We start from the raw sequence: 71,586 nt of genomic DNA on the forward strand, positions 1-71,586 counted from the left end.
TTGCCTCGGCCTTGCCTCCGACCTTCCTGCGAGCTCGGGACACATCGGAGGCAAACATCGGACTCACGCGATCTTGCCTCCGATGCAACCCAAGTGTGATTTCAAGGTCTTTAAAAGCCCGGGGTTGTCCCATTTGGTTCTCTAAGCCTCAAGGGGCAAGGAGGGTGTCTTGGAGTCTATTTGGGTCTTAGAAACACCCAACATTCAAAGATTTAAGGGGTTTAAAGGATCAAAAGCTCAAAATCCAGATTTGGGGTTTTCTTTGGTGGTTGAAGCTTTAGAATCAAATAGATTCACAAGAGGTCAAATAGAGGTCTTTATAGGATTGTAATGAAATGGGATAGCATCCTACAAGGAAAAACTACACATGGCTCGAGCTAACCCTTTGGGTTTCCAAAAGAAATCCCCATCTTGGGGCTGCAACCAACGAACCACCCAAGCTCAAGCGAGCAAGGGGAAGAGAGAAAAATGGGGAAAAGGGCACTTGGCTTACTGGTTTGAGGTACACACGATGTACCCTCTTTAAAGCTCCAAACCCAGCAGCCATTTCCTTCTTCTTCTTCCCTTCCTTCTCCTTCTTCTCCTCCTTGCCGCCTCCTCTCTTCAAAGCTCTCCTCCTTTTCACGATTAGGTTAGGAAAGAAAAGAAAAAGAAAGACTAAGGAATAGTCTTACCCCTCTCTCTCATATAGAAAATCACTTTTAATGGCTGTTTGGATAAGGCCTCATAAGTGTAACCTAGGGTCTATTTGGGTAGGGTCAAACATGGCGGGACACCCATAGCACCTTAGCCATAGGGTCTCACCCACAAGAGTCCTTGTCGCAGCATTGGATGCGGGGTCGGAGGCAGCCGGTAACCTTGCATCCGATGCGAGTAGGAAGGTGGTTCCCACCATAAGAGTCGGGCCTTTGGACCCACTTCGAGGGCTTTGAGAGGGCGAAGCACACAATAAAATTTGGTCAACTACTTACCCCCGACACGTCAAGGGGCAACCTCCATGGTCCCGACTAGTTTCCACGAGGCAACCTCGTACTATGGTCAATATATTTGGGTTTGACCACCGGTGAGAACAACTCACCGGCATACGTGGTAGTGATAACTACACGTCACGGGGAAGAATTAATAATTAATTATACTCCCGGGGTGCGGGTATAACAAGAGTGATCAATATGGGAATCGATCTAAACCCCAGGATGCAGATTACCTGATCCTGACCCAACATGCAACTTAAAGAATTCTTTCTTTCTGCAGGGAAGAGAGCTTGATGTCTGAGTGGGTATTAGTCTACTATTTATAATGCTTCTTGAAGTATCCAAGTAGAGAGGTTTGGTGGGCTTGTGTAAAGATGTGCATAAAGTGTGAATAAATCCAAGATGATCAGGTGCTCTCAATAGAATAATTATTTCATTGTCAATGGATTTTTCTCTTCCCCAAGCAAATGATATATAGGGTTCGAATCATTGGATGGAGAGAAATTTCAGGATGTTCCAGAACAAAGTGTGGACCAGACTTTTCATTGGTCGAGATATCACTGTAGATGTGAGAAATCGTTTTCACTCCACCCTGAGGGGGAAAAGATCTTCTCAAAACCATTGCCATATTGATAAATGGAGGGTGAATGCTATTTTTTTTGGCGCTAATGTATTGATTGTGTTTAGTGACCAATAGATCCTTTCCTATTGGGTTCGCGAGCTGTTGTGAGACCCTTTTTTGCTCTATATATTTGATAGGGGAGGGTTCCCTATATATGCTGGCCGAGTGTGGCTTTGGGCGAATGAGACAACCACTTTTGGAATGTAACAATAGGAAAATAGACATTTATGACGTAATACTACCTCGCATGGCTAGTACTGTATGCGAGGGAGTGTGGAATTTCAATTTTGAGCTGAAGTTGTGCAAAACTTTTTCCCATATTTGATTTTAAAAAAAAAAAAAAGAGATAGGATTCGGACTTCCTTTTCAATCGACATTGATGTTGTAGGGTTAACAGCTTTTTTGAATTAGACAATATGACTGTCTTTGGTTATGAGAGTGATGAAAGGTAGAACAAATTAATTTAAGAAACAAAGAAGAATAGAATAAAAGAAGATCAATTTTATTTTTGAGTAGTGGAGATTCTAAATACTTTATGGGAGAAAGTTCTCTCTTCGGGAATGTGGCGTATGCCAGCACACTCATGAGTTTATCTCTCTCCTCCCCATTTGAAAAGACACCTCTGTCCCTTTGTTTTGAGAAAAAGAGAGATAGACACATAGGACTGTGCAGGCGTAGGCCACATCAAGAATTCATAAACCCTGTTATTAATATTTTAGAGGATCTTTTTTCCAGATGTCTTTGAGAAATGACGACACGTGTATTATGTTTAAAGCACTCATGATCAGCTTGGAATTTATTGCTTTATATATGCACAATTTTGTTCTTGATAAAATATTCTCTTAACCTCTTCACTTCAATGATGTTGAGAAGTAATTGAAAGATCAATCATATTGCTATGTAGATGTTGTGTCTATAGTTATATGGTTTCTCTATCACCTTTTAGAATCTATTCTATTCCCTCCCTTTGTGATGGACTTGGACTTGAAGTTCAGCCAATTTCACCCATTAATGGTTGGTCTACTCTTTCCCTCACCTTTCCTCCTTGGGAATGCATCTTATATGATTTAAAGAGAGACCATCACCCCCAGTTTAAACCTCCCCTTCCCCCAAAGAAAAAGGAAACAATTGCATATCCTGATAGAGAATATCATTCACGTGTCATGAAATGACCATAGTTTGGATGCCATGTCAACTTCAAAGAAACTTTAGAAGGGATTTTTCTCCTCTCAGGTTCCCTCATCTATATGTTCTTGTAAATAACCCCTAGAATCGTGACGCATGGCACTAACTGATCTAACAGATGAGAGTCTCAGAGCTTAACCCAACCCAACCCTAACTTAACCCAATATTCTCTCTCTCTCCTCTCTCACTCCTCCCCATCCCTCGTTTCTCTTTCTTTCTTCCTTCTTCTTTCTTTTTCTCCGACGAACACCACTGTCACACCTACAACTCCTCTCTCACTCTCACTCTTACTCCAACTGCCCCCCCCCAAAGAAATGGGAAACAATTGCATATTCTAATAGAGAATAACTTTCCACGTGTGAGAAATGAACATAGCTTGGATGCCATTTCAACTCCAAGTTTGGTGTTATATGATCAACATGTTCTTTAACGTTCTATATGATTGCAAGGGAAATAAAGGAAAAGAAGTGAAATCCCATTCCAAAATAAAACGATAGTTTTTGTAATCATTCCCTAACATGATTGTATAAGAATTATTGTATGTTGTTGTTAGTCCATTGGAGTGTGTGGAATGTTGTTGTCATTGTTGGCAACGTATTTGGTCATAGTGGTGTTATGGCAGTAGCTATTGGTGGTTTGGAAGAGCTGAAATGGTCAAACAATCACCTACACAGCTATAAGGGTATTTTGGTCATTTGATAGGGTTACAAGGGTACCGGCATTTGAATAACACCATTTAACAGCATATTAAGTCTTTATATAGTGTTTGGCAAAGGGGCAAAGCAGCAGGTGAAGGTTTCATACTAATAAAGTTGTGATTTATAGGTTCATGCAATGGTAGTGACTTTAAGGTCATTTTTGAAAGGTTTCATGGAATTTTTAGGTGAAGTGGTCTTCATGAGAAATGAATTTCGTTGAGTCATGGTTCCAACGCAACTAGTCTTGCATCATTTTAGTGTCGAACGAGAAAGTTAAAATTGTTTCCGTGTTGACACGCAAAAACGGAGCAAATCTGGAATAGGCAAAAAGTTTTATGCTTAGCCAATTTTTTGGTCATTTTTTTTTAAAGTGCTACTGGAGACAAAGGTTTCCCATTGTTTTGTTAAAGTTCCAGAATCACTATAGGCATCGGATCGGCATCTAGTGTAAGATTCCTCTTGGACGTCGTGGATTGATGCAAGCCCCTTTTTAAAAAAGAAGGAAGAGAGAAAGGAAATAAGGGATTTGGTAGTGGAGTGTGACATCAGCATGACATCACATCCTATTTCTAACGAATATGGCAGTGTGAATTTCTTTGACATGTGTCCTTGTTACACATGGTTTTGTCAGGAAGAATCTAGTTATTTAAGATTCTGCCACTGGTTACCAATTTTGGAGCATCCAACTTTAGAAGGCCATATCTTGGCCATCCGATGTCCAAATGGGACGAAATTTTTTTTGAAATTGGGTATTTTTTTGAGAGGAAATCATTGGAGGGAGTTACAACATCATTTGAGTATAGAAAGTCGACAATATTACTATTTTATGCTCGATGACTCCGTATTGAAGATGGTTTGAGCAGTGGAGCGTACATAGACACGATTTCTATGCGTCAGAGGCTTCATGATTGTTGGATTACTTTACAAGAGGTAATCCCTAATTGTAAATCCCCATTGTGAGTTTCTAGGTTACATGTTTAGTTGAAAAAAACCTAGTTTGATTGAAAGCCAATATTGACTAGTGTATTGGGGGATTTGGTTATGTTATTTGCAATTAATTATTGTAACTCTGTCAAGTGGGGGCTTGTATAAAGATTGGGGTAGTTGTCCTCGTTTGTGTTGTTGCACAAACCAAAGCAGGGATTGTAGTTCCTGGGCTGTTGTTGCAATCAAAATTTGAGTAGCGTATTGAGCAATATACGAAACCCTGGGTAGGGTATTGCTCCATGGACGTAGGCAGTTTAGCCGAACCACGTAAATTTGGTGTCTTGTCTACTTTACTTTCATTGCATATATTGGAGTGTGTTTGATCTGCAGAGTGGGGTGCACTGTCTGGTAGACCTGGCCACACAGTGGTTGCGAGGTGGACGTGCATGTGTGTTGTGGGATTGATAATTACGGGATTTCCCCGGCCAATCAGGTTTGCTTGAAGTCTTCTCCATTGACATCAACATAGGGTTGGAACTTAGGGATTATTTTTTAAGAACACTGATTCACCCCCCTCTCAGTGTCAACCTAGGATCAACAAGTGGTATCAGAGCAAGGTTACCCAGTCAAAAAAGTTTAACAACTTTGGGATTGTGAACTGAGAGACTTTCAAGTGGCTAGAAAAAATAAGAAGAAGTCTAAATCTGTGTTGAGTGATGATTCAACTTCAAGGGTAGTTGTCAGCATATCAAACATGTGGTCAATTAGTCAATCAGATATAGAGGTTAATGAACCTACATTCATTGTTCCTGATGGTTTAAAGCATCAAATTTTAGATGGTTCTTCAGAGTCTGAGGAGGAGCTTGAAGCGGTAGTTGACATGGAGGCAGAATTACTTAGTGCATTGGAAGACCTCAAGGATGAAAGGAAAAATAATAAGAAGATCACCAAGCAAGTTGAAGACCTTGATCAGAAAAATCTTGAATTACAGGTTCAGTTGGATGATCAAAATTCAGAAAAACAAAAGTGCAAAAAATTAGAAAAAGAAAATTCTGTTATGAGAGAACTTGTGTCAGAACTACGGAAGAGAAGCACACAGCCTGAAGTTGACAGAGATAACCTGCAACAAGGTGAAGTAATTTTGAGATTGAAAGCTGAAGTTAAAGAACTCAAGTTCATAGTGGAAACACTTGGAGGACAAATTATACGGAAAGATGAAAAGTATTGTGAACTTGAAGACGAGTGTGTAGCACTGCAAGCACTGGTGGTACAGTCACAAGAAGAGATAAGTCTATTGCATGCACAGTTGAGTTACTCCCAAACACAGGATGACAATACTCCAAATGAGACACCCCATGCTTCTTCACCCAAGAAGCAAAGAAGAAAGACAAGACAACCCCAGGCTCAAAGATATGATGATCCAGATATAATAGAAGAGCCAATTGTGATGGATTTAGAAGAACTTCATACCATAGACAAAGATGGCAGGCTCCTACAGTATGGCATAGACCCCCATCCAGGTTCACTCCCCACTTCCCTGGTTGGTGTTATAGTTGTGGTGCTTACGGGCACATGATGTCAGATTGTAGATACATTATGAGGCATAAGAGTATCATAGGCAGGGACTATAGATCTCAAAGATTTTATAGGACTATTGTATGTTACAAATGCCAGATGCTGGGACACGTGGACAGAAATTGCAAAACCAAACTGCCAGTTGTTCAGTTTTAAAGACAGAAACAACAGTTCAGAAGAGCTCCCAAGAAGACAGATAAGCAACATAGTCAGAAATCCCAAACAGTCAAGAAGAGGATTTGGGTACAGAAGGGAAGTACAGATGTTGAGCACATTTCTTTCCTTGAGCAGCCAGCCCCCAAGGCACAAGAGAAACATAATGAGAAAATGCAACAGAAGAAGATCAAGGCAACAACGAACAGAGATTGGAGAGAAAAGAACAAGTTAGTAGCAAATGACAATTCATTGGTGGCAGAGGTAGACTTCAGAAAAACAGGTACATCAGTTGGCATGGCAACAATGAAGTCTATAGTAGGAAAGCTTGGTCAGAGGCAAAACAGACATGGTAAGAAGACAACTGAAAGGCAGTCAGAGCAGCGGCACAGACAGAAGTCAAAGATAGTTGAAAAGAGTATATGGAAAGAGAAGAAGACAGATGTACAAGTAGCATTCCTCACTACTCAGTCATCACCCAAGCTGGGTGTGGGAGTGAATACATCTCCCAAGCACTAAGGTGCACTCCAGTGAACATAGAGAGGGGGAGCTTACAAAATCCCATGTTAGTGCCCCCAGGTGGACTCTGGTAATAGCAGTGGAGTCTTAGGTATGTAGTGTTTGGAATCATCGTGGACATCACCAGTTTAGTTCCTTTATTAATTTTTTATTTTGGATGAATAGTCTTCATATGAGGAGATATATGATTTTGCAGAGGAGAGAGCAAAGTTGATGAGGTGTCAGTGATGAGGTATTTTGTAGTGTGTGTGGAGGAATGATATTCATGTTGATTGAATATCTAGTGATGTCATGTGTAGGAGGAGTTCCCTATCTCTATGGGGTTGGAAAAATGCAGTAGATACTCCCATAGTAGATTCTTCTGATGGTACATGTGCAGGGGGAGTAGGGGGAGCTTCCGTGCAGGGGGAGTGTCGGTACCCTTTGAACTTTTTGTCAAAGGGAGAGAGAAGTGCATCACACAGTCAAGATGACTTTGTGCAGTGAGTTGCCAACAATTCCAAAGGGGGAGATTGTTAGTCCATTGGAGTGTGTGGAATGTTGTTGTCATTGTTGGCAACGTATTTGGTCATAGTGGTATTGTGGCAGTAGCTATTGGTGGTTTGGAAGAGTTGAAATGGTCAAACAGTCACCTACACAGTTATAAGGGTATTTTGATCATTTGATAGGGTTACAAGGGTACCCGCACTTGAAGAACACCATTTAACAGCATATTAAGTCCTTATATAGTATTTGGCAAAGGGGCAAAGCAGCAGGTGAAGGTTTCATACTGGTAAAGTTGTGATTTCATAGGTTCATGCAATGATAGTGAATTTAAGGTCATTTTTGGAAAGTTTAATGAAATTTCTAGGTGAAGTGGTCTTTATGATAAATGAATTTCGTTGAGTCATGGTTCCAACGCAACTAGTTTCGCATAATTTCAGTGTTGGATGAGAAAGTTACAATTGTTTCCGTGTTGATGCACAAAAACAGAGCAATTCTGGAATAGGCAAAAAGTTTTATACTTAGCCAATTTTGTGGTCATGTTTTTTTAAGTGCTACTGGAGACAGAGGTTTCTCATTGTTTTGTTAAAGTTCCAGAATCACTACGGGCATCAGATCGGCATCTAGTGCAAGATTCCTCTTGGACGTCGTGGATTGATGCAAGACCCTTTTTAAAAAAGGAAGAGAGAAAGGAAATAAGGGATTTGATAGAGGAGTGTGACATCAGCATGACATCACATCCTATTTCTAACGATTATGGTAGTGTGAATTTCTTTGACATGTGTCCTCGTTACACATGGTTTTGTCACGAAGATTCTAGTTATTTACAATTCTGCCACTGGTTACTAGTTTCGGAGCATCCAACTTTAGAAGGCCATATCTTGGCCATCCGATGTCCAAATGGGACAAATTTTTTTTTAAAATTGGGTATGTTTTTGAGAGGAAGCCATTGGAGGGAGTTGTAGCATCGTTTGAGCATAGAAAGTTGACGATATTACTGTTTTATGCTTGATGACTCCGTATTGAAAATGGTTTGAGCAGTGGAGCGTACATAGACACGATTTCTATGCGTCAGAGGCTTCATGATTATTGGATTACTCTACAAGAGATAATCTCCAATTATAAATCCCCATTGTGAGTTTCTAGGTTGCATGTTTAGTTGAAAAAAACCTAGTTTGATTGTAAGCCAATATTGGCCAGTGTATTGGGGGATTTGATTATGTTATTTGCAATTAATTATTGTAACTCTGTCAAGTGGGGGCTTGTACAGAGATTGGGGTAGTTCTCCTCGTTTGTGTTGTTGCACAAATCGAAGCAGGGATTGTAGTTCTTGGGTTGTTGTTGCAGTCAAAATTTGAGTAGCGTATTGAGCAATATATGAAACCCTGGGTAGGGTATTGCTCCATGGACATAGGCAGTTTGGCCGAACCACATAAATTTGGTTTCTTGTCTACTTTACTTTCATTGCATATATTGGACTGTGTTTGATCTGCAGACAGTGGGGTGCACTGTCTGGTAGCCCTGGCCACATAGTGGTTGCGAGGTGGACGTGCATGTGTGTTGTGGAATGGTAATTATGGGATTTTCCCGGTCAATCAGGTTTGGTTGAAGTCTTTTCCATTGACATCAACATAGAGTTGGAATTTAGGAATTATTTTTTAAGAACACTGATTCACCCCCCCTCTCAGTGTCAACCTGAGATCAATAGTTGCAATCAAATTCTTTGATATTAAGAAAAAATGTAAAAATTATGTTCAAAAAACATAGTAAGATTTTGAAGTAGCTACACAACCATGGTTACAAGAATTAAACCAACCAATAATTGGTTCAGTTTTGGTTTTGGCTAGGGTAGGTAATTTTTTAATTGATTCGATAATCGATTTGGTTTCAGTTTGGGTTCGTATAACCAAAATCAATTAATAAATAAACCGATTTGCACCCTTGGGATAATTTGAAGGATCAATAAATTCTCATAATAGGGACATGGGAGAAAATATTTCAGACTTCTATTTCCAAAAGGTGAATACTGATTTTTTAAATTTTAATTAAAATAAGTGTGCATCTTGTTGTATCTAAAGTAGTCTGAGAAGTTTGTAATCATATTTTGATTGTTCATTGTCGGAAAATAATCCTCTCCAATTCTTTAAAGGTGTGCAGTGCGACAGTGCTAGGTAGAGATGTCGACACCTGGCAGCTTGCACATCCAACGGTCCGAGCTCACAGAAGTCAATGAGCTCGGACGGTTGGATGTGCGAGCTGCCAGGTGTCGACATCTTCACCTAGCACTGCCGCACTGCACACTCTTAAGAATTGGAGAGGATTAAAATCCTTCAATTCAAGGGTAAAAAAATGGTATTTAAAATAATTGAAAGTGATTTACCTTAATGTTATTCTAAAAAATTATCATTACAATAATACACCCCCATAGAAAAAAACTTTGATTACAATAAAAACTTTTACATGGGTGGATCCATGTGATAGAAGGAACCATAATCATTTCACTAGTAATATTTTTGCTCGAATAAATTAGGAAATTAGCTCAAAGTCGAATTCAAAGTTTCAATATATACAAAAAAGCCATGAGATGGAAATGAATATGAAAACATTAAATGGCATCTTTATAATCCTTGTCACTTTATTCATTTTGAGCTGAAGTTGTACCAATGAGATGACCGTATGATCCTCTATCATATAACCCGCTCATGTACTGGCATGTAGCAAATAGTGAAGTATAGTTTGTTTTTTCTTCTTTATATAAAAGTAGTTTTTATGAATTATCTTTCAAATGAGGTAGTCCTTGGTAACTTCTCCTATTTTGTTCTGAAAGGCTCTCAAATTAGTTAAGGATAAAGTTTTCCACCACCTATAGGTTTACTCACTATCCTAAGGCTCACAAACCCCAATAAAATTTTAGTAATTTCCCAAAGACCCTTGTGATGCCTTCTCTCATCCTCTCCCACCCTAAGTAAATAAGATCTCATTCATCATGGGTGGAGGAAAACTTGGCCCATTAAATTAAAGATACAAAGATTGATAAGTAGGAATATAGGCCATGTACTTAGTTCTGTTCCCTTTTTATTTGGTAACTAAAAATCTCTCAGTTTATCTTTTACAAGAGAATATTACAATTGTGAGACTTGTTCCAAAACTAGGCTTGCCAAGCAAAGGAACTATTTCTTTTACATAGAAGTAATAGTAATGTAGGGTAGTGGAACACATGAACTCACACCAATTGATTGGTTTGGAGCACAAGAGGTGTTAATATCAAACATCAATTCTTATAACACTTGGTTTTTTGAGGGGCCATTGGTCTTGATTCTTGAAAGCACAATGACTGGTGACCAATGATTTACTCATTTCGAAATTATAGCTCTATGAGTCCTTTTATATTATTCAAGAATCAGGTCAATTAGAGTTCAAGAAAAAATTATGACTAAAATACTGACTATGGGTTGACTTTTAGGAACTCAAGATCGATTGCAAGATTGATCGCGTGTGTTTTGAGGTGAACCGCTAAGCACTCAACAATAAAAAAAAAATACGTAAAACAAAGAGCTATTGGATTGTGAGCCATAAAAGACATGCTCTACACATCTCTAGTGTCTCAACTCATTAGGAAACCCTAGATACCCTCATTAGCCCAAGAAAACTTAGGTTGTGTTTGGTATGTATTCTGGGTCGATTTTACATTCTTGAATGATAATAATAGTTATTTTTATCATTCAAGAATGCAAAATCGACCTAGAATGCATTCCAAGAATACATACCAAATGCAACCTCAATATCGTAGAAAAGGTTTTGCATTTTGATTTGTATATCATCCCTAGTTAGAGGATGAGTGGGATTTGAATTATATATCTACCTGCTAAGAGTCATTGTAATTGAGTTTGAAAAAAACTCAAAGAATTCTTAAAGTGAATTCTAAGGTTAGGTGTAAGGCTTAAAACATCTTGGTTTAGTTGTGAGTTATATTGTTCAATTTCAGTTTGAGCTCTTATAGGAAAATATTTAATTGGTTTGATCGAATCTATAATAAACCAAGAACAAAGCAGTTAACTAATAACCAAAACTAGTAACAAAAACCGATTTATCGTGTACTGCTTAATAATCAATTTCGCTTATGATTCGGTTTTGGATATGAGTTCATTACAATCAAAGTCAATTATGAACCAAACCGATAAACCAAAACCACATCATAAGCCATGGTTGTCATGGTTTATTACTATATCATGGGCCTAACCAAATGGGTCGGAATCAAACATGGTTTTAGTTCATGTTATTGGAACGGAAATCAGCAACATGGAAAATCGATACGATACTGATATGGTATCGGCCTAGATCGGTTGTATCAGACAAAATTATCCTTTGATTTCTTTAAAAAATGAGTTTTCGGATCATTTTACCCCTTGTCCGTACCATGCTACCAATATGGTATAGGCATGATATCAGTATCGGTGACTAGTAAAACCGGTACTATCGTCCAATACGGGTAATACGATACCGATTCTTAGAACCGTGGTACTATCAAATTGGGATAGAAATTGAATCAGTGGGTCCCTGTATCTCCGAGTGCTAATAACTTATCATTTGAGGACCTTTACAAAGTCAAAATTACAAAGGAAAATGACGTTATGAGTTATGACGAGAGATTGGTAATTTGGATAAACTTCGTGGGCGTCATTCGAATTTTCATGACCATCTGCCATATCCATCTGTCACAGTCTCCACAAACAGACGGACCAGACAGACAGACAACTCTCCCGCGGAAAAAGACCTTCGAAAATCTCTTTTCGTTTCTTCTTCATCATCTTCTTCTTCTTCTTCTTCTTTATTAATAAACTCAGAAAAAGAATCGTTGGGACATCGTTTGGTTGATCTGAAGGAAAAAGAAAAAAAAAAAAAACCGAAGCGTGATGCGTGCGCCTCCCGCAGCTTCTCTCTGTAGTTCTCGACCGTCCACCTCTACTTTCCCTTCTTCCCTTCTCACCTTAGCATATTCTCCCCCAAATCATTTTTCCTTTTTATTTTTTTCTTTATTTTCTCCATCGCCCAACTTTCTCCTTCATTGCTTTCGAAGACAAGCATCTCTCTCCCTCTCTCTCTCTTTCTCAGAGCTAAACACTCACACAGAAAGACATATTCTCTCTCCATCGCTTTTTATTATGCTTTCTTCCTCAATTCCCTGCTACCAATATTTGCAGACTCTTTCTTCTTCTCCACCTCTTCCTTTCTGTTTCCTTCTCGTCCAATCCAAATTTGGACGAAATTGACGCCTGACGCCTTCGTTTCTCCATTCATGGCTTCTTCTGGTGTGAACCATTTCAATAAGCGTTCCGTCTACGGTGCGCTTCCTCTCTCTCTCCATCTTCTATCGATTTTGAGCATTCATATTGCATCTTCGTCTTCTTTTTTCCGTATTACCTGCGTTTGCCATTTGTAATGTCATTTGGAAAATACTTTCTATCGTACTATCGAATAGTATGTGCTATTGAATGTTTTTTGTTTCTGTAGACAGTATTGATCAGTTCTGTTACTTGGAAATTAGTGACCTACACCGTACATACTATTAATTTTTGTTAGGAAGCACATCGCCAAATAGTGTGTTCATGGCTTTCTCTTTTTTTTTTGCTTTTCTACTATTTTATTTGATAGCGATGAAACAGAGGAAATTTTCTCTTCAGATACCGAAAGAAAATCTCGCTTCATGAAATGGATCGGCAAGATCTTCAAAATAGGTTCAGGTCGCGGAGAAACGATTGGACACCGTCCACAGTTTCTTGGGGATGAAAACATGGTGTCTCGTGCTCCAGCAAGATCTACGGTATTTTCATTGTGAATTTTGATTTCATACTTTTCTCTTGGTTTATTAATTTCTTGTTCATATGATAACAACAGAGCTGTGTTAATGAGGTGATCGACTTGAAAGTTATATTTATTGGACTCGAACATTCCACTTTCTTGTGCACAAGAACTGCTCCGATAAGTTGGACAAGACAGAGGATGGATGTCTACTGTTTTTTTTCTTTCCTATTTCGGTTGCTAGGATGGAACGGATAGATGGATGGATATATGCTTAGATTGCTAAAACAATTTTATTTATATCTATTTAACTATCTATGATTACTATAGCTTTTGCTAATTTCTTTCTTTAAAGCTTTCTTCATATCTTCTTATTTCTCTTTTTTTTTTTCCTTTCGGGAAGTCGGAAGTTCAATGACTAAGCTTTGTGTAAGTCATTATCAGGATGACAGATCCAGAACGGAGAATGATGAATTGGACCATCCAATCGCACTTTCTTCTCTGGCTGAGGATTTAAAGAAGCCAAATGGTAGGTTGCATTGAAATTGTGTACTTTATTTACCCTTAAAAAGAGAATAGGATGAAAAGGCAGATTTTTCTGCTCCATTTTGACTTATAGATGAGGAAATACTTCTTTTCACTTCTTTGCGTTTACTTTTGGGGGTTTCTATCTTCCCTGTTCATGAGAATATATTGAAAGCCTTAGATGCTTGTCCTTTCTTTTCTTTCTTTCTTTCTTCGATTGTACATAATATGATATATTGGATATTTGGATTTCAGGATACAAAAGCCGCACAGACAATGATGAAGAGCTTCCTAGATCACTTAAAGAAACCTTGAATATGGCTGGATATCCTCCTTACCCTCCACAGTATTTCCCTGGAGGATATAGGTTAGTTTCATTGAAATTTTCTGTTGTCTCTTACCCACATTTTTACTGCTTTTCTTTGGTTATCATGGATGAAAAACTTGGTGAGTTGACTTTTTAGTTGGTTGAGTCAATTAATTTTCTTGTGCCTAGTCCACCAAGTCAGAACGCCACTACCATAACGAGGCTGAGCTATGGTTGTACAAGTTAATAACCTCCAGTTGTTAATTTGCCCAAGTCAAGACACTTTTGGAGCCTGCTGAATTAAACGCCTAGAGATTCTCTGACTTGTCTAAGCTTTCCTTCATTTTTCCATGGATATATTGCTCCAATGATAGGTGCCAATGGTAAATTGCTTGGGTAATGTCACTTTCCCCATTAGATGAACACAATGAGTAACACTTGATATCTGAAGTTAGAAGGTTATACTCATTTTTCAAATGTATCTTAATTACGTAAAATTAATCAAACAGAACACCCAATATTTTTTGACAATAATGTTAAGTTTCAAGGTATTAAAATATATAGTAGATAAACAAGGTCCATCAAGTTATATTTTCATTAGGGAGGTGAGTATTTCATAATTGGGAGATTTTATTTCGAGTACTGTAATTTCAAAATCTGGTTCTTGATTGATCATTGATCTTGGCAGTATTCATGTGCATATTGCAGATTTTGTGGTGGCTGTAATCGCCAAATAGGCTGTGGAAATTATTTAGGATCTATGGGAGCCTTTTGGCATCCAGAATGTTTCCGTTGTCATGCTTGTCATCGCCCAATCACTGAGCATGAGGTATAGAGTTCCTGAAACATGTATATTTTCCCCCATGATGACATACTTTTCTCCTGGAAATATATTGTTCAATAGTGTCCATCTCTTACAAATTCTTTTTCTCTGTTGAATCAAAGTTTACCTTGTCAGGTAGGAATCCATACCACAAGTCCTGTTTCAAAGAGTTGCACCATCCCAAATGTGAAGTCTGCCATCAATATGTAAGGAACTACTACTCTTCAAACTCTATTTCTTACAGGTCTTCACTAAACCATAGGTTTTATTTGTTTCCCAAGTTTTTTTAATTTTTGTTATTTTATTGCTATTGATGAGTAGGAGTACCTGCTTTTTATCTTTACACTTCATTGGTAGTTCTCATAATACATATGAACTTTGTACAATTGATTCGAACTCAGCTTTCCTAGCTCTACAGACACTATTGAACTTTGTTTTTAAAGAAACTGTGGGTACAAAACCAGACTGATTACGTCCTTTTTTGAGTGCTGTTCCTAAGATGATGACTAATGGAAGTTGTGTGGTATTTGTACACCATAAAATATAAGTTTAGCATAATGCACTGCATAGCATTAGTTACTCATGTATATTGGCACACAGCATGCTGGGAAAAAGTGGTTATCCTTCTTGGTCCAGGCATAGGTCCAATATCTAAGTTTTTTTGTTTCTCACAAATATGGCAACTAAATTTTGGATTATCATCATTTTTGGTTCTCATCATTTCTTCTATCTTTTCAGATTCCTATAAATGGAGCTGGTTTAATTGAGTATAGATCTCATCCATTTTGGTGTCAAAAATATTGTCCTTCACATGAGTATGATAATACTGCTCGTTGTTGTAGTTGTGAACGACTGGAGGTATGATAATTTTATACTATGCCAACTATGGTCCTTCAGTTATGTCTACTATATCATTAAGGAACTGTCACTCTGGTGTTTCAGTTAGTCTACTCTTGTTTTTTTACTACATAATATGTAAGGTCCAAAGCAGTTGATATGTCATTCTTGATTGTTCCGGTTGCTGTGACGGTGGTTTGTTATTGTAATATAGTCATGGAACGCAAGATACATTTCTTTGGGGGATGGACGTACTCTATGTTTCGAGTGTATGGAATCTGCTATCATGGACACTGGTGACTGCCAACCCCTTTACCATGCTATCAGAGACTACTATGAAGGAATGAATATGAAAATAGATCAACAGATTCCCATGCTGCTGGTTGAAAGACAAGCCCTCAATGAAGCTATTGAAGGGGAGAAAAATGTAAATGATGAAATCTTCTTCTATAATTTACAAACTTTGTTTCTGCAAATCCCTTGATTCAAAACCGATTCTTCTTTACAGGGCTACCATCACATGCCCGAGACAAGGGGTTTATGTCTATCTGAAGAGCAGACTGTTAGCGGTGTATGACTTGGAATCTGTAACTTTGGTTTTTCCTTTTCATAAAATTTACGTTATCTTCATAGATTGAAGTAGCAAATTTTCATTAATTTTTCATTTTCTCTTTAACATCTTTAGATACATCAAAGGCCAAGAATTGGGGGCAACCGGCTTATAGGCATGAAAAAATATTCTCAAAAACTGACTCGAAAATGTGAGGTTACTGCCATCCTTGTTCTGTATGGCCTCCCAAGGTACTAATCTTAATAATTCCTTTAACTTTTTGTTCTTCCTCTGTATGTTTCTGATTCTCATAGTGCCGATTTCTTTCAGTGGATTCAGTTGAGTCTTCACATTGAAATCTGTTATTATATGAGGCATCAAACATGGGCTTTTAAAATGAGGCAGATGTGAACCAAGTGTGGCCATTCCATAAGTGCAAAAAAAATCCCCCCTCCCCACCAAAAAAAAAGAAGATGTTTTGTGTAATTATGCTAAAAGGATGAGACAGTGGCCTTCTTTTAACCAGTCCTTAAGGATTTGGAAATTTATTGTTAATTTGAGTTTTGTTTAGTTCTGCTTTAGGGATTCTGATATTGGAAAAGCTTCTGAGTGGTTTTCAATTGGAACATAGATACACTTTCCACTGCTAAAGTCAAAGCTAGTAATCAATAATGGGACTGCATGATTGCTGTTTGCATGTTGACATAGTTATCATTTTTTTTTCATGCGGCTTGATTGGTGGCAGGAAGAAGGAAACTGAGGCATAGTTACAATAAATTTTTTCTCTCGAATGTTTCCAGTGGTTCTCCTTTTTCTTCCATCCAGCATTTTGATTTCACTGAAAATTTCTGATTCAAAAACCCGGTCTTCTGCTTCCCCCTCCTCCTACCCCGCCAAGGCTATTACATATATTTTGCTGATTGTCTGGTAACAGAAATGATTTCCCACGTCAACTGAGGTAGTGGAATAAACCCTGTTGGCCAAAATAGTTTACCTGTACCTGTGGAAGTTCATTGTGCACTTATGTAGTCATGAGTCATGTCCCTTTAGTAATGACAAGTGAAACACTGTACACCTCTATAAACTTAGTGGAATCAGATATCAAGAACCAAATAGTCAGTCCATGTGAGACTTGATCACCACAAAGGTCAGTGTGCACCCTCTTTTTTTGGGGGATGGTGGAGGGGGGGGGGTTATTCCTAGAGTCAGCCCACTACTAAGAAGCTCAGTAACAATCTAATAATACCATCCTACTGTTTTTTCCCAAATTGAAAGTTAAATGGATAACACATAAAACTATATTCTGATCATATTTGAAACACAGCAAAGAACTCATGGCTTCTTTGGTTCCATATCAAGTTTTCCTGACACTTCCAGTGGATATAGTAACAAAACTTTTATTTCTGGTGATAAGATTTCTATTTATTTCGCTCCAACTGAACTATAAAAAGATCATAAAGCAATTATAATCTGATGGTTTTAGAGTATATTCCCCCTCTTAATGGTAGTCTCAAAAAAATCTTTATCAAAACTCTATAAACTAAAATTAATTAAACAGATCCCTGAGATTAGTTGACCGTGCCATTTGTGAAGCTGATCTCACTCCTTGCAGGAAAACCTGATTTAATATTTCATTAACTATATCTTGTCCTAAACATGATGGAATGACACTCAACGAATCAAATTCCTATTGTGGCCTGCATCTTTTTATGCCTATCTCTGTTTTTCTAGCAAATTCTTTTCTTGATAGTAAAGCAGCATAACAGTTTTGAGTGGTGTTCCAATCTTCAGTCTCAGGTTGTGACTGGCTGCTTCTTAACAGAAACCCTCATGTTCGATGCAGATTATTAACAGGTTCTATTCTTGCCCATGAATTGATGCATGGATGGTTACGTCTCAAAGGTAGTATGAGATGATTTTCTCTACCTTTTTGCTTAGAAGCATTTTGTCATGGGCATTGTCTCATAGTTTTTCAAATCAAGCAGGGTACTGCAATCTAAACCCTGAGGTTGAAGAAGGCATCTGTCAGGTGCTCTCTCACATGTGGCTTGAGTCAGAGGTCTTGCCTGGATTGAGAAGCATGCCATCTACATCAACAGCTTCATCCTCATCTTCTTCTTCTTCATCTAAAAAAGGTAGAAAATCTGATGTCGAGAATAAACTTGGGGAATTCTTCATGCACCAGATTGCTCAAGACATCTCAACGGCCTATGGTGAAGGATTCAGAGCTGCCAATGCTGCCGTAAATAGATATGGCTTACGTCGTACCCTGGACCACATTCGTCTGACAGGGAATGTTCCTTTGTAATTGTAATAGCTGTGACTTGTTTTCCTTGGAAGACCCTCTGGTTCCATCCTTTTAGATAATATTACTGCTTTCCCCTTGGAAGGATTGAGCTGATCTGGGAAGCTTGTATCAGCTCCCCCTTAGTTTTTGTGGGGTTCTTCAGGGTTGGTTATTTGTTAAATATTGCTTTTCCAAATGTAATAATATGCATGTATCAATCATTTCCAAGATTTTATTTTCATCTTCTGTAAATACATATTCAAACATATTTCAGAGAGATGACCCACAGATTCTCTTCACAGAATATAGCCAATGCTCCACAGGATATATAAACTTTTCTGTCCCCAAGCTTGTGGTTCCAGGTGCTGCTTGTTTCATGTTTGTGTATCTACTCCATGATGGCTCTCCATACCAGGTCACCAATCCATTGTCCTCATTGATGTTGTTACTGGAAGAATGACGAAGAAGCACATTGAATCTGCCTCTGATGGTGAAAACTCTGCAAATTCACTGGAGATACAGGATTTTAGATTATATAAATACTCCTAAGTTTTCTAGCCAAGCCTTTCCCTTTCCAATTCTAAACTGTAAATTTCAGAAGTTCTAGCTTCTCTCCTTTTCTCTTTTGATCTTGACCAAAACAACCCAACCACTAGCATTGCCTCCATTGTTCTTTTGGGAAGTACACTGTTGTGTATATCCTTTCCTTCTTTATATCTTCTCATGCCTAAATGTTTATCACTTTATCTTATTTCTCTCTCTCTCTCTCTCTCTCTCTCTCTCTCTCTCTCTATATATATATATATATATATATATGAAAATTAGCTAATTTTCTATGGGGATCTTATCCATTTCCATGTATTAATTGTAAAAAAAAAAAGATGTTTATACCATTTATCTAAAACATTTCCATTTCCTTCAACTTTTATGGACCTTACTAAAGTGTGGCAATTTGTAGGTCTCTTAAATGTCCATTTCACAAATAAACTGCATCAGAAACTCCAAAATATTCTCAAGTGCCACCACTTAATCTTTATGTGACACAAGGACTCCTAAAAATCACCTAAAACATGCCTTAAAAGCTAAAATAACTTAATTAACAAGGCCTTCATGATGTTTTGAATCATCACGGGTTACTTAAAGAACCAAAACTTGTCACATGTTGTGCCTTGTGACATTATCTTCCGTCACGAATATCCTGTGTTTGTTCAAAACTCAAACTCACAAAAATCGATGATATATTCAAAAATAGCAATTAATTCCTTAAAATATACAAGTTAAACAAGCCCTTAGAAATAAACCAAGCATTCTTAAACTTGCATGCATACAATACTCAAGGAATAAACCAAATAATTCTTCCAATGAAAAACATTAATAATCCGTATCACTAAAGTTAGTACAGAATTCTGTCCCAGAGTACTTTATGGGAGCATAAACCAATGTACTCCTTGTGGACCAAAATATTGTCCTTCTATTGTATGCAATAAAGCTATGAAAGGATATTGCATAAAGCTATGAAAGGATAGAATATTGTCCTCCCCGGTTGATTGATTATTTGTTGAAAGTGGGAGCAATCTTTGATTCCCTTGCAGCAGCAGATCAGCCAATTTTCAATTTCAATGCCGACTTAGTCAAAATTTTGGGCATAATTCTTATCTTCTCTCCACTAAATTGGAACAATAAAATTTTGATCTCAATAATTATTGTTTAATTTCTATTATTTGTTCTCTCTCTTGAATTATTCATTCTTGGTGATAAATCTGTGTGGTGATAAATCTGTGTGAGAAAGTCCAAAACAAGTATTGTCATGCAAAAGCACACTCACAAGTGGGGGAAACTATTCAGTAAAGCTCTATCTAGTTGCAAGTAAAGGGAAGGAAAGGGAATGAAACCAGTTTTGAAAAGAAAAAAAGGAAGTTTGTAATCATGATTGAGTAAATTGTCTAAAATTCTTACCATATTTGATAATTATATTTTTCATGATAAGAATTGTTTCACCCACGCCAGTTCCCCTGAATAGTCCGATTTTTCTTCCACGCCAACTATGTCCCTCAGCCCTTTGCTGATACTGAAAGCTAGGCCTTGTACTCCAACTCGAAACCTCAAATTCCTTGTCTCTAAGCTTAATGAGGAGTTTGAATCTGTAAACGGTTGGGTGGAGTTAGTTACTCCATCATGTGAGGAACTGATTACAAAAATATTCACTTTAATATTGATTTGATCTCGTCGTCTCACAATTCCTTAATCTGCTACTAGCTAGTCAAACGATGCTCATTTTGGCCATTTGAAGAGGAGTTAGACAGACCTTTTTCTTTTTGGTAAATAGAGTTAGACAGACTCAACTAAGGGGAAATAAGCCTTCAGTTACTTTAGATTAACTATGTAGAAACAAAGAAAATAGTACTTCTAGGGTTCCCAAAATCTAGGGTAAAAAAGTTTGCATTTCTCACCAAATTCGCTTGGTAGTATTCTACATAATGAGATTGTTGGTTATTTGGATATGAAAGTTAAAATTTCTTTACTTCCTCAATGGGTTTCTTTTGGAATCAAAATGACCTACAACGGTCTTGTGGTCATGGAAAATCATTTATATGAAAAGCCTCATTTGATCATTACCAAGCTTTGCAAATGCAATGCTACTCAAAATTACATTACCTCTAAGAGAAAAACCTGACAAATGGTCCTCACCCACCAAAAAACCTGGAATGCCGGCCATCTGAAGTTCGTGACATAATCATTTGGGGTGATAATTATTATAAAAAGAAAAAAATAATTTTTATGGGAGAGTGTGGCCCCTGCACCAAGATACAAAAGAGACGAAATGACCACCCGCCCACATCACATGAAAGTCGGAAGTACCTGCCCTGTTGATGCTTCCGTGAGCACCTCCATTGACCCCGTGCATGCGTAGGAACCACGTTCCCCTACAGGAACTTTCCCCTTACAAAAAATTAACTTTTACATCTAAAACTTTCACTTCCCTCCACTCTAATTCCCCTTACAAGTTACAACCAAACAGATCCTAAAAAAAAATCTCTTTGTGAAGTAGTATGATCCCATATATTCTCTGTGACGGCTGCATACAAGACAACAGTATCTTTTAAAAATGAAGCGTTTGTGCCCAATCTAATCTTTTCCATAAAAGAAAAAGTGCACTCATGGATACCATCATATCTCTATTCCAATGCAAGAATGTAATAATCTATAACTTAGCTTTTAAGGTGGATGCTCATATAGTAAATGGCCATAAAGTCTTTTTTTTTATTAAGTTGACTGGCTACCACCATCTTTCATTCATTCATTCCCATCCATCAACTGTATTGTATCCTTCGACAAAAACAAAGACAGAAAAATAAATCTGGCCAACTAGCTAGTAGTTGGATTCTAAAAGATGAATCTGAATCTGATCTCTCACCAAAGCAAGAAGCCATCAGTATCAGATTCCTCAAATAGGGATTTTATTTATTTTATATATATATATCTATATATATTTTTTGTATGAAACGATTCCTCAAATCTTGAAAGCCATGGCCATCAAAGAGGCTTGAAATCCAGACAAATTGCAAGTACCGCATTGACAAGCAACTTGTCTAAGATTAGCAATTGGCACTTTTCCAGTGAAGAATACTTTTTAACGTTAGATTTATTATGAAAGGAGATTTCTCATTAAGTCGTCAGAGTGCAATTTCCCACTAATAAGCATTGCATTGGAAATAATTCGTTACGTTTAATGTGGAGAAAGAATATGGGATTCTTAGCATTATTAATTTTTTTTTTTGTAAAGAATCCATAGCGTTATTAAAACACTGGTGTTGGGTATAATTTTTTTATTTGCCTATAGATATAGAATTAATGGGAGGGAGTATTTTTTTTGTTGAAAGTGTAATCATACAAACCACACACCAATCCCAAAAGGTTAACCGAATGGGAGGGAGTATTGATGCTTGCACTTCGAGTATGTGGGCTATGTAGAATAAATATCAAGAGAGGCACAAACTGACACTGATTTGTGCCGCACTACGTCATATTTCTTACGTAATAATACATTAAGGCTGTGTTTCGCAAGCATTCTCTGGGCCTACAACTACTGTATAAACTATAAACACGATTTATATATTATAAATCAAGCTAAAGATTCAAGGACCCATTATATGCAACAGCTATTCTGATATCTGATTCTTCTCTATTTCTAATTTTAGAATGCCAAGTATTTTGAGAACGCATAACAGGAATGTATAGTGGCAATGGAGAGAGAGTACCTTGAGATTAGGAAGGGTCATTATAGCAGGTACAGCTAGTTGAGAAAGAACGACAACCTGGAACGGGGCTTTAGATGCATTTTAAAACAAGTCTTGTTCTTGCCCTCATTCTAAGAATTCTTAATGGGAATGTGCACCAACCAACGCTTTTGTCCCTTCAGAATGCATTCTACACCCAAAACCTGTTCGGAGAATTCATACCAGACACAGCCTAAGAGATTTACCATTTCGAATTCGTATAATCACATTTGAAATAGTTCCCCCGCCCCCCTCTTTCTCTCACCTCTACCTAAAAGGAAAATAACATTCCCAATAAGGTACAAAACATCAATGAAGATCATTCATTTTCTTTTGCCTTTTTTTTTTTTATTTTGAAGAGGGGGGGGGGGGGGTAGGGGTCCTTAAAAGACAACCCCAAATTAAGGTGGCTAAATGGAATTTAATGTCAGTTCGATTCATGTAGCCTAAATTTCTTAAAACAAGTAGTACCATAACACAGGAAGGTTAAGCCCTTACAAAATAAAAGCAAAACGTTGCAAATCTTCTCTCAATCCATAGTGTCACCTTCACACTCTGATATAACTGATGCTATCAAGCTATCAACTCAATTCATGGATTAAGCATTCTCAGCAATCAGGTGTCAAAGATATATGGAATCAAGGTCAAATCTTAACTTCAGAAAAGGATAAATTCAATCTACCACAAACAAAACTGTGGCAATGAAAAAATGATTATCGATGAATACTAGTGTACGAGAACTAAATACTTTTAATACACTTGGTGTGGTTCAATTGTGTGCTCTCTCTCTCTTTCTCTATCTCTATCTACACAAGGAACATATGGTATGGTCCCATGGCAGCAATCTCAAAATTTATCGCCTATGGGGATTTCTCCAAGGGGCGCCATTGAAAAGACAAAAGAACTCGTCATCTACTAAGCCATCTTCTATAAAATTCCACAATTTGGCATTAGATGGTGGAAAAGGTTAATGGCGGCAAAGCCAAAGAATGGCAATGTGAGAGCAGCAAAAGCTAATTGTGAGATAAATCTGATAGAAACATCTTTAATGTCTCATAAGTCATGAAGACGATGCCCACACTTGGGACAACCTTGTAGTATTCTGGCAATATCCCCCGGTACAGACCCCTCAGGCCTTCAGTCCTTGTAATGTGCCTGAATGTACCAAACAGACCTGTCTTATACACACGGGCTCGACCTGCTGCCCCTTCCAACTGCATCCGTCGTCTTACAAGATCCAAAGGAAATGTTACTGCAAATTATGGGGTGCAAATGTCAGTTCGTAATAGACAAATCCAGACGCAACAAACATCAACAATCATAAATTGACAATTCCGACTTCAGCATTCAATAGAGAACTTTCAAGATGCAGCTACCACATTAGGAACTAACAAACCTCAAGAGTGTGTTAGAACTGCTATCCTTGGGGAATGTGTGATTTTGAGTTTAGAGCCAGCTAGGGGATATTTATATGTTATGCAGTGTGAATATTCCCTTTCTCAGTTCTTATATTCAAGTATGGTGCATTCTTTTAAATTATCCAGCTGCAATAATCTTATAATTTTGGAGTCTTAATTTGAAATTTGTATCTCTGACATAAGTGATATTTTAGTGCTGAGCTTTCCAATGTGAGTGGAGTTTAAAGTTGTTCATGAGTGAATCAGATAGACTTAACGAAACCCAACCTAGGGTTTTCCAGTTTTCCCCCAAGGTAAAATCTTGAATAGAATTTCATTATTTTTAAAATATTATTGTTGGCTGCTTTTGAACAAGTTGACCAGCTTGGTTTTCTGGTCACAGGAATAATAAATCAGTATGGTTGAGTGAAATCATAGGCAGACCTAGTTTGATGGCATTAAATTCTACCCTGATAAATAGATTGCTATAACTGACTGAATCCCCACCCCCACCAAAGATTAAAACTCATCCCAGGTAGAATAAGGCTCCATCAATCGTAATATGGATTGGCTGATATAGCCCAATCCTGGCTTGAGTTTTGGGCGGTACCTATATGTATCAGCTAGGTATCAGTGGATCGGTATATGGAATGGACAATATGCCTGACCAACGCCCAATACGTAAACCATGGATCTTGTTGCAATAAGACTGCAAATGATCTAGTTAAAAGTGTGACTGGGTGCTTGATGGTTGGTATGGAGATTTCAAAAATCCTGCTATTATGTAATAGGATACTACCAACTGGTGGTGTGTTCGAAGTTTATGGAGTCAGTTGGAAACACAAGTACATATTTCTATGATAATCCATCCAGCATCAGAAGTTTATTTTCCCAGGAATAAATTGTTTCCTATCTTGTTTTTATTTTTAAAGTCAATTATCATTAAATCTAGACAACCCTATGATTTCCAGGAGGGGGAAAATTGCTTCTTTTTGTTCTCTTTTCTTGGGAAACAAAGCAACAAGAGGAGCTTACCTGGCAAAGTTCAATTCTCACTTTTGGGGATTACTGATTAGGACAGTTAATCAGTCAACTGGATAATAACAATTCAACTCAGCTTTATCCCAACTATGGGGTCTGCTACATGGATGCTTTTTCTCTAGGCATACATCAAGACTATGGAAACCAAGAAGAGAAGAAAAACATAATAGGACAACAGTCATGATGATACTAATGATGAGTTGAGGTGTCTGTCTCTCCTCTTTTTCAAAAAATTTAAAATTTTTTCTCTACTCAGCTCATCTATGATTATCAAAAACAAATACAGGTTTAGAGCTACTCCTTGATGTAATCCAATTGAGATTGGGAATTCACTACCCTACCATCAAACAATTCTTACACTAGTCACCATACCATTTGTCATATCTTTAACCATGTCCACATTTATTGTTAACGCTTTTCTTCACTAACGCTTGCCAAACTAACTTTCTAGAAACTCTATCATAACCTTTTTCAAGTCAATAAAGACCATATAGAGATCCTTCTTATATTCTACAAATCATTCCAATCCTCTTAAGCAAATAAATAGCTTTTATGGTTGATTTTCCTGACATAAAACCAAATTGGTTGTCAGAAATATTAGTCTCTTGTCTCAGCCATGTTTCAAGTACTTTCTGCTAGAATTTCATAGTATGGTTCATAAATTTTATTCCTCTAGATATTACAACTTTGAATATCACCTATACTATTATAAATCGGAACCACAATGCTTTTCCTCCATTCATCTAGCATTTTTCTTGTGCTCATAATTTTATTAAACTTAGTTAGCCAAGTTATTCCACTAATTCCTAAGTTCTTCCACACCTCAATTGGAATACCATCTGGACCTACTGCTTTACAAGCTACTTTTACTATAGTAACCCTAATTTTTCACATATATCTTAAGATTATTACAACCTTCTAAAACACTATAAATTGTATTATTTTCATTCAGTACGTTATAGAAATTGTTTTTCCATCTTTCTTAAATCTCCTCATCACTTATTAATACATTATCATCTTCATGTTATCCGTCTAATATGGTTGAAATCTCTACTCTTCCTTTCCCTCATTTTAGCTACTTTATAGGTATCCATCTTTTTCCCCTCCTTTGTACCTAAATTGTTATAGTGATTTAAAGGCCAATCCTTCTTAGTTGCGTTCCAACTATCTTTTTAGCTTAATTTTTAGCAAATTTATAACTTTTTAAATCCTCATCTGTAATTTTTTCCAAATTTTAAAACAAGATTTTTTAGCCTTAATGACTACTTGAATTTCCCCATCCTAACACTGAGTTTCTCTGGATGAATGTTGTTTTCCTTAAGATTAGCCTAGAGCTTCTTTAGCTACATCATATTATTGTTTTCATCGAAGTCCCACCTTCCTTGTGTTACTAATTTATGAAAATGTCTTCAAGTTTCTCGTTTTAAGTTCAAGCATTTTATCCTAGGACAGATAATCTCCTGTTTCCTACGATTCAATGTTTTAAACACATCTGCGAACATTAATCTATGTTGTGTAGTTAAGCTATTCCTCATCCCCTCCTCTTTCCTATCTTTATGAACTCTTACTGACCTCTACTATTTCTTCCAACATGTCCATTTAGATCTTTTCTCCTTGACTACTTTCTTCAATTAAACTATCCATTTGTTCCCAAAATTGTTTCCTAATATTTTCATCTAATCCGATTTGGATTTGAAGTGTGATGCATTGCAAGGGTGCAATGGTAAGGTTGCTCCATTGCGACCCAGTGGTCGTGGATTCAAGTCGGGAAACAGCCTCTTCGTAAGGCTGTGTACATTATGACCCTCCCCAGACCCCGCAATGGCAGGAGCCTAGTACACTGGGTATGTCCTTGTTTTATGCAGTGCAATGCTGGGTTGAGCTCAATAGGGATAATTTTGTAACTTCAATTTTATTTTATTTTTTCTCAGCCTACTTTTCACTTTTAGTTTTAGAAACCAATTGGGAATTCTCCTATAAATTTTCTTTTTAGTTACGGATTTTTGGATTGGACTGAATATTGAAGTTTACGTAGGGTTTGTGAGAGTCAAAGGTCAACTGCTGCTCCTCCTTCCTCCCTTTGCAGATCTCATTCTCTTCTCATCTAAAGCATGGTTCTAGGAATTGGTATTAGTATCTGGCCGATACCAGATCGGTGTTAGTATGATTTGGGGGGGTAAATAGTAAAAAAAAAAAACATACCAGAATCTTAAAGGTGAAAATCGTCCGACCCGATTCTGTTGAGAGACCTAACCTGGTTCCTTAACCTCCGCCAGGCTCTCTTACAAGAATATTTATTTGGTTTTAAGAATGTTTATTCTCATGTTGGTTTGTTGGATTCATGAGGGTTGAGGGTTTGAACTTAATAAGCTCAGTTGGAATGATTTCGTATTGAGGGTGTCATCATTCCTGAAACAAAGTTTGGTTACCGCTGGACTGTTCAGATTAAGAGGTAAGGGATGACCTATTCATGGTATTTACAAATAATGACAGGTCCTTTAAATATTTGTTAAAAGCCCCTCATTCTTAAGTTATCTCATAGTTCCTTCCACTGATGAGATTTAATATCTCAGAAAAAAACCCTTCTAACAGAGCAAGTTTCTTTTTCATCCCAGACTATTCTGAAATTCCAGAGAAGTCCGAAAGTGGGCTGTTATCACAGTTGCCATTCTTTCCAAAATTATTTCTGTTTTATCCCCAATCTGAAATTAGACTCCAGCTTTATCCTTCTCTTTAATTTTATTTTTTCTACGTCCTAGACCCCACTTGGTCCTTCCAATTGCATCCTAAACTATTCTACGAATTTCCAAAATAGCCACTACTCTTTTGACAGTGGGCTCATAGCGATCCAAATTCAAGGGTTTCGGATCCAGGATCGCGTCAAGGTGTATAAGCACCAATTATACTTATTACCTATTCTTGTAAAATCTTCATCTATTACAATTCCCACCCTACTTCTGTTATTTTTACACCAGTACAACAAATATTATAGTCATCCAAGTCCTAGGCTTTTTCACCCTTCCACCTAATCTCTTGTATACAAGATATGATAATCAATTTACTGGAGAAATACAGACCATAAAAAATCAATAATCCTTAATTGCAGTGTCAAATGACAAAGAGTAGCCAGCACAAAATTAGTCAACCAAAATGGAGCCGCTGACGTGCATGCATTTGACAACAATACAGTACACAATGATTTTTTGGTGGGGCAAAATAACATGAAAATTTGAAAATGGAAGGCGCCAACTTCAAACAATCACATGAAGGTTATGTGACATGTCAACTTTACACAAATTCTGTCATTAATAATCAATCATGTTATTTCTCATAGGTCAGTTCAGGTACAACTGCCCCATTGAATTGAACCAGTTTTACACAACCATCTCTCCCCTCCCCTTGTATGAAAAAGTAAAATAGAAATAAACAAAAAGAAATGCATTTCATAATTTTAGATTATACGTCTTGGAATCTGTACTCTCTACAGCATAAATTTTTTTTTCAAGTATAGCACAAGCAGCAGCAGCTTGTAAGCTATGGCATTCACATGTTCAAAAACACTAAATAAGAGATCATAAGCTACTTTAGAGTACAATATAGGCAAGATAAGTACAATAGCATAACCATTCAAGAAGGCCAGAAATCCCTCTCGTGAAAAAGAAACACAAGCACCTCTAAGATGACAGATCACAGAAATAAAAACACCATTTCAAAAGCATTACAACCATGGTACAAGAACACCAATATCTCGCCATCTCAAAAGCTCTAGATCTCAACCCGACCGAGATTTCGACCCAAACACCATTATATGAGTGCTAGATCTCGACCGAGATGCGAGATCTCAATGGTTTTGGTCATCTCGGTGGGAAATCTTGGTATACAGACACCTACTTATGCAAACCTTGGCATACAGACACTTATTTATGCCAAATATCATTTAAGTAAATGTATTTTAATTTAATTTACTTAAGATATTATTCATAAATACGCAAATACCCCCTATTTGAATCCAATAAAAATAGTTAAAAAATCAAATTCCAAAAGGATAAAACATTTAAACCCCCAATTCAAGAAAAAAATTGGATTTTCTACGAAAGATGCAATTTTCAACTTTCTAATGATGGGGTTTTTCTCAAATCTAAAAATTCCATAAATCTTAATATGGTAAAACATTGAAGAAAAAAAAACCAAAAGTGCGGTAAAATATTCATTTATTTTGATGTCAAAAAAAATATTATCATTCAAAGCGATTTTGACAGCATTCACGCATACCAAATTACAACTACCAATAAAGTTAAAAACAATGATTACAACTACCAACTCGCTTTTTGGCCAGGTCAAAACCTGTACTCGAGACGAGTTCTTGAACCATGATTACAACTACCAATACAGTTAAAAACATTGTAAATTTTCTTCTTCAAAAAGGTGGGGTGAAAAAAAGAATGGAATCAGTTATTCTTGTAGTGCAGTAGAGAACACCACCATCCCCCCCCCCCCCCTGTTGCTTCAGGGAGACGGAAAGGATTTTTTTTTGGGGGGGGGGGGGAGAAAGAATTGCAAACAGTTCAAGGAATCCCACTTTTTACGGCTTCGATTTTCCTTACTTACCTGTGGATGATGCAAGTCCTGAAAGACTGCCACAAGCTAGGCTGACAAGTACTGTAGAATCTTGGGGCCTGATGTGAAAGACAATACAGAATTAGACTGATGTATATCAAAAAAGAGGCAGTACATAGATCTTGGCATATTGAAGCACCTACCTAAGGTGATCAGCAACAAAGCACTTACCTTTCTCTCTGCCAAACAGATCTCAATGTCTCATAAACTGAGAAGCTAATTGCTATACTGGGCCCAACCCCCTGTCCAGACAAAGGCCGTCAAGATTAACATAATAAAGGAAATTGTGGATAAAGATAACCACTATAAGACAAGAACCATACCAATAATGTCGCTCCAAGACCTTTATATAGGCCAAGAGCACCCTCGTCTCTGCTAATTGTACACAGAGCATGCCAAATACCTCTGTAGTATGTTACATTTCTCTGTAGAAATCCAAATAAAATGATTATCTGAATATATACATACAATATTCAAGATCACATGAGACTAAAAATGAAATTATAAATTTTAATTAAAACCCAATAACAACCTAATATGGTACAAGTTATGAAGGCCTTTCTTTGGTGTAGTTGTGAAAGCAATTTTTATTTATAACAAAAATTATTTGATTTCTAAATAATTGAAACAGAAAGGAGGCAGCACTAATTATGAAAATGCACGAAGAAATGGAAGACTTCGTTATTTCAAACATCACTAACTAACACCTGGCATCTCAGAAGCCTCCCTGTCAGCAGATGCTTCAAAGAAGGATTTTAAAGTCAACTTGTACCCAAAGGAAAAAAATCGAAATCTAAGTAAAACGGAGAAGGGGCAATGCTCAACATGAAAAGAAACCTCCCTATCCTCAAACCATCGAAGGCAGGAGTAGACAAATGACCATTGGAATAGTCAGAATTTGCAGGAATTTCTAGATGCTCTTAGTGTTTCACAGCCAACCAGCTAACACAAACGCCACAAAAACGAAGATACAAAAACAGCAATGATGACATAAATATTTAATTTGGTTCACACAGCGATATGATGTGCTACATCCACGGGTGAAGCTAAAGATGATTCACTATGTAATGGAAGAAAATACAACAGAGATCTCTCAAGAACACCCAAAGGGTGCAGCAAGTACTCTCCCCATAAAGCCCTAACACGAAACTAACCCCCCTAAATATCACTTATTTCACTTTTACTTGCACAACAAGACGGTAAAACATTCCTCCAAGCCCTCCAGTACCATCACAAACCACAGGGGGGAAACTAATTCGGGTTGCCAGAAAAAAAGTCGAAGCAGGCCAATCTTCGAAACAGGTACAAGAACTCAAGACACAGATAACACAACCATATTCTGGTTCCAATACAACAAATGGTGCATATTATTTTCTTTACCACAAGTAATTCCTGCATTTATGGATACATTATTATGAACATTTTCCATCAGCCTCTCTCTAAATCTGGTGATTTCAACTGATAACAACGTACCATCCAACAATTTGGATCCACCAACTGAAGATTAAAATCATGCTAACGTGACAATTATGAATATATGACAGCCTCTGAGACTAAATCAATCATCTAGATGAAGATCCAAGCATCCGCAAGAAGAAGCAGCCCTATGTTTGGAGCCTCAGTTTATTTCCATACTTAGTTTTTTTCAGCCTTAGTAATTTCCTATGCTTAGTTTTTTTTTTCAGTTTAATTGTAAACTTAAATTGAACCGGTTCAGACCATGGTTCAATTTAAGTGACTTATTCCTATTGGTTGTTAGTTGTTTTATTTCTATTGGTTCTTAGAGAATCTTTTAAGTTATTAGTTTTTAAATAAAGTTGTCCCCCCTCCATGATTTCTAAAGAGGACTGGATTCGTTTTTGTAATAGGATTCAGCCTTAGGACTCATATTCCTAACCTGAATAGGTTCTAGGCCTTTGGCCATCAGATTATAAATAAAGTTCAACGTGGGAGGCTTCCCCATAATTCAAGTTTTCCAATTCTGTTTTCAGTTTTGCTGCCATTCTTGCTGCTGCCTTGCTCCTTAGTGAATGTTGCCTTGTGGCCTCTATCAAGGTGAAGGGATTGGTGGATCTCCAATTGACTCCTTGCATCTTGTAGATCGGGAGGCTCTTTTATCCTTCAAGTTACTGCCATTGAAGTTCTGCAAATTCCAGTAAGTAGTTTACAATTTTCTGCAACTAACATTCTTCTACTAATCCTCCAACCTAAGCCCTACTTATCCTCATCGATCCATCTAACTCTAGGATATTCACCAATCTCTCCAGTACAATCCCATCATTAGAATCTTCCCAAATTCATACCACAGCTCCATTAGGCCATCCCCTATAGTCGATCCCAATTCCAGTCCCATCTTAACACTTAAACCCTAATCCCCCTCATCTCCATTAAAACCCAAAAACCCTAAACTCTGTCTAGACCTATCCAGCCATCCAAACCCATCCATATTACAACTGAACCCTCTTCTCACTGCCCTTAGCACTCGATCCAAAGCCCTAGCCCAAATTCCACCTCTAAACCCTAATACTCATCACACTCATCTTCCCCAAACCCAAAATCCGAAACCCTCATTTTCTAATTTTTTAATTTTCACTCAAACATCACCAAACCTTCACTGTTAGCTTCCTATAGACCTGCCTAGATTTACTAAATAAGATCCAACCCCATTACCCTAAGCTTAACCCTAGTTTTGACCTAATTCCTCAATTCTGCCCCAATCGGCCAGCTGTTTGGAAGGTCCTGGTTACTTGGCTCCTAGTAGACTCTTGTTTATCTAGGACTACATTACATCCACATTTGCATAGCCAAGTATGATTTTCACATCTAGTAAACAAAGATAAATGGAGCTGAAGGCCTTGGGTTTCGTCGAGCTCACTTGATTTAGGCTCATGAGATGTGAATCAAAATAGCTAGCATTATAAATTAAAGATGAAGTAACCCAAGGTGGTAGTCCTGAAAGAGGCCATTCCCATATAGAGAACTGCAACTGACCCACTTCTCTCAAGGAGAGGCATTACCTCATTAAGAACCTTGAACTCGATCAGAATGAAATAAACCCAAATACAGGGCAAATTTTCTCTGAAGCAGTGCGAAAGATCTCCACATTACCCCAATAATACCTGATAATTATCTAACTGTGTCCTTCAACAGAACACACCTCAAAAACCAAGGGAAGGAACAAATCATAGCCTATGATAGACCATGAAATCAGCTTGGATGGCACTCGACCAACAAGGATAGAGGACCGGAAAGAGAGATGGTAGTACATGATATAATTACATTGATGCAGATAAACTACCTTGGACCGACTCAAACCCAGTTGGGTATCCAGATGAAGATGAACCGGGTCCAGTTTGAGTTTTTGGATCTCCTAGGATTTTAGGAATTTATCTTATTTGGAGATAATGTCTTTTAGTTTATTTTATTCAGTTTATTTTAGAAGTTAACTACGTAGGATATTTGGTTTCTCAATTGTTCTTAGTTTCCTCTACCATAAAAAAAATTTGTTCTTAGTTTCCTTATTTGAATTAGTTTCCTAATTAGAGAGTTAGCCTTTATTTTTTAGAAGTATTTTATTTCTCATTTTCTCTCATGATATAATTCCCCATCGTTGGAGATTGAATAGAATGGAATAATGAATTGCTTGTGAGTGCCTGCGTGGCCAAAAGTGCTTGTGTGATCTTCTTCTTCCCCCTTCCCTTCTTATGTGTTCCTCTCTCCACTGCAAATCTGATTTTTCAAATATTCCCTTCCCCCACCAGCCCTCCACCATACATGTAGGAGATTTGGGATTATCTTGTATATTTTGCACTATTTCTATATTACCAAAATTGGATATGCATAGGGGATTTGGTAGTTGTTTAGATACCTAATTACTACAGTTTCTATTTTCAGATTATGAGTCTTCATTTCGTTTCTTTATCTATACAAGCATGTGATGGTATCCTAATCACCTAACCCAAGTGAAAAGGAAAACAAAGCTAAACCAGAATAACAGGGCCAGACAAAATCCAGAAATAAAGTAATGATCTGTAACTCACAGCAGGCTAATCAGATGGGGACTGGATGCTGGTCAAAATCACCTACTAGTGTGATGAACAAAATGTCAAAATCTGGTCTAGATCCAATGGCTGGATAGGAAGTTATGTAACTGTCACAGAATTAGAAAATAACCAAACCTAGAATTTGAAAGTAAGAAAACTGGATGCAAACAGAGATTATCAGCCTTGACAATAACAGTACTTGAAATCCTAGAGAATCCTGCAACACCAGATTAGAGGGTACGGAAAATAGAAGTTTCTAAATTGGTAAGATGGTTGGAAACGGCAACTGTTGATCTATTGACACGTAGCACCATGCGCAGGTCAGTAGAATGCTCAGATGTGACTCAACAGAAGATATACACAAAAAACTGAAATCTGAGAATAGAAAACCTACAGAAGTTAACAGAGATCACTAGCTGAAGAAGTACTGAAAGGTCTCCACATCACTCCATTAGGATGTTGTAACCCCAATAATACCAGATAATTATCTAACTGTGTCCTTCAACAGAACACGCCTGAAAAACCAAGGGAAGGAACAAATCATAGCCTATGAGGGACTATGAAATCAGCTTGGATGGCACTAGGCCAACAAGGATAGAGGACTGGAAAGAGAGATAGTAGTACGTGATGTAGTTACATTGATGCAGATACACTACCTTGGACCGACCCAATCCTAGTTGGGAATCCAGACGAAGATGAACCGGATCTAGTTTGAGTTTTTGGATCTCCTAGGATTTTAGGAATTTATGTTATTTGGAGAAATAATGGCATTTAGTTTATTTTATTCTGCTTATTTTAGAAGTTAGCTACGTAGGATATATTTGGTTTCTCAATTGTTCTTAGTTTCCTTATTTGAATTAGTTTCCTAGTTAGAGAGTTGGCCTTTATTTTTAAGAGTCTTTTATTTCTCTTCACATATAATGTAATTCCCCATCGCCGGAGTTTGAATAGAATGGAATTGTTTGTGAGTACCTGCATGACCAAAAGTGCTTGTGCGATCTTCTTCATCCCCCCCCCCCACTCACTTACTCTTATCCGTTCTTCTCTCCCCTGCAAATCTGATTTCTTCTCAGATATTCCCATCTTCCTCCTCTTGTGATCTCTCTTCCCATTCTGTTTTTCTTCCTTCCTTTTCTCCATTCTTTTTTCCCTGTTGCTGTACTGTCTATAACAGCAATTTAAAAAAAAACCTGCATTATCACTTTCCATCTCCCCAACCCCAAATAGTATTCCTTCTCCCTTTGTTTTCCCCTCATTGTGACAGCGAAAAAAAAAAACCTCAAAACACTGAAACCCAACTGCAGCCCATCGGTTTGATTTCCACCGCCTTCCTTTTCCCCCCTCTGTGAAGCGATCAAACATTCCCCCCCCCTCGGATTTGACCAAGTGAAACACAAAAATTGAAGGTGAAGAGGAGAGTGAGAGACAGAAGAAGAGAAGCAGAGAACACAAAGAAAAAAAAGAGCACAAACCTGGTATCAAGCTCCTGCCGTGAATCGTCCACCTTCCGTCGAAGTTCCAGCGGATCAACTTTCCCTCCTTCCTCACATCACAGCTCCCCTAGCAGCTTTCCTTGTTTTACATCAGACGCTTTCATCGCAACTCTCACCTTTGCAGAGTTCGAAGACACCTCAAACTCCCCCAAAACAATAAGTATTCCTTTTAAACCTTATTTTCCCATATTACCCCCCACCCCTCTCACGACCTACTTTAAGTCTCTTTTTTTTCTAGAATTGCCCCCCTCCTTTCCTCTCAATTTTCTTTTATCCTTTTTTTTTTAATCTTTAGTTTCCTCTCAATTCTCTTTTGTTCTTTCCCTAGGCCTCTCACCTATCCTATCTCAGGATTTCAACATTGCATAAGCAAACTTTTCTATTATTTAAACTCGTGTACAATGTAGGCCTTCCTTACAAAGTTACATAGAAGACTCAAAAATAGACTTAGATACTAAAAAAGAAAGTTAAGAAGACTCCAAATGGCTTATCTGCATCAGAACCACAACTGAACCATGACTTCAATTGGACCATGGTTCATGGTTCAATTGAACTGAACCAAAATAACTTAACATAAAATAAACTAAGTTAAGAAAACAGAATTAAACACTTAAATAAATTAGGCCACGCAGCAAGGCAGCTGGCCTCTTGGATCTCCTGCGATAGACCTTCAAGTCTGCATCATGTCTACAACAATGTTTGGGTGCTGGTCAACAGGAATCAGTAGAGGCCCAAGAGCTATGAATCTTCTCTTGAAATTTCAGGTTAAACAGAGCACTAGCGAGAGAGCTCCAGCCATCAATATCAAAAGGGTTACCGCTGGTTTCCTGTTGTGAAAGAAGGTAGAAGAAGACCTTATTTTACCATTATACCCATCATTTATGATTTAATCATACTTTATCACTATTCCCCTTTGATTTCAAATTTGCCTCCCCTTTTGGGTTTTTTTACTATTCTGCCATAAAGTCCATTGGTTCCTTCTTAAGGGCTCCAGAACTTCAATAATTTACTAAATTGCCAATCAACCTTCAAATTGAGTAATTAATTAGTCTTGTGGGTCCATAGTGACCCTAAATTGGATTTTGTGAACCTGTGATCACATCAGCATGCATGCTCTTCAACCTCTGGCCATAAATTTGTGAAATGCATGTCAACAATTTGCTGCCGATGCCCAAAGACAACTCTTAAAAGTAATCGAGTTCAGCACAAAAGAAGCTAAATAGCCAAGGCTTTATTTCAATCTTTAAAAGCAGCAAACCATTTTAATAAATTCCTAATTCTGCAGTGAAAAAACTCTAGATTTCTGCATTAAATTTTTTTTATCTACAAAGGTTACATAACAGGCATACTTGCAACCATGTTGAGATCTTAAGATTTAGCATGAGAAACTTGTTGGAACTAAAAGAGCGTACATTTCCTTTTAATCTCTGTTGGAGGCTATTGGTACATTCTGTATGGGGGTTCAGTTACATGGAAAGCTAAACAAGAAAACTACTACCCACCAACCACTAGTCTATTCACTGATATTCTAATTTCTATACAATGGAAAAAATTTTAATAATCATCATACCAAAACGAGAAAGATATAAATAAAACATAAGAAATATAAAGTGAACTCTGCCTAGAACAACTGCAAACATTGCAAAGGAACAAGTTTTCAAAACCTGTAGCAAAATACTAATTTGTATAACAAATTTGTACTGACATTACCTGAGCTGCAAGACGTGTCCTCACAAGATCCAATGGATATGTCATGGATGCAGCTGTTATTCCAGCCAAACCACCACCCACTAGTCGCACACAAATGTCTGCACTTAAGTTTTCTCCATTACTTTGCAGCCCAGGAATCAACTGCAGTAACTGCAAATGACAATATTAAATTAATAGTCAGGCAAACTACTAGGATGACAATACCAATTCAAATGAACTGCATACAGCAACCAATTCAGACAAAGTTGTACGCACATTCTTGTAGCGTTCATAAGCATAGAAGCTGATAGAAGAATAAGGAAGACGATGGGCGATTGTGACAAGATTCCCTTTCCAGAATGCTCTAACACCTTCTTCATTTAAGATACGTGAAGCCTCACGCCAAATGCAAGGCTTGCTCAAGTTTGCAACATCAGAGTGCATGCCTTGTACCTAAAGAGACAAAAATATGTGAAATAAGCAAGCAGATGGAAGAAACTTCAACCCTTCATTGATTTCAAATGAAAAATAGACGAGTTAGTAATAGATATCCCATCTTCCCAAATTCCATTTCCCATATTTTTGTTCTAGGCAACACCAAACAAGAAAGGCAGACAGTCGGCTAGACCTTCCGAGCAGGCTTTGCAGTCAAGACAGAGCCTAGCCAACACCTTGACAACTATGATCTTAAATACAAATCTAATAAGTAATCAGTGTACGAAGGAAGCTAGCTGACTTCCAATAGTTGCAGAAAAAAAAGGTTATGTAACTAGGATTTGTGTGAAGTCTGCAACAGCCTTCATTTCCATACTAAAAGACCTCTAATTGATATTCTCTTGCACTTCTTAATCAGAAATTAAGACAGACATAAATAAGCATCAATGAAGTTGAACAATCTCCATCCATTAATCACAGAAAGAAATCCTAAAACAATTAGATCACAAACTCGACCATCCAAGTTCAAAGACGTAGAAACGGCAGTAGAATTTCAAGATAGCAGATGGGAAATAAGAATACAGTATGCACCAACATTCCAACAAATTTCAGTGTCGCCCTTCTAGCACAACTAAGAGAACAAATAAATATACACATCTCAGCCCTCAACAACTGTGTTTGGACTCCAAAGCTAGAGAACTTCCACATGGACCTCACACACTCTCAGCAATGCCATTGAGGCATTAGCATCCATTCCACATAATCTCCTCTTGCAGGTATTTGGAGGTTGAAATTGATTTTCCATTAGGATATCAAATTTTGAAATGACCATATGAAATCAAATGCAACAAAAGCATAAATAGAGTTTCCTGACAAAGAGTAATAAATTCTGTAAAACTACTTATAAATTACAAATGCACAGAAACATGTAACTAAGAAAATGTTAACTCGTTTTTGTGTGGAATTCTCTATTTCACAACTTGATTTCTCTGACTCCCAACATTGAAAAAGATTCAGGGATTTAAAAATTGGATATGATCGGCTGACCCTCTCCCCCCCCCCCCATCCACCCACCCACCCACCCACCCATCCATCCATCAAAAACGATTTGGGTTTTCCACCTCTTTTTCTCCCCTTCTTTCTAGCAGATCTCTTCCATCAATCTGAAACGTTTCCCTTATTTCTTCTTTTCCCCCATCTCTCTTATCAGGTTCTAATCATAGATTCTTATTTAAAAACCCAATACTAACAAATACAACATTATTACAACAACAGCACAAATGAACACAGCCATCAAGAATATTTTATCTCAAGGTAGAATAGTTCTTGCAAGAGAGAGCACCAAAAATTTAGCTACAGAGGAAAATCAACCCACGGGATTCAGCACCCCAACCTGACTAAATATGTATCTACTCCACCAGTCATCAATGCCAAATTCTCAACCCTTCTCTACCAACAAAAATCCAATGAATGGCATTCCTTGCAGTTTGGCCAACAAGCATGTGAATGCCACTTGCCAGACAAAGCTTAAGCTACACATAAACTAATGGAGGTCTACATAGAGGGGAAATACCCTGGTGCACTCCCAAGAGCTTAATCTGAAGCGGCCATCAACAGAAAGTCCACCACAAATGGCCACGTTACGTGTCTCTCTCCCCATACGAGTGCTAATAAATTTTGTTTCAGCTTGCAAATGGGTGCCAGGAGAAACAACAACAGAAGGCTAAATATGTTCATTTCAACTAGAAGAAAAAACAACAACAAATTACCTACCAAGTACCAACTGAAAGAAAGAACCTCAAAATTTGTTCTCAACGATGGAAAATTTCGGCAGACCACTTCAGTACATTACCAATGTATACGCAAACCGGTTCAATGCAATCCACCCATTCCAAATAGAAGGGCAAAAAAATGATCCTTAGAAAATCAAAATCAACAGTCCAGCCGCCGAATGGAGAAAAAAAGGACGTTTTTTTGATGAAAAAAGAGAACCTGTCTTCCCGTATTTACATTCAAATAAAGACAAGAGAAAGCTAACCTGAAAGAGGATGGTAAGGCGAGCAAGCGGCGCTGTACATGTTTTACTGACGGCGCCTGCAATGCCTCCCGCGAGAAGATGAGTGACCGATCCTATCTGCGACTTTTGCTGCAACGATTGTTGCTGCTGTTGTTGTTGCTGGACAAACTTCCGAGCACCGCCATCGACGACACCAGCATGGGCAGAACTGAGAGTTCTCTGCCCGCCCTCGACGACAACACCAACTCGAGCCTCCGTTTGCATCGCCACTCTCCCAATTCAACTCTCTTTATCTCCGCTTTTCGGGCCTTCGGCGTTAAATCTTGCTATGACCTTACGAATTTCTTCGTATAAAGAAAAACCGAGAAACCCAGAGATGCAAATTCCCCCGCAAAGAAACCTTAAAAACGACGAATAACCACTTAAAGATAGAGCAAACATATAACAAAAGAACTGGAAAAAAGAAACCCTAGAAAAAACCCTAACAAGAAGCATTGGCTGGAGTATACAGACCTCAAACGCTGTTCCTACTTCCTACTGGCTCCTCCAACTTGCACCGGGAAATGGAGCCTTGAGGGGTGAGGGACGCCTGGCCTCTCTGCGTGGTATCCAACTTTGAACGAAAAAATACAGAAAGTTTAACAAGAGGCGTGAATTTCCTCCTTTTGATTTTTCATTTTGTGGTTTTCTTTTTCCGATTTTTCAGTAACCTATATTAATCACGCTTTTGGACGGGGTGACGGCTAATCGTAACGGAAAAGGAATAAATCGTTATTTTTCTTTTTCTAATAAGAATTAAGAAATGGAAATACGAGAAAATGGAAAAAAGGAGTGAGGGGGAGAAGCCCTAATTGGGCTAGAGTTGAAACCACGCCATCTAACCGACTCGAGGGAGAATAATAGAATATCCTTTTCGTTTACCTTCTTTCTTTACGCGATGGATTGGTATACTACCAGAATTATTCTCCTTCTAGTAAAGCCAATTATATAGAATCTAAATATAGCCCAACCATCAATCACGCATTGCTATTTGCTAGCTGTATGAGAAGAAGTTTGAGCCGATCCGCCAGCTCAAACTCTGGTTTTTCATAAATTTCATTGAGTCCGGTTCGATTCACTGTGTACGAGAATCTCTCTCTTTTGAGGTATGAGGTATCCACATCGAATATTCTCTAATCATGTTCACGGCCCTGAAAAGACGATGACACCCCTATTTGCTTTCCATTTAATTTGTCTCTTAGGATGCCACGTGGTGGAAATATATCTCCAGTCTTTCCCCATGTTTTAGGTTTCAGCGCGTGTGATACTACTATTGTACTGCGTGTGTCTCGTGGAGTGGACGTCCATGTTACAACTTACACTGTTTGGTCTTCTAGACTTCTACCAAGTTTTTTTTTTTTTATCTTCTAGATTACGTGAGAACATCATGCCGTCCACACGGAAGCCGCACAAGTTGGATATAGATATTTTAAAGTGGAATCCAATAATACGCACGTGTATTAATAGAACCGCTATTGCTTTTTAATTGGATATTGATATATGTAAAACTAGCTCCCCAATGAGCGGTTGCCACGTGGTAAGAAATCAAGCCTAGAATTACATAAGCAAAAGCCTAACAAGATCATCACTTTCCATAGGATTTGGGTCCTCTGCAACCTGGGGTTTGAGTGGTCATTGTGTTGCGTTTAACTCAGAGGTCGCCACGTGAATTTGATGCAAATCCAATGAAAATATTTTTTTTAATTTTAAGCTGTAATTTTGAACTACTTGGCATTTTTTTTTAATTTTGAGTGATAATTAGCAAATAATGGAATATGGTCAAAGTGTCTCACATGTCATCAACACACGCAGTCTTCCAGACTAGGGGATTGGTAACACCAATAGATCCCCAATAAACAAAGTTGTAAACACAATTAACAAGACAAAATGATATATATGAAAAATATCTTTGGAAGATGAAAAAATCACTAGTGAAATAGCAATGGTAGCCCAAGCAGTATGGGTAGTCACTTTAATATCATAAATCCTCATTGATCCCAACGATCCAAAATGGCCAATTGTAACTTGAATAGGACAAGCAATTGGATTTGACCTTGAGATTCTCCGATCTTCTTTTTCGACATCTACTCTGGCTTCGACTCTACTACTAGATCTATGCCCTGCATCCTTAGGCCTCTCATGATGGGAAGAGTTGACAATACTCAATGTATATAAGATTAAATCATTCAATCTTAAGCCTATTGTTCTTTCTACCCCTATTAACTATTGTTTTTTCTAAATTTTGACTTAGGCATTGGAGGGTTTCCCCCAGAGCCTGCTCTGGTCATCTCTTCAATCTTGCTTTTTTGACTCTTTATGTACAGATATATTTTTTAAGATCGAATTTTTCTTTAGCCATACAATTTTTCTTTAGCCATACATAGCGGTGAGTTCAAATGCATGTAAGAAATATCAAGAGTGTGTTTTGGGAAACATACTAAAATCCTATAGGGTTTGTGAATCCTAGGATGGTGGAGTGAATGTTCTAGCCGGATGGAGAAAAACTGTCTTGTTTTTTGGGACAAAGTTTTTCTTAATCTAAAGCAAAGAAGGAATCCCCTCAACCCTACTATTGGTAATGTTATACTTTATTTGGAGGTAAGAATTTAGTCACAAGCTCAATTCACCATTGGTGAAGGATTCTTTAGTCTTTTCATTCTTCTTTTTTGCATAAAGAGTGATGGATTCTTCAGTCGTACCTAATTGTTTGGAGTAGGAAGATTGTTTCTTACCTCTATAGTAATGAGTAAGAGTTTATGATACCAGATTAGTGAAAGAACTCTTCCTTCTCCACATGTGAAGAGAAAGTCTCATTTTTTTTTTTTTTTTTTTTTTTCGGTTAAAGAAACTTTGGTCTATTACTGAAACAAAAAAAAAAAAAAAAAAACTTTGGTCTATATTTTGGTCTTATATCATAATATTTTTTAACCATTGTCGTAGGAGTGCAATCAAGCTGAGGTGGGTTGGCCCAACCTTAGGCCCCCTTATCTTAGACCTGGCTTTAGCCTTGTTGGACTTAGCGTAGCCTAGTTCATTCTGGCCCTGATTGATCCTCGTCGAGTCGAATTGGCCTTATTAACCAACTCGACTATTATGTATAATGTATAATTATACATTTATATATGGAAATTCACTATATAATGAGAAAATCTTGTTATAATCAAAATTGGACATTTACATAAATTTATAGATAGATATAGGGTCAGATTAGACCAGTCTCAAACTTAGGCCTCAACCCAAGCTCGACCCCCATCAGACCTCAGGCCTTGCCCAACCCAGGCTCAGGGACGGCTCAGACTCTTTAGCCAAACTTGCACCCTTGTATCTTCAACTGACCCTTCAACAATTCTTAAAAGGTGTTATGACAAGTTGGCTACATGGCTCGCCTGGTCTTTTGGCTAAAGTAGGTCCCAGGAGAGCAACATGAGCACAAAAAAATCCAACCCTCCCAAAATCTTTAAGGTTTGGCCTACAATTTTCAACTCTTTTGTTACACCTAGATTGAAAAATCCCAGCCCAAAGTTGGGCTCGTTGAATTGGGCTGGGCTAGACCAAGCCTAAACTGACTAGGCTAAGCTCGGGGATTTTCTATCACAAGGTCAGGCTAGTTCAGGCTTGGCTACAAATGCTAGTCCTAGATTTCCAAACATCCAACCAATTCGTTCAAGTTAAACCCCTACAAATCTCGGCTATGACGAATTGAAACGCCAATGTGGGAAGGAATCTGCACGCAATATCAACGGTTTTTCTGGAAAAAAAAATAATATCATCCATATGGGGGGGGGGGGGCTATATATCCAGAGTAGGAGACAAAATTATTGATAATAAAAACTTATGTGAAGAGGAAATTGCACTTGACACCCTAAGAAAGTTTTTCCCGAAATTAATATGAAATGTGGAGAAGTCAAGGAGAAAAAAACAAAGAAGAAAGAGTGAGTTCTCTACGGTAGCGAGTGTAGAGGGTATCTCTTCACCAACACCCCTATGTGACTTTTATTCATGATTAGCCACTATTTGGAGTTTGGTAATCCTGATACAATACTGTTGATGAACATTAGTAACAATATTGCTAGGCAATCATGCAAAAGCATTAATGAGTAAATGCATTATTAAGTTGGCCCATTGCTTGGAAATGAATTTATTGATAGAAATTGTGGCTAATATTGGTTAATTAACCATACTAAGCATGATTAAGGGCTACATAGATTTTCAGGAAACTTTGAGTTTCCTGGTTGGTTCGAGTCATTGCTTAAACCATATCTGTTTTAACTCACACCAGGCCACTACGGTTTGAAATTACATGGTTCAGTCTTAGTCCAACAAGGGTAATTATCATATCTTAATGTCAAAAATGGAACTATCTTATCCTGCAAAACACATCTATAGAAAAGGAAAATAATGCCCGGGAGAGACGATAGAGAAATGGCAGAATTATGGTCCAATTCAGAAAATTTTAAAGCCAAAGTTGAATGAACTAAACAGTTTTGGTCCGAGTCGTATTAATCAGAGAAGTTTCAATTCAATTCACACTACTTTGGGTCCAACTTATATCACTTGATCTTGGCCTTCTTGTTCAAAGTCAAATGTCATATTAGTTGGACCAAACTTGGTTCAACCAAACACTACCTTGGGTAATTTTTCATTAATAGTATGAGCTAGTTTTTGTCCAACTTTGATTGGGTTGGCTTATGGTCGAAGGAACTACATTGTTCTGGTCCAACCATATATTTGTATCCAATTTGTTTAAAATCAAAGTGTGGGTTAGATTTGGATCCAAGTCGCATTTAATGGACAGAATTTGGTTCAATAAGTCATAATAAATTAATTATATCGAAATCACATTACGTGGTTGAACCGTTAAACTACGGTCCAATTTACAAATTTGGCCGGACTATGGTTAAAGTTCAAGGTCTGTTACACCGGTTTGCTTAAAACTCAAAAGAAGTATCCAAAGTTGTTCAAGTCATATAGTCCTGGTCCAACTATGTATGACAATTAGTCTAGTTTTTATCCCAAAAGTCCTATTACTTCATCAAGTTTTGGACCAGTTTTGGTTTACCCTATAGTAGCTTTGGTCCAATTCAAACCGCTAGATCTAGTAGTTCTTCCAACTCAATAATGGGTTTGACTCCAACTGAAATGACCTGTCCGGTATGAGTCCAAGTCATATTAATAGACTAGCTAGATTCAGTTAATTGGTCCAAGTTAGATCACCTTGAGTCACTATTTCATCTTTGTTTAAGTCATTAATTTGACCAGATTTCTTGCTTTAGAAATCAAGAAAAGAAAAAACGGAGAAGAAGTTAAAATTCACCAAAAAACACAAAAACACATGAAGAAAAAGAAAACGAAATATCAACGTGTTATGTTTTATTTTTTAAACGCAAGAAATGCCCAAGGCCAATCAAGATGATCCATTATAGGGTCGAAAAAAATCTTCTCCAATTCCCTAAAAATGCAGAGCGATGCAATTCTATGCTGAGAGCAAAATATGTGAAAGATATTAAATTCAATGGTGTCGAGTTTGAGAAGAAAAAAAAAAAAAAAAAGGGTCAATCAAGCTTGACATCTTTGAAATTAACAATTTCCACATGTCGAGGTCTCAATCCCAAACTACACCGCACTACACTTTCAAGGAATTAAATAGAATTTTAATCCCTATAGGACCAACATAAAGACCAACGAAAGGGGCCAACAGGGGTCCAAAAGGACTGATAGCCAAGGGAGAGGAAGTTTTTGATTTATAGGGCAAACAGTGAAAGCCTGGGGATAAAAAGCTAAGAAAAGACATTAAGGGCTCTCTACTTCATAATTACACTGTAACGTGCTGATATGATAAAAGCCAATTGAGGTGTTTTCAATTTCCCCAACAATAAAAGGCTCCACCAATTACTAGCTTATTAATAGCAGATTCGTCCCATGTTTGCGTCATAGTTTAGAATGCTTAGCTCAAGGCATTGTCTTAAGGAATTTTTTTTTTTTTTTTTATAGCAAACCAAATGGGGAAAGTTTTCATACCCAGCTGTGTAAGCCATGTATGTGAGAGGGTGGGAGTTTCAAGGCATTAATTAATGGGTGGGGGTTTATGATTTTTCCAACTCTTTGTGAGTAGGGACATGAGCGTGCATGTTTACACGGCTGTGTATGAAAACTTTTCCCAAACCAAATTAAATAAAACTAAGGGCTGATGTTCTCTATGCCGCAGCGTAGGCTGTGTTTAGACACATGGGCCTGCCACTCAGGGGGCAGGGTGGTCATTATAATCACCCCATGTGTTTGGGTACAACCTACGCCCCCAGCACAGAGAACATTCTCCCTAAAACTAATTAAACAAAAAGCTAGTTACATTATCCACAATTACACTTCTTGTTAATAACATCTCTTTTGTCTTTAACTTGGTTTTAAATCCTAATATTTTGATCATACATGGAGTATGGATGAGTATAGAGATTTCCTTAATTATTTAAGAGGATGAAAAGTACATGCATGGATGAGGAAAATTATCGCCCTCAGTACTGGGGGCGGTCCAGTGTGCGTCGTGCGGTTGGGCACCGTCCATGTGTGCATAGTGGGCCCCACCGTGCTCACTTGGGTGGTGCTCAGCCGCACGATGCGCACAAGACCCCCCCCCACCCAGTACTGGGGGCGATAAAGATCCGCATGGATGAAGACCATGGATAAAGAAATGCTTCTCTACACAAATGAAGGTCAACGTATGTGATTTCGTATACTACAATATTTTTTTTGGTAAAGCGTATACTACAAATTAATCAGTTTACTTTACTTGTTTCATAAAAGCTTGCTGACCAACACTCGATGTCGGTCTAGGACCTTTACTACTTCATCTCCTTGGGACCTGATGTAATCTTAGGCATCTCCGGTTTATAGGTACACTGTTGTCTAGTTCAAACGCTTCATTTCTCATCACAGCTTCATCGTGTGAAGAGCTCTCACTTAGTAACCCACAACTTAGGAAATTTTAACCTTTTCTTTTACAATACATTCTAAGTCAAATGACAATTTAATCTTTAATGTAGTGAGAATATGGTAATATGACATTAAACATAAAATAAAAGTTACAATTTATGTTGTAACAGCCTTGGTTACAAATAGAATTTTCCTATTATTATTATTATCTCTGAATTTCTTCATTGCATAAGCCCCATATAGGTGAATTCTTTCAATAGAAAGTGAGATTTAGTTAGTTGCATTATTTTTCTTTATTCCTTAGTTTGGGCTGCATAACTAGGCCAATCAACACAGTATTAATAGGATAAAATAATTTGGTTAAAATTTTCCACTAGAGCTTCCTTGATCAAGGAATGAATCTCCTTTGATGCTAAATTGAAATTTTATTCAATTTATTCTTTAATCTAACAGCCTGGACCCACTTATAAATGGCTTGGAACCTTGGACTTAAGGTCCCCATCCAACTGTTTTCTGGACCAAGGAAGGATCTTGGATTTTTTAAGTTTATAGATAAAAAATAGTGTACATCTTAAGCTACATTAGATAAGTTTGCCTTAAAATACTGCACTTTTGATAATAAAAGGAAAGAGATTGTGGGGAAAATTATCACCTCCAGTTTGCTGACCGGCCCAGTTCCCCAGTTCCTCTAATAGGGGGATGGTGGACCCCATCCGGGCAGGGTGTTTGGGCATGGGTAGAGAGGTCATTTCAGCCCCCCTTTGTTAGAGGAACTGGGGAACTGGGCCGGTCAGCAAACTAGAGGTGATAAAGATTGTGGTCAATAAATGAGATCAATGAATATATATTTTTTTAACCGATTCACTGAATTACTTTTTGGAGAATCCGAGATAACCAACTTGGAACTGCCCATTTCAATTTTTGAACCATTGATAGAAAAGCACAAGGAAGCTCACCCCTAGATAAAGGTTGAACTCCAAAAAAAAAACGAAGAGAGGGGGAAGGGGGGGTTGGAGGGATCAGAAACTTCATAAAACTCATATAAACTAAGGATATAAATGGATAGATGAAAATTTGTACTCGATTTGTGTTTATAACTTTGTATTCATCTAGGGGAATTCGTATTCAAGAAATCAATAACCAAAAACTATACGAATGATTTGATCGGATTATAAAAATATAATTATATAAATAAGATTTTATAATACTAAAATATCCTTATCAGCTCACGATGTATTACATATAATTAAACAAGAAATTAAATGAAAGAAAAAGACTGTAGTTTCCAATAGAACCCTCCAACATCAAACATAATGGGTAATGGCATTAGTCCTTTAAAATCAACCCTAGTCGAGTTTTCGTTTCTCTGGTTCTCCTTCCGCTCAATGAAGACAGCTAAGGACGTAAACGAATAAATTCAAATTTTAATCAGATGTGAATGTGGATAGTGCTATATCAGATTTGTATTCAATCCATTTACATCACTAATATAAACTATTTTCGAAAATCTAGATCTGACGATTTCGGCCATTACCCCACCCCCACCCCCACCTCCGACCCCGAAGATTCTGGTCTCATTGAAATTAACAAATGATTGAAGTATATTTGGTTGATATAAGGCTATAAGCAGATAAACTTATCTACACAAACCAGCAACCTGTGACATGACATGTTCAATGGGACTTAAAATTTGCGAAGTGATAAAATAAAGCTATGAAAATATAAGTATGCATAAAAACTACGGAGATTCCATTCATGGACAGCCAAAAATAACAAGAATTCATGGACATACCAAACAAGAAGGGTGTTTGTAAGATGGAATCCAAGATATGAGGAGTAGTACTTTAAGAGATTCAGAGAGCAAAGGAACAAAGGCTGGACCTCAAGAAGAATGGTATTTGGAAGCGTTTAATATTTTCCTTGATTTTTCTGTAATAATTAAATCCTTTGATGGTGCTAACATTCAAAAACAAAGTAGGGATGCTATTTCTATTGCCCATAATTCGGCCTCAAAAACTAAAGTAAAAAAATTGAGTCTAACAATATTGAACGTTTGTAAATTGTTTTAACACTAATTATCTATTTCTTTTCATTGAGAATAAAAAGGTGTTTCATTGAATTTGAGTCTAAAATTTAACACAACCAATCTAGATGTTCCCCTTTCTATCTGATGCACTAAGAAGAATAGGGGTTAGATCTTATTGTACCGCTCATGACCCTCAAAACCTCAAGGTAATGAAAAATCCTAATTCCAACGTGAAAGATGAACAAATAAACTGACTTGATTCATTGTATAGAAAAGTCAGATTACAAAGAAAAATGAAAATCTAAATAAAAACAGGAAACTACGATTCCTAAATCGCACACAAAACTTCAAAGACTTGGCACAACCCTTAAACGATGGAATTTGACCCCAAAACTTTTGTTTCAATGAATAATTTAATTGAACTATACATAAAACATTGCGGGCATCTCCAAAAAAGTATTATGACTCCCATAATTCCTCCCGACTCAAAAGTTGTGGCTCTCACAAGTTGGGCTGGCAAATTAGTAATTTCGATCTGATCAAATGGACTTCTACTAGTCTAACCAATCCAAAAATTCTTTAGAAACCTTCTCTACATTACTATACAATAATTGAAAGTACCACATTATCCAACCAGATGGCAAAAATATATGAGCAGGCTTTGATGCAACAAATTTCCCTGAAAAGTGCAGAGAAACGAGAAAAAAAAAGATGCTAACACTAACCAATAGAAGCCAACAGAGGAGTGAAATATATTTTATAGTATACCTTCTTACAATTATTTACTTTGCTATAATTATGATATAATTGCTCTGAAAACATAAAAATACATTAGAGTTAACAAATAACCCAATTACACGGGGACCAGGGAGACAAGCATAATCCATTTCCTTTAATTCTGCCAATCTCCTTCTCCAACATCTCATCTTAATTCAATCTCCAACCTCAAATCAGTCCCTTACAACTTTTACCTCGCATTCTATTTGATGGCTTTCTTTCCTTCTTTTTTTCTTGATGATCTCTCTCTCTCTCTCTCCTTATCTGGCCAAAGAAAGAAAAAGAAAAAGAAAAAGAAGAAAGAAACAGATTATTAGATCTCAAGTAAGATGAGATATCAAAATCATTCAAGTCCATCTTATATAAAGATTCAATTGCTCCACACAACACAATCATTACAAACGCTCTTTAAAGTTTTCACAAAGACATGATAAATTATGAGAAAACTGAAGAGGGTTTAGAAAGCAATGAAAGAATGATTAATTGATTAACACAAAACCAACACCAACCCTTCCATGCATATATTTTATGTTTTTTTTTTAATCCACTTTGCCTATGATTCTCTTCATCTTAAAAAAGTGATATCTTCTCCATTTAATAAAATAACTTATGTTTGTTACACCCAAAAAAGAAAAAAGTGATTAAATCACCAAACATCAATCATCGTTTCAAATCCCTTTCTTTGACCATATAAACCCCACTTAACCCACACATAAAACCTTCTCTTTCTCTCTCTCTTCGTCAAATATATACACAGGTAGAACTTCACGTACCTTGTTACACCCCAAGAGGGCAATCTCCAATTGAACCATTTAGTCTTTTGTCCTGCGTTACCTTCAGTACTGGAGGAAAGGCACATTGCAGTATGTGGGCTTGATCCATCTCTATATAGTATTTGGCAAACTCTTCCCTCCCCCAGATCATATTAACAAACAATCTCAGATATCTTCAGCCAACAAAGTCATGCAGAAACTGTCCTCCAATGTCTTTCCCAAAGTGTCGATTTGGGGCTTCGAAGCTACCAACTACACATCCTTCGTTGTTTGCTTCAAGGCCAAACCGATGAACTATGTTCATTGGAAAAGGCTCGGATAAACCGATTACATTATCCTGGCGCAGGCCTAGTGTCAGTGAAACCCCACTGCTGTTTCCCACTGCACTGCTCATACCTACATGGTGATGGCTTGATAGATTATTGTATGTAAAGTTGTTGTTCAGATGATCATTTTGGTTGGGTGCAATGGGAAGTTCACTTCTGCTACGCTTTGTTGGGGGGTTTTGAGTATTCAGGGTTGCAGTACTGGTCTGTGGTGTTTTGTTGGAGGGCAGTGGGTTTGATTGAGGCGGTTGGTCGACAGTCTTATTGGAATTCTGGTCCTCAGCCTCTGATGCTTTTTGAGCTTGTCGTGTTTCAAGCATGTGAATTTCCTCTACCATCGGCTTCCAAAGTCTTACTCTAGCATTGATGAACCAGTTAGAGACCTGGTCAATTGTAGAAGAGTCAAAAACAATTAGGATGACCAAGACATAGGAAATAACACAAAACAATGGAATAACAACTACATAGAGCACAAGGTTCATCATCCATGGTGAGAACAACATCATACAGGTATGGCCCATCATCGACTCATCATAAATCCCAAAGTGCAAGTTCATATTGGACATGTGACCCACCAGGTTACTGATCTTGATGATCCAATAAATGTTTTACCGCTCAATAGTAAACCTTTAGAATTATGCTTAAGGACAGAAAGATACACTCCACCATGGAGGAAAATAGCACATACTGACACTGTTAGAACAGTTCAGGCTTAAGTTCTGACCAAGAGGTTGGAACACTAAACACAAACACCTTGAATCGGAGAGTCATTTTGAATTGGAGACAAGTTCTTTCTTTGACAATGAACCTCAACTTCTCTATTTTTGCTCCATTTTGTACTCATTTACCAGATTAGATACATTTTGTTTAGCATATTTCTTAGATAGCAATGGATAGTCTATATAATAATCCAAGAAGAAGTTATGAGAAAGTAGTTCCTTCTGGTTGTAAAGCTAGTAAAACAATAGTAAAGATCAATGACAGAGATTTGTGCACCTGGCTCCTTGATAGACCCGTCTGTTTAGCCAACATTTGCTTGTCAGTATCAGTAGGGTAACTGCAGCATCAAACAGCATTAGCTTCAACACTAGCTTTGTATGCTAACATGTACTAAGCCAAGTAAATAACCCTCCAGAAGAAAAATATATATATACTTTGAAAATGTCTATTATTAAACTATCATTTCCCCTCTCTTATTAGTAGAATCAGTTAACTCATGAAGGAATAAGGTAGCATACAAAATTTTAAATGTCATCCATGGGACATGGTTCACTTACGGGTGAAGGAAGTGGTCAAATAACCATGCCCTGAGAACAGCTACTGCACGTTCTGGAAGTCCTCTTTGGGGTCGCCAAACATGTTGATGATCAAGAATGCTCAAGTTATGAACAGGTCTCTGGCTATTAAGGCCTCGGTCGGCAGTCCCCAACCTAGGAGCTCCGTCCTTTTCATAACTTCCCTCCCCAAGAGCTTTGCTTAATTGAAGTTGGTCGGTAATGGCATTCTTCAAGCACCTGAAGTGTTTCGACATTGTTTTGAGGGCAAATGATGCGTAAGGGGCCGCATTGCCAAGCCCAGCAACAGATTCAAATGAAGCAACAACCGCATGCATTTGTTGGTAGTACATCTTGTATCTCTTGTACACCTAATGGAGAATAAGAAAAACAAAATCATAGGAGAACAGAAATTTTTTCAAGGCTTTGATAGATCATATCAAATCAAAGGTAAAACACCAGTGTTAACAGAATGAAGCAACATATTCCCCCGAAGCTATTGGAAAAGCCCAAGAAAATAACAACACTTAAGCTCAGGCATTTGCTCATTTAAACCATCCTAAACTGAGGCCACAAGTGATTATTATACAACATAGGTTTCCAATAACTAAACCCATACTAGAGATTCATTGGCTTGATTTATTTTCCAAAGGCAAAACTTGGATAAAAACTTTTTAGTATAGGCAATTAAATATATAGAAAAAAAACCTTCTCCAGCAAATACAGTGCACCAACAAATAAAATGAAATAGAACAGCTTAAAGGGGCATGGCTAGTGCAAGTCATCTGCCATCATTGGCCTAAATGTGCATACCCATTGTCCAATTTATTTTAAGAGAGGAAAGAAGAAAATAAATGTTTTCTTGGAGCAAAAGTTGCACAGAACAAAGAGGATTTCACTACTCCCCCCCAAAAAAAAAAAAAAAGTGAGAGAGGGAGATGCAAGGTCATTTTCATCCATAACATCATTGAATTTGTGTAACATAAGTTAAAGCATTACGGACACCATGACCAGGAGGAACTTGGTCTGTATAAAAGCACTACACAAGCTAATGGACAAGAGGTTTGGATGCAATGGTAGGAATGTGATGTTAATTAAATTGATACATGCCTCCGAGAACTGAATACGACCCATGCTTGGAAAGTTAAAATTGAAAAATGACATGAAAATTATGGATCAAAGAAAGGGAAACACCATACAGATTTATAAAGAAACTCACAAAAAAAAAAGGTAAGAAATAAAAGGCTTCCAGATAATTAACAGGATAGCACTTAATATTCAACTAATTCAAGACCATTGTCCTAAGACGAGATTCAAGATGGGTAATGCACCTTTCAGACCCTTTAGTTTCACAAAAATATTGTATTAGTAGGCTTGAAATTGGTGTATCAGACAGCTCTGCGGGCAGACAACTTTCTGAAACTCAACATTCCCCTCTCAAGTGAAACATTGATAAAAATTGCTAAAGAAATTATGAGAATAGATAAATACAAAAGCTTTACTATTAACATTATTAACCTATTTTATGGAAGAGGAACTGTGTGTGGAAATATTAACCTTCTTTTCATATGTCAGGGAATTTAACACATTTGGGCCACATAAAAATCAAATATTACAAATAAGTCTAAGTAGAAACACATAATCACATGTCTTTATCATGCAGAAACCTGACAATTTCTCTCTCTCTCTCTCTCTCTCTCTCTCTCTCTCTCTCTCTTGGCTTGAAAACCAATGATGCTTTCCATAAACTTTCTATTTCATCCTTTACGAGCATAAATCTTTACAAACAGATTCCTTCAGTCACAATAAACACATTACAACCCCAAAATTAGTTCAAAACGTCCCCCCATCGGATCTCTTTTCAAGGTTGTCAAATAGTTAATACTTAACAGCACCAGACTATGCATATATTCCCTCTAATCACCTTTCCAAAAAAGACAACGATTGCGTGATCTAACATCAATCCTTCTTCTAAATGTAAACAAGTCTATGCTTCATCAGAAAAACTAATTGCAGCATTCGAGGAAGAAATAAAATACAACGAAATTCCTAAATTTTTAGAAGTCCAAATAAAGAAAAAGACTAAAATTACAGAAAGAAATAAACATAAGCATACCCATCTAAGAGTAATTGAAAAAATTAAAACCCTTAATAAAAAAAAAGAAGCTTACTTCATCCAGCATTGATAGTAGAGTTGTCTTCTTCCTTCGAAGCTCACTACGATTAGGATCTCCACAAGTGAGTGAATCATCAACAACTCCAACTCCAACTTCACCCAAGTTTTCAATAGAAGGATCTATCAAAGAGGAGTTTCCATAGCTTCTATCACTTAAAACTCCTCTACCCACATCACAAAGCTCCTCCATGAGCTGCTGCGCAGGCTTCAGAAACCTTGACCCTTTCAAAACAGAAGCGTAGCCCGTAAATGGGCCGAGAGGGACAGTACTTCTGGACACATCGTTGGACGTGGAAGCTACATATCCTCCCATACACTTTTCATCGAACACCTCAGACTCATACTGTTGCAAATTCAGTTCCAGCGGCAGATTATGCTGTCCAGGATGGTTAGATGATAAGGACAGCGACAGGCCTTGCCCAGTGGAAACAGAATCATGGGCATGAGCTAACGATAAGGGCGTAGGCTTGAAGGGGACCACTTCACCACCATTAAAGGAATGATCAAGATCTCTGAGATTCTGAGCCGTGTAAAGAAAAGGGTTACAGGCAAGGGAAGACTGTGGATCCAAGAAAGGCTGATGAGATGAAGAAGACGAAGAAGAAGCATTTATGAATCCTCCAACGTAACCCATTAAATTCCCTCCTTCCGCCTTAACAGCACAAACTGGGTTTTGCTTAGAAATCTCCATAGTTGCGGTAGCAGTAGTCGCAGTTCCAGTCACACCTCCACCAAGTGGGTTGCCGCAGGTTAGCATATCGGAGGAGAGGAGAGAGGGATCATATATAGGGAGGAAACCAACGCACCCTTGTAGAGCAGCTGCTGCATCATCGCAAGTTGGGTGCGATTGAGAGACAACTCTGAGCTTATCTCTTCTACTTTGTTGCGGGACATGAAAGGGCTCGAAACCCTCCGCCATGACAAAGAGGTAAAAAGCTTTCAAGAGAAATATGAGAAAGAAAAAAGGAATTGGGTTTTAAATGAAGAGAGAGAGAGAGAGAGAAAGAAAGATTTAAGAAAGGTAGGTAAAGAAGGAGAAGAAAAAGGTAGAAGATGTGGTGGTGACTCGCGAGGGAAAACGATGAGAAGGAAAGGAAAAAAGTTATGATAAGCTTAAGAAGAGCTGAAAATGGCAGTGGCGTATGTTAGCAAAGGAAAACAAGCAGCAATTGACGTAGAATGGGGAAGTAAAAGTAGTAGTAATAGAGCGATTGATTGATTACACAGTTTACACAGAAATCTCAACTCTCTCTCTCTCTCTCTCATAGGGTTTCGAGAAATCAGATGATGACCGGTTATTCCCGGTGGAGAGAAACTGAGAGAAATGGTTATTTGATTTTGTGTTTGAAGGAAGACTCGTATCAGATGATTCTGATCAGAGTATCAGATAAAGCAGTACAGTACTTGGACTTGGATAGTAGTTGCAGAGAAGTAATTAGAAGCAATTTAAAGCAAAATAATTAAAAAAAGAAAATAAATTATTAAGCTCATAAGAGTTGTCTGTGAGAGGCAGGGACTGGAAGAGATCAGAAGGATTATTAATGGAAGACGCACGTGAGAGAGAAGTTTTTGAAACAGAGAAGAAAGAAAGAAAGGGAAAGAGAGAAGGAGAAGGACCAAACTCTCATCAAGTTCATCTCTGTTTCTTCGCCATACTTTACCCTCTTTGGCTTCTTTCCCTTTCCCTCACTCCTCACATTACGAGGTAAATCTATCTTCCAATATAATAAGGATTAACTGATAACTAAGGTCTCGATCTCAACTTTGCCTCTTTATTATGGGATCCACGTCACCTGTTTTGGATTCTATTTCACCCCAAATTACTATAATAACCTCCCATTTTTTATCTAATTACGGTTTATACTACGTGTATGAAAACTTTTCCCTAAATTAAAAAACAAAAAAAAGTTAACTTTTAATCTTCGTTTAATTTCCGCTTTCATACTCGCTCGATTCTATGCAAGGCTAAAAGAAAGGATGTCAATTGGATGGTTCGGTCGGGTTAATCGTTTGAGTTCTGGTTTGGTTTGATCCAATTTCTTATCTTTTTTTGGGGTTTTTTTATTATTTATTTATCGGTTTGTACTTGGATTAGGTTTCAGTTTGATTCAATTTTCGGTTTTATATGTATACATAAAGAAATCAATGGAATTTTTTTTTTTGGTTTGGTTTTTAGTTTTTTATAGGGTTCTATTAGTCCGTTCTCCTTTTTTTTGTTTTTTGGATCTTTCCAATTTGGCCCAAACCTAAAACCCAACCAGTAAGGATTTGATTCAATTTGAGTTGAAGTGGTCGGTTTTGATGAGTCTGACCGATTTGGGCTGAACTTTGACACCCTTAGCTAAAACCCTAAAAGGTTATAATGAGGATCAATGGATAAGGAATATGGGTAAAACCATAAAAAGTTTATACCCTCCCCGACTTCTTACATTGTTTATATGCTGAGAGACCGAAAAAAATAGCCTTCTCCATGTATGGTATTTTTTTTTTTTATGAGAACAGAAAAAAAATTAATTAATTAAAAGAAGGGTTTATATTGATCATTGGATGTCAATGTCTCATCTCGGATTTCTTGAAAAGAAAAAACAAGTCCTTTTTTTCGAATTAGTTACATGTCAAAATTTATAGTTCTATCTCTCTATGTGAACTATTATTTCTCCATGTGAACTATTATCTTAAGATTTCTAAGATTTTTTTTAAACAAATAAATGAAGCTGTAATTAATTAAACAGATACATTACGATATGGATAACATGTCTTTGAATTTTGAATGATACTAGAGTTGTCACGTAAATGATAATAGAGTCTATATGGACAAGTTTTTACCTAATTTAATATTGGGAAGAAGGATGCTTCCCAGTCTCCTGGCCCCTACACCAATGTGGGGCCAATGAGGGAAAACATAGAAGAATTTAAATTTTGGAGAAAGACGAGACGATCATTTTAGGGGCGGCTGTGTCTAGGTGCAGGGGCCATGCATTCAAGAAGTGTTCTTTTTCCTTTATAGTATATATAATATTAACAAAGGCGATTTTTTTGGTAAACCTATTATCAAAGGCATTTAAATATATACTGCATAGCAACTCCATTGACACTTCAATTTTAGGATAAAATTTTCCTACACTGTTGTAGTCATCAATGGCCGTAAATGTTAGTCCCCTATAATATAGGTTCGATAATATCCTTATACTATCAACCGATACCCTCTGCACGTCATTCAAAGCATCTTATAAATTTTTTTAGTAGGTTGTCCTCGCTTTCATCTCAACTAGTAAGTTTCAACTTAGTTTCTATTTATCCACTTGGAGATATAAAGTTGAAAGTTGAGTGACAATTCAAATTTAACTTTAGCAACTTTAGGGAAATTTTGTTTAAAGATTAAAAATACAAGTACAAAATTCTTACAATGATGGCCATACAACAATATATGACCTTAAACTTAACATATGGCTAATCGAAGAAAGGTTAACTTTAACATTTGGCTAATCCCATTTAATGGTCAGTTTGACTACTAGGTCGTATCCATGTGGCCCAAAAGAGAAGGATTAGCTAGAAAATTAATTTTAACAGGCAATGAGTGGCAATTTTTCTTTAATACATACAAATTCATATGAATATATAATTCATGGGAAAAGGTTTTCATAGCCCAACATTGAGAGTACACTATTACTTTTTCTCTATCTCTTTCATCCTCATATGAAATGACCTCTCTATCTCTATCTGCCCTTATGTATGAAACCGTTTTGTTTTCCTCATTGGTGCATTCTCTATGTTGCTTGCCCATAGACTCATCATTAAGACAAACACATCCATCCTAGGGCCATCCCTACCTCGACCTAATCATCTTAAGGTTATTTTCCAATCATTTCTTTGGCTATTTATAAGGTATTGAAGAGAATGGTATGATACTTTATACATTTTTTTTTGTTGGGTGCAATTCAAGGGCCCACCGGCCATCAACCTCAACAGGACCCCACAAGGAGGCAATGAGGGGACCCACAAGGGGTCAAATATGGTACCCAAAGGCTCCACTTCTTGGAAAGCAATTAAATGTAGACTAGGTGTCGCTAAAGAGACTTGAACCACCGATCAAGCACCTGACGTAGTTCTCCCAAGGGAGTAGTGAACCACCAGGGCAAGCCTTGGATCGACTTATACATATTGTTAAGGGAAAAAAAACGTTGCCTCGTCGCATCACCCTTGTGCCTAGATGTAAGAGCACACAAATGACCACTCCATCCCTTGTGGAATAACAATTATATCCGTGTTGATACTCTTAGGTGCTTTCATTGGCCCCCGCACTGATGCAGAGGCCATGTGACCAGGCAGTGATCTCTTGCCCTATTGTTAAATACTTATTGTTTGTTAATAATGTTCTTTACCCATACCTTATAGACATAGAGAGGGCAATTCTAAACAAAATAGAGGGAAAGGTAAAGACTCCTTACCTGCCTAGGATGGTACGAGTAAAGGCATTGGCCAAATCCTCCTTATACCATCCATTTACAACCCTACACAAGAGGAATAGAAGGTCGTGCTCCACTATTAACCTAACAACAATATAGTGTACTCATTGGAGCTTCAAAATATATTATTTTAAAGTAAATTACACTCATTTTAACATATAAGTTGATCTTAATCTCATGAGAACATGTTTACCTAATTCAACTTAACTTAAAAGCATGAATTTTGTTTTAAGGCCAATCAATCAAAGTTTTTGATAGTTAGGTTAGAGATGGTTTGGGGGGGGGGGGGGGGCAAAATGGTGGGAGCTGAAACCTAACATCACCAAACTTCCCTTAATTACAGATTATTATGTTAGCACATGTTTGGTAAATCCTACACATGCGCTTCTACTGATTTTCATTGTTAAATTGCAACACATTACTTAAACAAGTATTTTTAAGGCATTAAATTATTGTTTAAGGAATTAGAATTGGCAATGTCAAATAAAATTGGAACTGACTAGATTCGATTCTTGATTCTTAATTCAAAAAATTTGCAAATTTTTAAGATTCAAGTCAATTTTTATTGATTATAATAAAACTAGAATCAGAATCGATAGAGACTGATTAATTTTTTATTCCACTTCCTTGAACCTCAAATATAATACAAGGATCACAAAGGATTGCATTGATGTGGGTTTAAGGCAAATCTCCCAAAAAGGCAAGAACAAGAAAAAAGAAAAAAGAAAACTTATTAGAGTTAGATATCACTATAGCATGAAGGAGAAGGGAAATATTAAATACTCTAAAGAGGTAACAAAGACATGGTAATCTTTGATTTAAAACATTGGACTTATTACAAGGATCACTAAGGATTGCATTGAGGTGGGTTCAAGGCAAGTCTCCCAGAGAGGCAAGAACAAGAAAAAGGATAAAACTTATTAGGGTTAGATATCACTATCGCATGAAGGAGAAAGGGAATATTAATTACTATAAAGAGGTAACAAAGACATGGTAATCTTTGATTTAAAACATTGGATTTATTACAGAATGATTTGTACTTGAGGCAATCATTATGACAGACTAGCAAAGGTGGTAGTAACAAGAAATAGCGATTGTTAGGTAATCACATCAGTCACACCTTCAGACAGGAAGGAATGAGTTAATAACTCAACTTTTAAGCAGTTGAATTACTATTTACGATTTTGATTAAAGTGTTAATGAATGATGATTATCTGCTTTAGAGGATAAAAAAAAGTTTGTAAAAGGAAAGGGGTAATTATAGTAAATAAATAAAGGTTGTAAGGTTAAGATGGTCAATGAAATTTGAATTAAACAAAATTTTTAATTCACTTGTGTTTCCAAGAAAAACAAAAGGAACTATTATCATTTATTATTCTTCAACAACGACAACAACAGTTCCATAAAACCCACGTGGCACGTTACTGACAACGTGATCAAATCCTGATTGAGCGTCAGGTGACGTCGTCATGCTGTCGCATCTCCATCTTTTCTTTCTTTCTCATCACTATTCACTACCGCCACTACAGAGAGAGAGAGAAAGAGAAATCTTTTGCTTGAGAAAGCGCCCGAGTTTGGCGAAACGAAGAGTTTCAGTTTGCAGAGAAAAAGAAAATGAAAAACCGTACGAAACCATTAAGAGCAGCAAAAATTAAGGAAAATAATTTTTGAAAATGATTTATAAATTTTTAGGGTATATTCGAACTTTACTTTTAAAAAAGAAATAATAAATAATTATTTTTGGCACTCACGAGAAAGGAAGTGAGAAAGGGAAGTTTGAAAGTTAGGAATTAAAAACTGTAGATTACGTCATCAGGTGCAGTGTGTGGAGCGTGGACGGTACTAATTCCTTCCTCACACTTCATTTCTAAGTGGGACCTTCATGTTGCACCAACTTAAATGTTTATTATTTATTTATTATTATTTTTTAAAATAGAAAGTAAAAAAGTAAAAGAAATTATAATAAAATAAAAATAAATTCCCATTCCAAAAAAAATCGTAGTAATGGTACAGAGAGAGTCAGAGAGACTGATTGATGAGGGACGTTTACGTAATCTTTTACGTGTATTTAATAGTAAAGACTGGGGAAGGAAATGAGAATAAAAGGTTCGACGTTGAGTGATATGAAATGAAAGTGTAAATTGTTTTTGATGTTCTTTGGTGACTTTGATTGATCGCCATTTGCTCAGTTTATATTTATATTTATTTTATAGTTGGGGCATTGAGATTTGAGATTTGAGATTTGAGATTTGAGATTTGAGATTTGGACTGCACTGCGGAGGTTGGTAGGTTTCTCTTTCTCCTCCTCAATTCGATCTATTACTACTTCACTTGTGGGTCACTGTTAAAGATATCTATTCCGGAAGATTGGAATCGTCCGAGTCACAGGCCGTGTCGATGTAGCTCTCATGTCTCATGTCATGTGATGTGATTATGTCTGGAGATAAGTTGGCAAGGCAGGATTATCAGGATTGGTTAGAAGTGATTATCTGAGTCTTTGTCACGCTTTACTCCTGTCACCAACTAAGATAAGAAGCTCTTCTAAAGTAGGGGTATTAATCAATCGGTTTGGGCCGGTTCCGGTTCGGGTTGAGTTGCTTTCGGTGTGAGAATGATGAATCCAAAACCAAACAAATAAGGAAGATTCGGTTCGGTTTGATTTCTGGTTATATCAATTTCTTGTAACGGTTTGTTACTAGGTTGGCTTTGATTTTGGCCCGGTTTGGGTTCAGTTTCACATACATATTTATACAAAAACTATGAAAAATCTGATTTTTTTTAATGGGTTTTCGGTTGTTATCAGTTTTTTATCGGGTATGTTGATTTTGGTTTCAATCCGAGTTTTAGCCGATTTCCATTTGATATCAAGGAAAGTTCTGTTTCAATTTGGTTTCGGGTTATATTGATTTATTGTAACGATTTGTTATTAGGTCGACTTTAGTTTCGGCCCGATTTGGGTTCGTTTCACATACATATTTATACAAAAACTAAGTAAAAACTGACTTTTCAATGGGCTTGGAGTTGTTATCGGTTTCTTATCGGGGTAATCGCTTTGTTTTCGATTTTGATCTAAATTTTTAGTCGGTTTCGGTGTGATTTTGGGGTTGTAATACCCGAATCTAAAACCTATATAATAAGACATCGGTGTGGTTCAGTCCAGGCCGATTCACCTGGTTCGGTCTCAATTTTGACACCCTTATTATTCTTCATGATTTTATTAGTTGTGGATCAAGATTCAGGAACTTAAATAGTTGAATCTCTCTCTGTAAACTATTGAGTTTGATGGAGAGAGATAATCTAATTTATTTAGAGATAAGGTTATAGTGTATGAATTTACTATGAATAGTGGGCTAGAGCTACTATGTACAGTGTTGTTAGCTTCCTATAGAAGAGAATTAGAGATTCGATCACCACAAATAGATATTATCTTTGAAAACGGTGGATTTGATTTATTCCATATCAATAAAGTCATCTTTTGTTGAATTTTTTTTTGGGTTTACAAGAGGAAAAGAGTTATGTTCCTTAACCTAGTTAGGCTTAAAAGAAGGTAGAAGACTTGGGGTCAAATCGTGGAGAAGTCATTTAAATCACGGCAAGTTTTGAATATCATGCAAGAGAACGGAATCGGTATAAGAATCGGCAGCCGCCATTGATTCAGTTCAATTTCAGTTCAATTTGAATTGATCGGACCAGACAGCCAAGAATCGGCCAATTCTTACCAATGAATCCACTTTATTGGGTCGGAGTTGAAATTACTAGGAATTAAAAATAAAAATAAAGGTCAATTATTATAATTAACAGCAACAATAACACAAAAAGCCTTATCCCAAGAATTATTATTAGGAGAAATGTTCTCTGCATGGAACGTAGGGGCCACACCCAGACACATGGGGGCGGAAATGACCGGAAATGACCTGTGCACCTCCATGAATGAGAGAAATTTTGTCTCCCAATGTGTTAGCATGCAGACTCTCATTGGTTGTCGTGTACGGTGTGGCACCTGTGTCCCATGCAGAGAGCACTCCTCCTTATTATTATTATAAAGATTTAATATTTTTTTAAGACTATTTTACCCTGTCCAATAAATTGATTTACTGTTAAAAAAAAAACCCTCTAAGACTAATTGTAGGACAAATCTAAGAGGGCAAAGAAGTCCTCTCAACTCCAAGAAAAGACAGAAGCCCAAAAGAACGAAAACAACCAACCGGTCCAACCCCAAGGGCGAACCTTTAACCCGCCCTAAAGGGGAGAAAGTTATTGTACCAGAGGAGCCTCTTGCATCTTAAAGTCCTAAAACTCAAATCCACTTAAGATTGACTACTCCCCCTCCCTCCCTCAATCAGGGCCAATCAAGGTCCACCTGATCGGGTCCAATCAGGGTCAATCAAAGCCAGGCTGAGCTGGGCTTGGAAATATCCTGGCAGGGCTGGGTTGAGGGTATGTTAGGTCCTAGTGTTGTTGGTGAAGCCTGATATGGTCCAGAAAGTGCGGTTGAGACATTCAGAGGGCCGTTTCGGCCTCCAAACTGTATTGGAATGCCAAAAAATGGCGGGGCTCCTTGGGCTCGTCGAGATCTTTGAAATGAGTACTTTTGAGCCATGTGTTATGTTTTGATCCGCTCAAGTTTTTTTGGCATTTTTTTTGGGCTAGGGGCATTTGTGTGCTTTCTAGGGTTAGGGTTTTCTATATATTGTTCTTATCTCTTTGAGATAGGATTATGAGGGTTTGTAACATTTTCAGAGAAAGTAGTGAAACCTGTTCTACTGCTTGGCCGTGGACGTAGCTTCCATCTTGGAGGTGAACCATGTAATCTCTATGTTGTATGTTGTGTGTGCTTTCTCTATTTTCGTTTTTCTTCTGCAAATCGGCATTCTGGGCGTTGTTTTCTTATCACCTAGCAGGGCCAGGATGAACTCGGATTTAGATTAGGGCCACTAGGATTGGGCTAGGGTTCAGGGCATGCCCGGTCCAGACTGGTTCGTTGACACACCTATTCTTGAATATTGACAAGTAATAAGGTGGAGGTGGGACTCGATCAGGATTTTACTACTATTGATCCTGTCACTATTGATACTAATATGGATCGGTCATATTGGGTTGAATCAAAATGTTTTCCCCCTCAAAATACTGATATAATTTTTTTAAGACTATTTTACCCTGTCCTATTTGGGTACCACCAATACGATATCAGTCAGACATCAATATCGGCCACAGCCGATACTTGTCAAATTGGCCGCTTCCTAAACACCATTGGACTCCATCCTAGGTTTTGATAATTAAATGGGATATTGACTCCAACTGAACTATCGGGCACTTTTGACATAAGACAAGAATTAATGTTGAAAATTTTAAGGAAGGGTTCACCAAAAAGGACTTTAAGCTTTGCAAAACCCATCAATCTTTTTGTATTTGTTAAGGGATTTTTAATCAAAACCTAAGCTACCACTCCAATTCGTAGCTTTAGATAAGACAAGGACGATGAATATTACCAGAGAGTTTTCTCATTCATTGGCTATACGAAAAGATGGAAGTGGTAAAAGGTATATCAGTAAGGACGCTTAATAAAAATGGGAGAATGTTCTCAGTGCCGCACCACAGGCTGCGACCAGACACATGGGTCTGCTATTCAGGGGTGAGGTGATCATTATGCCCACCCCCTTGTGCCTAGGCACAGTCTGCGCTGCAGCACAGAGAACTGAGAACATCGCCCCTAAAAAAATATACAAACAAACGTAAATTCCCCAATTTACCTGGTGGGCATTTAGAGGCTTTAAAGTATTGTGGGACGTGAAGGCCCACAGATCATCATAAAAACCCAAAAACATTTTAAAGGCTTCAGAGCATTGTGGGACTGGAAGGCCCATACATAGATCATAATAAAATGGCAAAACATACGGTCATTTGCGAAGCATCTTATTCTTGGGTCTGAGTCTATGGGCCCATGAACTGTACATGGGTCTGAAGCCTCATAACTTGCCACGTTTTAAGCAGTTCAGAACCGACCCATGATTAAAGCCAAAGCTCTAAATTTAAGAATGGGCTTGATTTGTCATACTTGGTGTTTGGAATTAGAAATCGACAGATGATGTACGCTGTGTGGGTGTGAGAGAGAGAAAGAGAGAGAGAGCTACGCTAGCACTCCCATGTATCTGTGTCTCTCTTCTTCAAAATAAGGGGGTAGAGGTGTCTTTTCATATGGGGGAGGAGAGAGATAGACTAATAGGAGTGTTGGCATAGGCCACACTCCCGAACAGAAAACTTTCACCCTAATAATAATAAAGGAAAAAATTTGCTACACTGCTCTTGTACATATTCCTTTATTCCTTCCTTACATAATAATTAGTGGGATTTTTCTCTCTCTATTTTGACCATGTGGATCTCATGTGGGCTTCATATGGATGATTCCATTTTCCAACCCTCTCATTGATTGTAGTGTGTAGATTTCTTTTTACATTGCCTTTGTAGGAAACACTCTCCCAATAATAATAATAATAATAATAATAAGAAGGCAAAGGGTTTCGTACACAGTTGTGTATGGTACATGACCGTACTATCAACAATTGGATGGGGATGAGAAGCTGTGTATTGTACATGGTCATGCTCATCTAATGGTTGAAAGCATGATCGTGTACCATACACGGCCGTGTACAAAAACTTGTCCCTAATAATAATAATAATAATTTGTGAACCCAAATATGTGTTAGGTGTGAGCTTTGTCATAATCGATACTTACAAAATCCACAAAATGGTCGACCATATGGTTAAGATGAGCCAAGATTTTGACACGCAAAAAATACAAGAGACGTTATATCTATCCAAGAGTTGGATTGACCATCTTAGTCCTCCATATGGCTCAAAGAAGAATAGGAAATGAGGAATGACTTCCTTACCCCGTTGCATATGGAAGAATTTTAATATGCCCTTGGGACTTCAAACCATGGTTTAAAATTTCGGAATCGAGATCCAAATAGGTCTTGACCGATTCCAATACCGATCGATCCCTACCAATCTGGATCGGATCAGAATAGTTTAAGATTGATGAGGTATTGATAAGAATCGGCCCAAATATGCCCCAACCCTAGTTTTCAGAATGGAATCGATCGAGCCGGATCTACCTCAGAATCCTCATTTTTGAAACCCTACTTCAGACCAACACTCCACTCAATTTTTAGGATTGCGGTGCATTGCCCAGTGCTCCTCACTTAAGCATCCAACTGTTCACCCAACACTTGACACGATAAAAAGACGCCACTACCTATGTTTTTATGGTTGAATTCTTAAGTGTGGTGCATTGAGCAGTGCACGGTACTTGAGAAGATAAATTTCCCTGGTTTTCTACTAGAACTTTTTGGATAAGAGGGATCGAATTTTTAATCTGCAAATTACAAAAGACAAGAGAGAGACAGAACATAAAAAGTACCAAACTACCAAAGCTATCACACTCCCTTACGAGGATCTGAATTCCCCTTATGAACATAACAGACATAGATGGATTAACTGATCATCAGGCCATCAATTCTATCTCATCTCTGATCTCTCTCACATCACAAGAGTCAGCAACAGCTACCCTTCTCTGCACATTTTTGTAAGAAGACCTCCTAGCTACAAATACATAGAAGCATAAATTCACCCCATTCATGGCTGCCAACAGCCAATAAAACTTGTCCAAGCGGCTACTGTTCAAGTCTTTCCCAATCCAACTCCTCCCATGGCTCTGTGTTACATGATCAACAACAGTTATCAATAGACTACTAAGGAAGTTCCCAAGCCCAATCACACTCAGGTAGACAGCTATTCCTAAGCTTCTCATACTGTCAGGAACTTGATCATAGAAGTACTCTTGCAGGCCAACTAGAGCAAACCCATCTCCAAAACCAATGATCATGAATTGTGGAGTTAACCAGAACACATTTATAGGACTAATTCCCCTCTCCACTGCTTCTAGTCTTTTTCTTTCCACCAATGCAGCTGTAACCATTGTTACACTTGAGAACATCATTCCTATACCAATCCTTTGTAGGATCTCAATCCCTCTTTCTTTGCCTCTGGCTTTTCGCAGTACAGGTTCTAAGATCTTGTCATAGATGACTACAGAAATGATCATTCCAATTGCAGCAATTGCATAGATTGTAGCTGGTGGGATCATAAAACCATGGTGGTTTATGCTTATTTGAAGGTTCATGGCACTGGCTTGTTTGATGAAAAATGTGGAGCTTTGTGCTACACACAATCCAAATGTCAAGGAAGATAGCCATATAGGGATCATATTCAGAATTAGCTTCATCTCTTCCACTTTGGTCACTGTAGATAATCTCCATGGACTCTTCTCAATTGATCCTTTCTTGTTATCTTCAATGATTGCAGCTTTGTCCAAGAACCTATATACCCAAATATCACATCAGAAAGGAAGACAAACAGACCTAATTTTGGTTAAAATAGAATGTAATTTAATCTAAGATTTATAGTGTCTTCACTTACTTAAGTTTAGGTGTATGGCACAAAAGCCTCCCCTGGGTTTTCTGTATCTTGGGTACTTCATATAATTGAGAAGGATCAGAAGGATGGGGAAGACTTCTCTTGGTTATAGCTGCTACAGACACCTGCAACATGGGTGTTAAAGGGCTCCCTTCTGGCATTCTGAATCGGTAAAATGGCCTTCCGATAAAGAAGATTACGATTGTAATGGCCATAACCACAGTGAGGATGATATCTGCAACACCCCAACCGACGTAGTCTTGCACGTAAACTATCACTGTTACACCAAGCGCAAGACCACTGCAGAGACCAAAATTCCACCAGTTGAAGTAAGACATCTTCTTCTTTCTTTCTTCAGAATGATCATCGTCGAATTGGTCAGCTCCGAAGCTCTCTAGAGAGGGTTTGTGACCTCCTGTTCCTACTGAAATCATGTACATGGCAAGGAAGAACATGATCTCATGGATTTTTGTGGAGTTAGTACAATTGTCCATGTTGCAAGGCTTCAAGCTTGGTATTAGTTCAGACATTGTCAATAGGATCAGGCCCTGTTTTATCATTCACAGAGATAACATTAATATTTTATCAAATTGATATTGGCCTATTGGGTATTCAGTGATCTGTAAAAGATGAAATTACCAATAGATAGATAAAAGATGAGATTAGGACTGCATTGAATCTTCCAAAGTATGAGTCTGCAAGGAACCCTCCAATCAGTGGCATCATTGTTGTTACTCCCGACCAATAATTCACGTTCTTTGCCGCTGTCTTAAGGTCTTGATGGATCACTTTGGTGAGGTATATGATGAGATTAGTTGCTATTCCAAAATAGCTTAACCTCTCACTGAACTCAATTGCTGTCCCATAGGAAGAAAGGTTAACAGTTAACATATAATAATATAAGACCTAAAGATAACTATAAGAAAGGTAAAATTGTTAGATTACGTTCTTTTGATTTCAAAGATTAATAGATTCAACCCCAAAGGGGTAGTGTCAAATAGCAAAGACCAACACCTCACAATTAAGAGATCATGAATTCAACTCTCCTTGGGCCAACCCCACTGACTAATAGTGGAAGTTGCAAAAGCCAGGGTAGGGTAGCCACTTAACATTTCTAGAGAGTGGGCTTAGCTGGTGTTAACCCATGTTCTCAAAGATGCAATTTGAATTTGGTTGGTGCCAAGGTTTAGGGATGCTTAGCCACAGGATACTACTTACCCAAGAAAAAGGTAGAACACCTTAAGGTGCTCTGCTCTTCTTAGATAAGGAGGTCGAGAGAGAGAGAGAGAGAATCATGTCTCTCAGGCTGGGCCAAGGGTGCCTTGATTTGAACCTATTCTCTGAACCATCCCTTGAACAGAGGAAGAGACAGAGAGAGTTCATGAGGGGGCATTTGTGCTTAAAGTTCAAAACTCAAAAGTGATTGTAGGAGATGACTTGCTAGCTAGGCTGTTACCACTTACCAACTTGTGCATAGCACTATAAAAATTCTAGAGATGAAAGAAATTCTCATTGTTTTCAGGGTAATATTTAAGATTTATATTTGTAGAGTTTTGTGTTCTCCACTACCACTTTACTTTACACCAATCAAATCTTATGGGGTCATAGGGAACATATGACACTAAGAGAATGACGAGACATTGGTGAGGGTTTTCTTTAGAAACTTTTGTGGTACACTTTGTATATTTGACTCTTCAATTTCCTTTAAGAGCCACATGAACATATCGTCCCCTTTTTTACACACAAAAACTTAAAGCTAGTGAGCTAGCATTTTCGTTTCTATATAAGTAATTGTTAAGAGCTTTACATGGTAGAATTCATCCTTAAAAACTACCCTTTAAGGAGAAGATGCTCAAGTCCTTATAAACCTCATATTATCTATTTGGGTTGATGTTCTTTGTGCGTGGTTGCATCCAGATACATGGAGGCCGTATTTTTGCCATTCAGAAGGTGGAGTGATCATTTTACTCACCTCCATGTGTTTGGGGGCAATCTGCTTTACCTATTTATGTCCGATGTGAGACTAATTTTTCTTTTTTGCTTGGACATTTCAACAGTAATCATTTATGGAAGTTGGTATGAACTTACATAGTTGTTTCTTCTTTTACTCCCCAAATGAGATTGAGACATAGAGTTAGAGAATTGAGAAGGTAAGAGCAGAATCCAGAAGCAGAGAACTACAATCAAGAAGTTTGGGAAATTGTATTGATCCTTACCGAAAATGAAGAGGGAAGCTTTCCACACACCAGTGGAGGCTCGGAGAGGGATTCTTCCTTTATGATCAAGAGATGAATCATAAACCCATTTCTCCTCATCAACTTCCTCTAATTCTCCCCTCTTCATCTTCTCCATTCCTTTCTCCATCTCCATTACAGATACCTCACCAAGCTAATAAAGGAAGAGATAGCTAAGCTCAAGAAGAGAGAGAGAGATGGATGGGTTGTGGGTAAGAATTGGGTTTTGCTGCTTCTACTTATATAGAGAAGATTACTTACTTTGGGCAAAGTGGGGTTGGCCTTTCTTGTGGGCTGGAAATCAATTTTAGATAATGGGGTAATGAAACGAAGCAACTTAGATACGGTACTGTAATTTGCCACTTAGGGATGTAACTATTGGGGGGCCGTAGATGGGAATAGAATCTACAGCCGACTTGGGTTCGACTTGGGTTGTCTTGTTTTGATTTGGGGACCCAATTAGTCAAAAGATAGTAAGTTTTTGTTCCATAATTCAAAGTTTTTAACATAAGAAACAAAAAATCACCATCATCGATCTTCTTTAAAAGGATTCCAAAAATGAGCAGAAGTGCTAGCAGTAGTCCGTTACTAGGTACGTTCTAGATCAGCTGGCGTTACAATATATGTATTTAAGAAGCAAGCAGGAGTGTAATGTGGGGGGAATTGAAGAAACTTCTTTTTCTTTAGTTCTTTTGACTTTCTCTCTCTCTCCTAAGAACAACTGTGTGGGGGTGAGTGATTTTTTTTTTTTAATGAAAAAAAACATATATTCAGATAAAGCAAGGAAGTTTTTACAGTTGTACGGGTGTGGTTGTACCATCTAAAGGTTAGGTTACAGAAGTTCTGTGTGAGTTCTGCATGATTCAAAAAATAAGATAAACTGTTCAATGGAATTAAGGTAAAGGCCTGACTAGTCAAAAGGTCAAAAAAATAATAAGGTAAACTGTTTAACGGAATTAAGGTAAAGGCTTGACTAGCCAAAAGATCAAAAAGTTTCCTGTTGCAACACCATATCTCTTTTAGTTTGATATGATCTGCAACACTGTTTGGGGGTCAGTTGGTTAGTGGGTTAAGGGCTAGAGCCTTAGAGGCTAGAGCCTTAGAGGGGGAGGGGGTTTGTAAAGGTTCTGCTAAGGTGATGTGCATCACCAATAACCATATGACAAGTGTCAAATTATTGATGTACAAGAAAGTCAACTTTACTCGTATTCTTAGCTCAATTGATACATGTGTTATCTCGTACCCTAAAAAAAAAAAAAAAAAAAAGAGTGCGTAGTCGCAGCGCTAAGGGTCTATTTCTTAAACTCAACGTTAACCGCAATGGCCTAATTTGAGCCATTTAATTTTGTTGAACGAAATCTGAGCCATTGATTGTGTTGACTGTACAATAAAATGAAAACTTGGCATAACCTGCTACTGCCGGTTATGAGAAACCGGCTATGACCTCCTATTGGCGGTCAAACCATATGGTATCGGTTATGAGTCTTATGACTTACCCTTGATCGAACTGAAATTCCAAAATCACCCCTCTACCAAAAACTACCAAAACAAAACACCCTCCTAGAGTAAAACGGGATTGAAGTTGTCACCGGTGTTCCTGTCCCCATTTGGTCGAAACTCACCGGTGTCGGCGAAGATAAAGAGATCTCAGTTGCAGGTATCATCTCTTTCCCTCTTTTTCTCTCTTCGCTTTCTTTCATTCCCTCTTTTTCTCTCTTTTCCTCTGGTTTTTTGTGGTTTTAGGGTTTGTATGTCTAACGTTTTGAGTCTCTAATGTTTTATCTTACAGGTTTTGCTCAGGGTATGATGAAGGTTAGGCTAGATTGGGTTCGCTGTAACAGTCTTTGGTTAGCTCAATTCCAAATTAGTTAGATTCATCATCTAAATAGAGCTTTTTTGGAGCATACGCCGGTTTGGTGCTGATGGGGTTAATGAAGAAGCTGTGAAATATTTCAGCAGCATTTCCTCTTCTGAACCTAGCATCTCGGATACAGATTTGCTAGAATCTTTTCAATAGATCTTCCACTTCCTCCATTGTTACTGCTATTCAAATGCTGCTACTTCAATTTCAGTTCTTGGAAATCAAGCATCCAGAGCCCCATCATCTAATCACTCTGCTTTGTTCCATTTTGCTTTTCCATACCCTGCAACACTATTTCACATATCTTTTGGGTTAATAGAAGAGAGAAGATAGGCTGGCAGAGTGGTTCTAGTAGCGGGATTTCTCTCAGTGGAACGAGCCTGACGGATTGCAACTTCTTCTCTTATCCCAATCCTCCACTCCAGGTATCTTTAGTTATCTCTTCCATTTAAGTTGTGTAAGGTAGTTCATATAAAGCCCATCCTATACCCCCTTCATCTGTCAAAACTCCCAGATTTTCCTACTTTCCTCTAAACACTTGAAAAATGATTATGGGTATGATAATCTCTTTTTCCTGAAAATAATTGGGGGAACTAATTAATCCCACTTGGGTTGCAAAATATAGAAAAACGAGGGAGTTTTTGAAGTGTGGTTGTACAGGGTAGCAGTATAAGGCTCTAAAAACATATAAGGGTCTGACCATTAATCTTATGATATATTAATGGATAAAAATAAAAGCACAAACACAACACACACACACCCACACTCACACACAAACAAAGAGAGAGAGAGAGATAGAGTGTTCTAGCAATGTCTTTTTCTAGTGGATAGTACAGGTCAAAAGGTAGAGATTACCTTTCCTAATGGATCTGAATTTTGGCAGTTTTTCTTGCTGGTGATATTAATGTTTTGATTTAGTGTCTTGAAAATTGGAATGAACCTTACCATCCTCTGAATCAAAG

General features: G+C 37.6%; 4 protein-coding genes across 6 annotated transcripts; 1 reads left to right on the plus strand and 3 right to left on the minus strand.

Moving 5' to 3' along the window:
- The first annotated feature begins 12,177 nt into the window (after window positions 1-12,177).
- Window positions 12,178-18,555, plus strand: LOC122657025 (protein DA1-related 2-like). 2 transcript variants are annotated; one of them, XM_043851765.1, is made up of 12 exons: window positions 12,180-12,475; window positions 12,815-12,954; window positions 13,377-13,461; window positions 13,713-13,824; window positions 14,473-14,593; window positions 14,710-14,793; window positions 15,326-15,445; window positions 15,639-15,851; window positions 15,933-15,995; window positions 16,110-16,225; window positions 17,818-17,876; window positions 17,960-18,555. In XM_043851765.1, exons 1-12 carry the CDS (start codon window positions 12,430-12,432, stop codon window positions 18,280-18,282), a joined length of 1,482 nt encoding a protein of 493 aa, XP_043707700.1. In that variant the 5' UTR covers window positions 12,180-12,429; the 3' UTR covers window positions 18,283-18,555. The 2 variants fall into 2 exon arrangements, with proteins under 2 accessions (XP_043707710.1, XP_043707700.1); XM_043851775.1 differs by lacking the exon at window positions 15,326-15,445 and having other exon boundaries at window positions 12,178-12,475.
- A 4,682-nt stretch (window positions 18,556-23,237) lies between these two features.
- On the minus strand, window positions 23,238-39,619 carry LOC122648972 (mitochondrial substrate carrier family protein B-like). Of its 2 annotated transcripts, none has more exons than XM_043842302.1 (7): window positions 39,292-39,619; window positions 37,095-37,271; window positions 36,840-36,989; window positions 29,917-30,018; window positions 29,765-29,835; window positions 29,585-29,652; window positions 23,238-23,790 (listed from the first exon to the last, which is right to left on the minus strand). In XM_043842302.1, the coding sequence occupies exons 1-7, from the start codon at window positions 39,532-39,534 to the stop codon at window positions 23,552-23,554; spliced, it is 1,050 nt and encodes a 349-aa protein (XP_043698237.1). In that variant the 5' UTR covers window positions 39,535-39,619; the 3' UTR covers window positions 23,238-23,551. The 2 variants fall into 2 exon arrangements, with proteins under 2 accessions (XP_043698237.1, XP_043698238.1); XM_043842303.1 differs by having other exon boundaries at window positions 23,497-23,790; window positions 29,585-29,661; window positions 29,773-29,835.
- Window positions 39,620-49,987: 10,368 nt separating this feature from the next.
- LOC122649192 (BEL1-like homeodomain protein 9) lies at window positions 49,988-54,573 on the minus strand. Its single transcript, XM_043842570.1, has 4 exons — window positions 53,584-54,573; window positions 51,416-51,783; window positions 51,135-51,195; window positions 49,988-50,521 (listed from the first exon to the last, which is right to left on the minus strand). The coding sequence occupies exons 1-4, from the start codon at window positions 54,505-54,507 to the stop codon at window positions 49,988-49,990; spliced, it is 1,887 nt and encodes a 628-aa protein (XP_043698505.1). The 5' UTR covers window positions 54,508-54,573.
- A 10,835-nt stretch (window positions 54,574-65,408) lies between these two features.
- On the minus strand, window positions 65,409-68,906 carry LOC122648891 (protein NRT1/ PTR FAMILY 5.6-like). Its single transcript, XM_043842186.1, has 4 exons — window positions 68,746-68,906; window positions 67,169-67,386; window positions 66,533-67,077; window positions 65,409-66,432 (listed from the first exon to the last, which is right to left on the minus strand). Exons 1-4 carry the CDS (start codon window positions 68,897-68,899, stop codon window positions 65,559-65,561), a joined length of 1,791 nt encoding a protein of 596 aa, XP_043698121.1. The 5' UTR covers window positions 68,900-68,906; the 3' UTR covers window positions 65,409-65,558.
- Window positions 68,907-71,586: the final 2,680 nt, after the last annotated feature.

This window comes from Telopea speciosissima, chromosome 1 (genome assembly GCF_018873765.1).
Source record: "Telopea speciosissima isolate NSW1024214 ecotype Mountain lineage chromosome 1, Tspe_v1, whole genome shotgun sequence".
Classification (NCBI taxonomy): Eukaryota; Viridiplantae; Streptophyta; class Magnoliopsida; order Proteales; family Proteaceae; genus Telopea; species Telopea speciosissima.

Coding starts and splice junctions, on each gene's coding strand:
- LOC122648972 (XM_043842302.1), bottom strand. CDS start 39,534: ATGCAAACGGAGGCTCGAGTTGGTGTTGTCGTCGAGGGCGGGCAGAGA. Junction 37,272..39,291: donor GCCTTACCATCCTCTTTCAG/GTTAGCTTTCTC, acceptor TTGTCTCTTTAG/GTACAAGGCATGCACTCTGA. Junction 23,791..29,584: donor AGGACTTGCATCATCCACAG/GTAAGTAAGGAA, acceptor CATAATTTGCAG/TAACATTTCCTTTGGATCTT.
- LOC122648891 (XM_043842186.1), bottom strand. CDS start 68,899: ATGGAGATGGAGAAAGGAATGGAGAAGATGAAGAGGGGAGAATTAGAG. Junction 67,387..68,745: donor AGCTTCCCTCTTCATTTTCG/GTAAGGATCAAT, acceptor CCTATGGGACAG/CAATTGAGTTCAGTGAGAGG. Junction 66,433..66,532: donor TGCCATACACCTAAACTTAA/GTAAGTGAAGAC, acceptor TTGGGTATATAG/GTTCTTGGACAAAGCTGCAA.
- LOC122649192 (XM_043842570.1), bottom strand. CDS start 54,507: ATGGCGGAGGGTTTCGAGCCCTTTCATGTCCCGCAACAAAGTAGAAGA. Junction 51,196..51,415: donor TTTGACCACTTCCTTCACCC/GTAAGTGAACCA, acceptor TTGATGCTGCAG/TTACCCTACTGATACTGACA. Junction 50,522..51,134: donor CGGGTCTATCAAGGAGCCAG/GTGCACAAATCT, acceptor ACAATTGACCAG/GTCTCTAACTGGTTCATCAA.
- LOC122657025 (XM_043851765.1), top strand. CDS start 12,430: ATGGCTTCTTCTGGTGTGAACCATTTCAATAAGCGTTCCGTCTACG. Junction 15,996..16,109: donor AAGAGCAGACTGTTAGCGGT/GTATGACTTGGA, acceptor TAACATCTTTAG/ATACATCAAAGGCCAAGAAT. Junction 16,226..17,817: donor GTTCTGTATGGCCTCCCAAG/GTACTAATCTTA, acceptor TGTTCGATGCAG/ATTATTAACAGGTTCTATTC.